This window comes from Protopterus annectens, chromosome 2.part2 (genome assembly GCF_019279795.1).
Source record: "Protopterus annectens isolate FY-2018-M chromosome 2.part2, PAN1.0, whole genome shotgun sequence".
Classification (NCBI taxonomy): Eukaryota; Metazoa; Chordata; order Ceratodontiformes; family Protopteridae; genus Protopterus; species Protopterus annectens.
The window spans coordinates 263,117,055-263,189,143 of NC_056730.1; positions in this window are offsets into that span (position 1 = coordinate 263,117,055).

Genomic DNA, 72,089 nt, shown 5'->3' on the forward strand with positions numbered 1-72,089 from the left:
CAACATGTACAATGACAGCATCATACTTGTACTTGTTCTGGAGTGACCTAAATGCCTGTGTTATGTGGCAGATCTGAGCACCCGACAAGCAGCTGACAGTGACCTTCTCCTTGTTCAGCTTGGTGAGTGGAACATCCGTGTGCCTTACTATAGAGTCTCCTATTACTAGCGTGTTAGGTATGGTGTTTTGCCTTAAGGGCTGTTGTGAGGCACACTGCTGAGGTGAATTATGTGTTTTCTGGTTTGTGTTTGGGGGTGCAGGTCGCTTGCTTGTCTGCTTTGGAGGGCACTGTTTCTTTTTCAGATTGGTACCTAATGCCTCCGAATATGTTTTTGTGTATTTATGCATATGTTTTGCCAGTGCTTGTTTTGTAGATTCATGTGTGACAGGTGGTGTGATGCAAGTGTGTCCCTTATCCTCTTGACTGTCTGTTACAGTCATGGGTTGAGATCGCTTAGCCTCCAGTCTGGCTGTGTATTTGCATCTCTCACAAGTGTTTGTGTCTAGAGGTAAGGAGAGGGTTGTCTGTATACATGCAGCAGTTGTGACATTGCCTCTGGATGCCCAATTCTATCAGATGAACTGGAGAGTACACCTGAAGCTGACCTCTGGACATGCTTTGAAGAGTAAATTGAACTTAAGTCCTGCGGACGATCGAGGGTCTTATGCTATATTATAATAGTGCTGTCTAGGAAATTTGGAGAATAATAGTGCTGTCTAGGAGATTAGGACAAGTGCTGATTTCTGTTTTGCAAGTGCTGCGATAAGAGCAGCTGATCTGAAGCACTTGAGTTGAGGCTTGCCTAGTTCTAAGGGAGAATTTACAGTGCAGACTTTGTGGGGCCGGGAATAGTATACCCCAGCTAACCGGTGCTGCCCGATGCTGCTCTGTGCGCTAGACCATGCAAAAAGAGAGTTGCAGGGTTTTTCCTCTAGATAAGTAAGAAAAGTGAGTACAAGAGCTGTTTTTCTCTAAGCAAGTGAGAAAAGTAAGTACAAAAACTGCTTTCCTCTAGGTAATGAGGAAGATAGAGTGCTATAGTAATTAGTAGCTTATTTAGTGCTTACAAGTTCTGAACAAGTGCTGAGCATGAACAAGCAAATTTAAGTGCTAAAACTAAGAATCTGTATCTGCACTAGATGAGTTACAGGACAGAAACAAGTGCAAATACAGGCTTTCAAATCAGAAAGTTGAGAGAGATGGAAAAGGATTGACCAAACGGCCAGTAATTACAAATTCTGGGCCAGAACCACTACTTATGTGGTAGACAGGTTACCTAGTGCTTACCACTCCCACTGATAAGCTAGAAGGCTTCCCTCCAACACAGAAAGGCTTGGGGGACTCAGAAGCTTACATACAGTCCTGGATACACCAAATCTGTATCTGGAACACTAGTTACAGGAAAGGTAGGAAACAGGCTTACAATTTTATTTTGTTTTTTTTTTTTTTTTACAGAAAAGTAGCAAAAACAGTAGTAAAAACAATTCACATCCAGTGCAAGCTAGCACACTTGAGTATGCAGCAATATTAGAACAAACACAGTTTAAAAAATGCAATTAAATTAAAAAGGACTAAAAGCAAGTGCAGAAAGAGTTTATTAGGTAGAATGTGGTAAAAAGATGGGACGGGGGAGTGTCCCAGATCAAATCTACAGTGGGGCGGGCAACTGCAAAAGCCACCAAATTTAAACTACAAACCAAAAATAGGGAGGGTAGGTGGGACAAAACAGTTTCAACAGAGATCTAAGCAAAAATTAACAGTACAAACTTTAAAACCAAAAAAAATATTCTCAGCTCTGTATATTAGCCGATCAGTCTCTCAGAACACTTAGACAACAGTTTCAACACAGATCTAATAAACAATTAAACTCCATAACCAAAAAAATATATACTCAGCTCTGTATAATTGCAGATAATATGTAAGGCAGTCTCTCAGAACACAGGTTCCAGCAATTTGAATGCAGCTGTTACTATGCTAACTGAAGACACAGCAGAAAATGGGGGTGGGGTGGGGAAAATAGTTTCAACAGAGATCTAAGCAAAAACTAACAGTACAAACTTTAAAACCAAAAAATATTCTCAGCTCTGTATATTTGCCGATCAGTCTCTCAGAACAGTGAGACAACAGTTTCAACACAGATCTAAGCAACAATTAAACTCTATAAAAATATATATATACTCAGCTTTGTATAATTGCAGATAATATGTAAGGCAGTCTCTCAGTATCTTTCAGGCATAACTTTTTTCATCTGAGGTGTTCTACAGTCTATATGCAGATTACCTGAAAGTGAGTAAACTGATTACATGTGTTACAAATAAGGCAAGTCTGCAAAAGAACTTGACTAAATTGACCATTTGGGCACAGGAGAATAATATGCTGATAAATTTATCAAAAACTAAGCATATAAGCTTTGGGATACATAAATTGAAAGGTGAATATTTAATACAGCACACAGCGATTGAAACTAGATTCATTTAAGGACCTCGATATATGGATAGATCCAACTTTGAGTTTCTCTAATCATATCAACCAGTTGGTTAATGATAGTTATGTAAAAAGATGTATAAAGTCTAGGAAATCAGAAATGATGAAGTCATTGTTTGTTAGTTATATTAAAAGCAAACTTGAGTATGGAATAACAATATGGAAACCTTATAAGAAAACAAGCTTGAGTAAACTGGAAAGAGTACAGCAGAAATATACCAAGGGCATCAATGGATGTGAAAATGTATGTTATTATGAAAGACTAAAATATCTGAACTTGTACAGTGTTCATTAGAGATATCTAAGAGGATATGTTATTCAGGTATATAGGGCATTTAGAGACAACTAGCTCTGGGAATGTTTGGGGTCATCAGAAGTACTATAGAATCATCAGACAACCTATGCAGAAGATTCTGTAATAATGAGAAGTGCAATAATTGGTTCTCTGAGAGACCAGGTGATGCACAGGATAAAGAACCAAATTATATTAAAGCAAGTACTAGTTTAGATATTTTTAAGAAAAGCTTTGACACGTATTATGGGAACACGTGTTTTGGTATATTGGCAGGCTAGGAGGGCATTAATGCTCGTGCTTGAAATATTTGTATGTATGTATGTAAGATAGGTTGTCATGATAAAACCATATCCCAATGTATTCACATCTGGAACAGAATTCCACTGCATGTCAAGCAGGATAGGACCCTTAACACTATCAAGCAAAATAAAGATAATTTGATAAACAGCCTTAAATTCTCACCTAAATTATCTTTTATTGCCTTTCTTGAGTAAAGGGGAACTTTTGCATATGGTTTATTGGCTAGGCTTGTAATGGTCTGTAGACCAATTACCTAGTACCTACCTATATACCTAGTAACCTACAAGAATAAATTGCCATACCAAATAATCATTTATCAGACTGTGGTAGTAACAAAGTCTGGACAAAAGATAAATATCTAATGAAATTGAATGTAATTTCATCTTCATGGTTAAAATGTTTCTATCATGTATAAAAACGTTTCCTCTGTCAAATGCATAAGAAACAAAATGTTATAATCAGTCAAGAGTACACTCTATTCCAGTAGGTCCCCTTCACATGGTTGACTTTTCAGAATGTCGAAGACCTTATGGCCGAGACCATATGATCGACATTCGAAATGTCGACCATGTGGAACTGGCAACTCCGTACAGTGCGGAATGGAAACATTTCATCTTCTGCACTGTAGTGCGATCTCAGAGTTGGTATATTTAAGTTCCAGGGGGGTTGGGGGGAGCACCCCATGGGGGGTGCAAGGGGGGCATAGCAGCGTGAAGGTAAGTTTTTGTTGTGTTTTTTTTTTTTTTCTATTCAATGGTCGACATTTCGAATGTCGATCATATGGTCTCGGTCATATGGTCTTCGACATTCTAAAATGTTGACCATATGAAGTAGATCCATTTCAGTATATGATTGTTCTTGTATGTTGGATGAATCTTATTCCTGGCACTCATTTCCAGTGATACATTGGGCTGGTTGATGGTCTCTGAACTAAATAATTGTATGAACTAGTATTATCTTTATTCACAGGTACTGCACTGAAATTGCATTTACTTAAAAATGGATATTGTCACTGTTTACCTGGCTGGTTTAGTTGTGATAAAAAGGGTAGTAATATAATTAAATAATAACAGGTGTTGATGTGGAGGTTTATGCCCACTTTAGTGAGTTTATCCAAAATATACAAGTGGGGTATTGTATCAAATGCCTTGGACAGGTCATGATAGGCAGTACACACTGTCATACACTCATCCATGGCTTTGGTGACCTTCTCAAAGTAGTCTTCCAGAGTGAGCAGGCAGGACCTGCCCTTGATGAAGCCAAACTGAGATGGGTCTAGAGTCTGGATATTTCCTACATCATTGTTAATTAGGTCCATGATTATCCTTTCTATATCCATGCATATGAGGCTAGTCAGACTTATGGGTCAGAAGTTTCCTTGGTCCATTAATGTTCCCCCATTGTACAGAGAGATGACTGCTTGTGTCCTTTACTCTAATGGGACAAAGCCTGCCTGGAGACTATGGTTAAACAGAGAACTGTCAGTCTGATAGGTTATGATTCAAGATATTTAATAGCCATCCTGGGATTCCATCAGAGCTTAGTGATGTCATGTTTCTCTTTAAAGAGTGCAGTGATGACCTATTATTTTGTGATATCAGGCAAAGGAATGGTAGGGGGTGTTTTATGTGTAGTGACTGGAGGTGATGAGTGGGTGAAATATGAGCTGAATTTATCAGTCAGCAAGTTTTTTATTTCTTCTGGCTGAGTATAGGTAGTGCCATCTACAGCCAACTCAGCACATTGTCGAGTGTTTCTTGTAAGATTTCAGAAGCAACTAAAATCATTTGCAGTTATCTTTTGCTTGTGATGCTATTTTACTCTTATATTTAGCTTTTGAAGACTTGACTAGTTTCCTGATTTGCCTGTTGAGTCTAATGAGGGATTTTTCCCTTTGCTGTGGACCTTCCCCCTTACTTCTAGACAAGAATTTCTTCCTTCTGTTGTGTAGTCTATTTATGCCAGGGTTTCACCAGGGTGACTTGTTTTTCTGACTATATCTGGGTTTAGTTTGATTAGGTACTGCCATTTTTATGTAGTTGTTTAAGTGGTTGTACAGGGCATTCATGTATACCTCTGCTTAGGCCTCTGTGTTTTCAGGGATAAGGGGAACTTTAAATTACCTATCCTATCACTTAACTCATTACATCCGAGTGATGCCTCCAGGTGCATCTGCAGTTAACTCCTACTGACGCCTCTAGGCATCAAATATTGTTTGTTCATATTTGATCAATAATTCCAAAACCATGCTATGTACAAGGTTTTATAAGATTTCATCTTAAAGCTTGCACAATGGCAAACTCAGCTACATTAATATTTGACCTCTGTCTAGTGCAGATAAATATATATTAATTGTTTTTATGATATTTATTTATATAGATATAATCTTTACATTTGTCTAAATATCTCAACAATGAAGTAACACAGAACTCCTTAGTCTCATATGAAAGCTCTCAGCTAAATGAATAAAAATGCTGATGACATTATGTGGTTGCTGAGATATTGTAAGTTGCTTGCAAAATATTACAAATGCAATAGTTATTATGTTTACTGTGAATTGCACAATTCAGTTTAAGACCTAGAACCTAAAGAATACTACCACTATAAAAATAGTTTTGTTTGAAGTGTGAGGACCTAATATGATTTTGTGAAAAAACTTTGGCTCTGCCCATTGGAAGTTACAGTGCAAACTTCCTGAGCTCCATTGGAGTTAATGAGTTAACAGAAGACAATTTATCTTGGAACATTTCTTTAGGGTTTTACTGTTTGATAGGGGTTCTTCCCTTGCAATTATTTCAAAGGATACCAATTTATGATCTGATCTTACCAAAGGATATTACGCAGGATGGGAGATGGGGGGTGCAATACTCCCTCATGTTTGTGAGTACTATGTCAAGCATATTTGAGACCCTATTGGGAGTGCAGAGCCTCTGTTCCAGAGAATTTGCTTTGACAAAGTCCAGCAATCTCTGAGCCTGCATGTCAGTGGTCATGTATGTTTCCCAGTTTATGGATGGGTAGTTAAAATCACCCCTGTGTGGTGTGTTGGGCTGAATGGTAAGTGATTCTAGTAACTTCAGGTATGCATAGTGGTTTTCATGATTCATGGCTGGGGACCTGTAGCTAGCGATGATATGATGGGGGATTTTGCCTATGGACATCAAGACACAGAGTAGCTCAAGTGAGCTCAAGCGAGTCATCCTGCTTGATCAATCTAGAGGTCTGATTGTTTTTTATGTAAATAAAAACATCTCCTCCTTTAGTTTTTTTTTCCTTTTCAGACGGTTGTCTGAATGTGTGATAGGCATTGCAGCTTTGTACTGCTGGAGTGCTTTCCACAGCCGTGAACCACATCTCTGTAACCACACAGACACCAGCATTCTCAAGGGTGAGGAGAGCTTCCAAAAAGTGCATTTACTTGTTAAGACTCCTGCCACTGAGCAGTAGTTATTTCAGCTTGGCATTAGAAAAAATTGTTATGTTGGTAGGTCTGTTGGTTTGGCACTGCCTAAAAAAAGGTACTATGGGGGTGGCTAATGCCTTGGCCAGTATTCAAAAGCCTATAGGTGACAGGTGCAGACCATCTCTGGCAAAGCAAAGTGGTCTGTCAATCATGTCATTACAGGCTGACAAATACTGGACCCCCTTGGAATGACACCAGTAGCTAAGCCAGTTATTAAAGTCAATCATTTTCTGTTTGTATTGTTGTGTCATTTGTGGTGAGGTCAGAATGCTACTTAATGTGAGGCTCATACTAGCGTATGGTATAAATTCAGAAAGTTCTGTCATGTATCTCTTCATATAATTCTCCATATTCACTTCTACTGACACTTGGATGTACAAAATCATCTCGCTGTAAACCCCAACAAAACTAAACTCCTGCTATTTACCCCTAAAAAACACCACTCTCAACAACAATGAATTCACTTTTCATTCTCAAAACAACACTATCAGTGAAGTAGTTCCAAATATTAAACTCCAGGATGCCATCATAGATGAAAACCTAACATTTGATCTCCATAGTCACAGCAATATAAAAAAAAACACATAAAAAATTGGGCATCTTATATGGACAAGTATTTCCTTAACCACTCTGCAAAATTGTCACTAGTCTCATCCTTTCTGCTACCAACTCTACTATATGGTGCCCCTCTCCTTACCAATATCCAGTCCTCTTTGAAATCTAAACTAGACACATGCTACAATAAAATTGCTAAATTTGTAACCAATGCAACATTTTCATATCACCATCATTCCTCACTGTGTCAACTAAATTGGCTAGAACTTCCACATTATCTTATATATTTACAATTAACCACTGCACATACATTTATACACAAACCATCCAATTGCCCTGCCCTTTCTACTCTACTGTGTATAATCCAAATATACCTATCAGATCCAAAAACAAACTACTCCTATAAGTTGAAAAACAAATCTCTCAGCTGGTCACCTGCATTATTCTATTACTATTCAAAACTATGGAATACCCTCCCACCATAAAACAGGACCACTAGCAATCCAGCTCTTCTTAAAAAGTCCCTGAAACAACACTTTTCCTATCTCTGGCAGTGCACATGTACCAAAACAAAACTCCCTAAAATCTGACTCCCTCTTCTATACTACCACATCTTCAGTCTGTCTCTACTCTTATATAACTCTTTCTATGTCTTAATTTCTCCATAACTAATCTGCTGGCACTGTCTTCTATATTTACCACCTATACTCAAGCTTATAATTACAAAGTGATATTCGCGTGCCTTGCCAATAATCATGATACTTATATTCTACTTGTGTAAACAACTACACCCTTATTATTGTACAGTAATGCTGTACACTGACTCTAAATTGTTCAGCTACAACCCTCCTATTGCATTGTACTGATCCTAGTGATCTATTCTACTGTATCAATGTTATTGATTGTGTACTTTGAACATGATGTATGTGTTATGTTTATATTGTGTGTTGTTCATTTTAGTGTGGGGCTTTTCTCCCAGAGCGTCCACCAAAAATGAGCTCACCATGGCCCAGTTGACCTTCCTTGTAAACAAATGCAAATAAATAAACAAGTAAATAAATAAATACATAAATAATTGTGAGTACCTCCTTATATGTTTGTTTATGTGACCAGACCTTATTTAGTGTGGGAAATGATGTGCATGTGTTGACAACCTGTTTCTCATTTGCTTTGTCAGTATGTGAGAGTTGTCTCAATTTTCATAGGTTAATTACATTTCTCACATACTGTGTTTGCTTGCTTCAAGATAAACAGTCAGAATATATGAGACAATTAGTATACTGGCTCAGGATGCCCATGTCAACCAGGCTGGCCACAGAGCGAGCAGGAAAGCGCCTATCCATGTATATGTTCAATTTTTTTTTGCTATGGGTTTAACCAGGGAGAAGAGTGGGGAGATTTAACTGGACTGGGATGACAGAATGGGTGCCATACTCAGTGTGAACTGCAGCTATCCAACAAGGAATTGCTGATCTGCATGCAACTCAGATGCTCGTGGAGCAGCAGGTGGACTGGGAAAGGTTACAGAGATAGTTATTCTAAGGGAAATTTTAACACAAAGTTTGCATCTATACAGGGTGCTGCTAACCACCATTGCATAGAGAGCAGCCTAGTGCAAACAAAGGGCTTATATAGATTCAGAAAAACAAGTTTTATAACAGCAAGTCCGACAGACCAATCAGAAAAACACACAATAACCTTTCATTCAGCAGCCCCAACTTAGATACAGCACACTTCTGCCACAAGATTGCAGTGAAAAACCTTTTTAATGAAAAAAATACTGGCTTTAGAGCTCAAGTGCAAGAAAACCACACAATCTTGGTAGTACAACACTGTAAAACTATCATATAGAATATAATTAAGTACTGAAACTCTACTAAAGTGTGTAAATGTAACAATTACTACAAGATTCTTGTGAAATACAATAAAAACAATCAGTAGAAGTACAAAATGATACTTATTTTTGTTCTTTTAGCTGGGGATGGCTTTAGATGCCGCAGCAGCCACTCTCGGGCAGAGTATAATTATGTGCAGATACTGTTGTTTGTTAAGGACAAACAACAAAGCTTTGCTTTGTATTAGGCTGCTACATCATAAAATTTCAGGTGTGGGGTAAAATTCTTTTGATAAGCTGAAGAAGTCTTGCTAGATGAGATATTCTAAAGTCTGTCTGCATTGAAGAATATCTGTAAATGTCTAGTAACAAAGGTGGAGAGCATTGTATCAGAAAAAGATATGACAATCTTCTGCTTCAGCATATTCAAAGATTCAAAGAAAACAGTATCATTTAGGAGAAAAAAGTGCAGCCTAAACAAACTTTCTGGTATCAGCTTGTCATCAGAGTATAGAGGCAATTTAAGTATAAAAAGAATAAGACACAATATATACACAGCTATTCTAATGACTAATACACATAAAAAAATATTCCTAAAATACCTATTTCCGGTCAGGTAAAACTACACGTACATATAAACCTAAACATACGAACAAATAATACTGTATATAGAAAAAGAGAAGAAAAGGCAGTTTGTTAATATTGCACATGAGGAATTATTGCAATTGTACTTTTAAGAGAAAGATATTGTACTTCTGTAAGAATAAATTAACTATAGTGAATTAAATGTGTCACTTTCAGTAAAATGTAATGAGATCACATTTGGAGGTAAAGGATGTCCAAGTTGATGTCAGAGTTTATGAGCCTTATTACTGTTGGACAGAAGCTGTTCAAGAGCTTGGAGGTCCTACATCGAGTGCTGCACTACCTCTTGCCAGATGAAAGTCTACCAAACCGGCCAAATGCTGGATGTGATGTCTCTCTAAGTATCTTGTATGCCCTGTTTATGCTTTGTTGTTGTAATACATTCTTGCATGGTTGGAAGATTTGTGCCCATTATCTTCTCTGCAATCCTCACAACTATATATATATATATAAATATATATATATATATATATATATATATATATATATATATATATATATATATATATATATACACATATATCTATATAGCTAGATATATATGAGTCTACTTCAAATGATCAAAGTTTTGGAACATTGATCATCACATCATCAAAGACTAGATGATCAACGTTTTTAACATCAAACAACAAAAAAAAAATCCAAAAAGAAAAAAGTCTACTTTTACGTTTTTTTAGGGAGCAAGCCCCCACAACCCTCACACCCCCTGCTACTTAAATGTACCAACTCTGAGATTGCATTACAGTGAAAAGAACAGTAAATTTTCAATTCCACACTGTACAATGATCTGTATTCAGGACATTCAGTGTTTCAGAACTCTAATCATCTGGTCTTCGATGATGTGATGATTGATGTTCTGAAATTTCGATCATTTGAAGTAGACTCGTGTGTATATATATATATATATATATATATATATATATATATATATATATATATATATACACACACATATATCTTAGCTTAGGTAAATAGATACAGATGCTGACTAGAACAACATGAATGTGTAAGGACCACCTTTTTTCTGAGGAGCATTGCAGTAAATCATTTGAAATAAGAACAGTAAAATGATGTAATTGCAGGAAGATATTCATAATTACATGTGACTGAGAAAAATTATGACAAGGATAAGTTATCCTAAAGTATTGCACTGACATTAACATTGAACAATAGTAAGTATGAGGGTAAAAGGATTATCAAAAGTTATAGATAGATATACATAGAAAACAATTAATATCTTTATCCAATTATTAGTTATTCTAAAATAATCTTCATAATCAATGCAGTTATAATCTGTTTATATTCAGCTATTCAAGTTTATACATTGTAAAAGTGTTAAGACATAATTTCTCATCCAATGACACTGAAAGGAAGAAGCAATAGGCTATAAGAGTCATTCATTTCTAAACAGACAATAAGGTCTTGCGTTCTAGCTGCTATTCTCAGCTGATCTTCCCTTAATGGATTATCAATACAAAATGCTTGAATAGACAGATGTGTCAGCTCAGACTAAACAGGACCTCAAATAGATCAATGAAAAATGTCATTGATCATAGTAAACGCAAAACATTCAGAGTATGAAGCTGCTTTCCAGTATACTGTACTTTGTCATTATAAGGTCAAGTAACATAAAAGAAAACATGTCTGTAAAATGTGATGCGGGCATTATACAATCCTAAGATGTGTCTGTGACTTTATATGCCATCAGTACTGATTCAATGAATTTGTAATATAATCATTGTGACCTTGGAGTGTCTGCAGAGGAAGACAGATATTTTAAACACAGAACATAACTTTTATTACACTACCTCTTACACAGTTAATGATCCTTTTCAGACATAACTGAATTCTTTTAAAAAATTAAATACAAGGCTTGAGTGAATGGCTAACCAAGGATCTCTTTTTTTGCTTCACTGAGAGTGAGATGTATGGGCAATATTATTCCCATGCATCATTCAGAGGCAAGATTTACTTTTTGCTGGTCTTACTATATGTGATATGTTCATAACGTAACATGTCAATGTATATTTGCACTCATATGCTTGATATGGCTCCAGTTAAAGTGTAAAGACTCTAAGATAAATGAAGTTTATAAAAGATACGGTTGTTTTGCTATGGGATTAGCAACTTCTGAGTGTTAACTTGCCTTAAACATCATACTTTTCAGCTCCTCAAAATGGAAATACTCCCGACGACCTGTAATTAATCAGCCTGAAAGTGAAACAAATCCCGACTATCATTTTCTCCTATGTTGAAGATTTTTAACCTGATTCCATTCAGATAGTCGTTTAATCATTTGAAAGAATGAAAGAAAAAGATGGTCCAGACAATGGGCATCAATCATTGCTCTGACAAATTTAATTCTTGGAATAAATTAGGGGCTCTTGCACTCAACCCTGAAGTGCTTGGCTGTATTTTGACTTTGTGCAGTCATCCTGATGTTTAATTACAGGATTTCTTTTCTACTTTTTGGAGTCCTGGGATTTAATGAAAATGTGATGCTTGACAAGAAAAAAGAAACTGCAATAATTTAATGGGGATTTAATGCAGTGATATCTACTCTGTGGTGAAACAAGCAGCCTGCTTATTCCATGTAATTTCATCTCTGCTTTGTGAAAATCTGCCAAGAAGAATGTTTCCGTAATAAAATACTCTTGTCAAATATCTCTTGTACACATGAATAGTCACTGCCTTAGCTCTTGAATACTGTTTTGTATTGCAGTTATTAACAACTCTCTTAAAAATGGCTTTGTCTTTTTACTGGTTAAGTATTCTGTGAACCAAAAGAAAATAAGTATGCATTCACAGACTGCGGGTTCACGTTGCCATTGAGAAGTGCAAGACATTATAATCTGAGCATGTTTTCTGTGAGAAGCACTGTTTTTTTTTTCAGTCACTAAACAGATTATATACATCATTTGTTTGCAGCCATGCAATTATTCAGTTATCATTTTGCAGTCTATCACTCAGAAGACAGTAAACAAGAAAAGTATGTTTGTTAGTTTGCTCTAGATTTACCAACAGCCCCATGATTGGCAAAAAAGGGTCATAGGTCAATCATGCATTAGGTGATCCTTCTAGAAGATGGCATACATTGTACTGCACATTACACCATCACAAATGTGAGGGAGTTAACCCAGTAACAAAGCAAGGTGCAATTGTGGAAAATTATGAGTAACATATTGTGAGGCATTTCACTTTGGGAGAGAATTGAACTCAAGGCCCGTTTGGTTTGCTTGGACATTTAAAGAACCTATGACAGTTGTTTTGAAAAGAGAAGGGGTGATTTTAATTTATAATCTGTACAATAACAACATCAGAATTAAAATATACCCATACAGTAATTGTGGCAATATAAGTATATGAATAAATGTATTTTATTCTTTCTTCTCCCCAAGAAACTTTTAACATCTGTCCTTAAATGTGATGTCTTATTTTGTGTAACACAATGATGTCTTGAACACTCATTTATTCTTGTGAGGCTTCACTCCACCCTCATCCACTGAATCTCCAAATCCCTTTTATGTCAGTCTAATCAGTTATTTAGGGCTCCCTGTTTAAAAGTTGAAACTCATACCAGCAAGCCTCCCAAAAAAGAATGGAAACACAAAAAAAATGCAGGTGTGGAACATCACTTTTCAAATTTAAAGCTGTTTTGTTGCAAGACGGCAAGCTTATCTATTTATCTATCTATCTATATATATATATATATATATATATATATATATATATATATATATATATATATACACACACACACACACACACACGCGCACACACACACACACACACACACACACACACACACACACACACACACACACACACACACACACACACACACACACACACACACTTGCACTAACTCTGAAACTGACATACCTTAGGGAGAAAAAAGAATATTCCAAGGAACAGCAATCTTGGACTTAACATACGTAAGTCCATGTTTTTGGTCATTCGGTCTTGCTGTTCCTGGACTTATGCTAACAAGTCTCAAGACTTTAAATGATAACCAATATTTAGTGTCTTCTCCATGTGATCTGACTTGCTCTGCTAGTTTTCAGTTTCTGGATTTGTTTCTTCCTGTAAGGTTATGTATGAATATATTTCTGTCAACATGAATGGCCTTCATTCTCCAGTTAAGAGATTTTGGCTGATCATGTGATTTGGACATGTCTCACATCATAAGATCTGCAAGCCATCTAAGAGCTACAACTATCATCTCATGAGTATGAGACGGTATCCTTGTTAGGTACCTCACTGTTTTCTTTCTTCACTATGTGCTGTGAGTAAAAATGGGAGAGTTGACTTCTTGTTGCATCTGGGGTTTATTGGGGTAAATATTTTAGATACTTCTGCTTCTAGTCAAGGGATACTAGCATGGCTGATAGCTAGGATCACACATAATAGCACTGCATAGATTATTTATGTTTCCAAACTGGGCATGGAGGAAAAGATGGCTATAACATTTTTCATTTTATTTTTCACTGTGTCTGTGGTTCCCTTATCCTACTTGGGGATGTTCATTTTCTGTCCTTACCAGCATGCCTTTGGGTTATGAAAAATTCTGAGACACATTATTCAGGATATGAAGTATTTGATTTAAGTGCACCAGACACAGCTGAGAATGTAATATGTACATGTCTATTACAGGCATGGCACCTCCAGCAAGACTGTCAGAAGTTTCAGTTCTGAGGTTTTGGTTTCCTATTTTCCATCTCTTTAAATTATCAAATACCCACATTCTGATCTTGAAGAGATTTCCTGTCAGATGAAAAATGTAATCGCTTTGCCTCCTCAGTGCTGGAAACTTCTACTGCACTATATATGGATGTTGGAATTGTAAGATAATTTGCTATTTAAATCAGAAACTTTTCTAAGTCAGTAACAACGGTCAATGTTTCTTACTGGTCTTGTGGGACACAATCTTACATGCCAGGCTTGATTAGAGGGTCTTTCACACTATTAGCCTCAAGTGCTACATGCCTTGTAAACTCAGTATAAAGCCTTGATGATGGGTTGATGGCCACCAACTCTCTTCCTAGCAAGGAAGATATGTAGTATCATCAGAGGATGAAAGGAAAGGTTTAAATTACCATTAATACTAAGATAGAAGTTGCTCTGGATTGCTTCAAAATACTTTATAATGATGTTTTGCCATTGTATATAGTATTTCACCAGTATATACTATTAGCACTGAAGGACCTTTGTACTAGTTAGCCTGCAAAAGTAAGACAAAAACATACCAATATATTCCATTAGCAGTGAAATACCCTGGTACCAGATATCTGTATGTTTGCCTAACACAGACATTATCAATTTCTTGCATACAGTTTCAATTTGTTATCAAAATAGCAGTGCTGGAGGTAAGAGTAATTGGAAATATAATATATATGAGAAATGTTTTACCTGTGAAGTATATTCTTTGATAATGGACTTTATTTTAGGGATAGAGTGTCCCTATCTCTTAGTTTTGTTAGACAGTTTTAAGGAATTATTAGTCCTCTCCCTCCAAACAAGGCTAAAATTGTAGCCTTTAATTATAAACTGAAAAAAAAAAAAACTTTTGTAGTAGATAGTGTACTTGGGGAACTATACGAGCAGCTTCCACCATGAGTTCCAGGTCTGTTTATGAAACATGCAATCATGGAATCAGCCAGAACATAGGTCTCAGTTCATGGAAGCAATATTTTCTTTCTTCAAATATGACACCATGTAAGAATCCAGAATAGTAGAGAAATCAGCACCATATGATATTACTTAATGTTGGTTAAATGCTCTTCATGTTTATTTAGACGAGTCACCTTAAACCATATACCCTTCCCTCATTTATCCAGACAGACGTGTTTTGTGAAGGAAAGAGTAGATGGGTTAATATACTTCAAGTGACATAAAGATTAGAAATTAATCCTAAAGAATCTCAACCGTAGTTCCCTAGGTGGCCCAATCACTTGGTGCAGCTAAGGCTGATAATTGTTTTGGATAGTTAAATTTAATGAAGGTTCCGACAATATTTAATTTCCTTATAGGTCTGATTTACACTTAAAAACCTATCTATGAAAGTGCGTTGACCACTTTTTGTCTTGGCTTCTGTATTTCAACCTTAGTTGAGATCTCTTATGGGATTCATGTCTGGTGCTTAGTGCAGAGTATTAAAGCTTTGATCTGTTAATGATCTCCTTTAGGTAATCAAGGGTTAAGGGTTTAATTTGTCTACTGTGTGACTCTGAGTATGTCACACATCCAGACAGAGCTCCTGGGACCCCTGTGAATTGAGCCATGTCCAGTGGGCTTACCTGGTTAATAAATAAATAAACTAGACATTTATCCAATTGCTCCTTGTCTTCAATCCTTTTTGTTTTGGCTACTGAGCCATTTTTTTTTTCTTTGTTAGGAGTAATTTATATGAATCATCTCCAGATCAAGTGAGAAATCAAAGTATGGAAAGCTAGCCATTTTGCATAAGAACTCATACTCCTTCATTCTGACTATGATGTCTTGATCAGTGTCATCTACAATGTCAGAAGCTAGCTGCATATGTGGAGAATCCTTCCTAGACAGTTATTACTGGAGGATGATTTCACCTATGTTTTGGACCCTGTTTAATATTTCTCAGATCTCAAGGAGTTTTGTATATCTGGTTGTTCACCTGGCCTTGACATCACTGATTACCAGACTCCTCGGTTAAAGTGTTTTTTATCCTACTGTAGTCTGTTCTACAAACACTGGTTAAACACTTTTCAGTTGAACACGTCTAGCCTTCTCCAAGTCCCTGCTAATATACTTGGTCAGGCTGATTCCACACTATTCACACAAGAGGAGGGTGACCTTAAACTTTTCAGTTTGTTTAAAGAGATGTGTAGTTAGCACCATGCTGCACTGGGGAAACTGCAGTGGGAAGCTGCCTGGTTAATCTTCTGCATCAGTCTATATAACCAGATGTAGCCCTTACTTAATAAATCTCAGACATCAGCTCATTATTCTATTTAAATTGATTTGCTTACAAATTGCAACAGTAACTAAAACCAATTGCTCCCCTCTCAACTTTACATTTACTTTTATCAGGAATTGAGTGGTTAAAGTCTATCTATTTATGTTTCTCCTAGATGTCTTGTAAGTTGGGATGGTGGAATTTGCTTCTATGCCTGCCCATCGAATGAGGAAGGTCTCACACTTTCACTTACTTTCATCACAAGTATATTGTGGATATTAAATCTTATATTAATAGCACTAACTGAAATAATTTTCAAAAAGGATTAAAAAAGCAACAGCTCTTATACTCTTGCCTCTTTGCTTTTATATTATATATATTTTCTAGTTTGCATTGCATATTGGCTGGTACTTTTCTAACATTTATGGACTGATGAATGACATTATTTGTGATACTGAGCAGGTGGTAGAGCTAAATTATCAGGGGTAGTTGAATACTTTAAAAGAAGCAGAGTTTTTTCAACTATTCTTGGGAGCCTACATTGTTCATAAGTAGTTACTAGGCATGCAATCCTGCAGGCCATCATGGAACCAAGCTCAAGTCCCCATTTGTCTGAAAGCACTGCCTGATTAAGTGACTTAATGCAGGTCGCACAATAGGAAGTTGAAGGTGGAAATATTCAAACCTTGTACCCTTGGCAAAGGAGGCAGCACATTAAAAAATAAATTATTTCATCTTCTGTACTAACTGCCTGACTTAATGAATCCAATTAGCTGACATAGGAATTGAACCCATAGCCTTTTAAGTTTCCAGTACCAACTGTGGTTTTTATGTCTATCGAGCAGCCACTGACACATAGTTGGGCTGTTAAAACACTGCCTTCTACTCCTTGTGTGGAACTGTGTAATTTGAACTTTATTCACCAGTACTTTTTATTAATGAATAAAATTACAAGTTAACAAGGACTAATTCTGCAGTATGTTCTTCCTGCTTAAAGGGTCAAAACGTTAAGCTGGGCAGGAGCTTAATTTCACTGCAATAGACCTTTGGCTCAGATGTCATAATTACATCTCCACTGGTCAATTTATTTGCAGTTATCTTCCTTGTCAAGTCAAGTTTAGCTCCTGAAGTTAATGGTAGTTTGACACTTGCCTATAGACATTGTGGAAGTGTTTAATATTTGTTCTAGATTTGTTCTATGTAGTCATTTTCCAAGCAAGTGAATAAATAAGAAAATGAAAACTAAAATGTAAACTTCAAACACAAGAAAAAAAGAAATGAAATATGTAGGGCTCATCCGAAAAACAAAACAAAACAAAAAAAAAAAACAAACAAAAAAAACATGATGGCTTTTTTATAGAATTTAACACATGGAAGATTAACAAATGTGTTTATGTCACTGTTGAGACTGTTACGTATATTTCCCATAAACTGATAATTGCAAACATCTTTTGAAAGTACTAAATTTCTCCATAGGCTTAATGTTTCCATTTTTAAACTGCCACTATGTTGCCAGGTTTGAGTGAATGCTTTTTTGTCTGTCTGCATGCAGTCTTGTGTTCTTATATGTATTCCAGAGTGTTAAGTATGATGGTTTTGCAGTGTGTAGTACCTTATTTTTCAAATATATCATTAGCTGTTTAGTCAGGTATGAATTATTACAGTCAGCCACATGTATGTTGCATGCAGATGGCTCTGTTACACTGACATAAATGTTGTACGAGAATTCACCTTCATTAAGGTACAAAGCATGCTATTCATTACAGACAATACCCTGAACGAGTTGCACACCACTGTGCCCTCTGTGCCCTCTGAAGGTTCAATCACTGTGGCAATCTGATGATTTTTCTTTATATTGTAGATCTATATATATATATATATATATATATATATATATATATATATATATATATTTGGGTCGTACTTTTTGTCTGTTCTACACTTCTTATTGTGTCACTATGTCACTGTAAATAATGATAAATAACTTTTGGAGTTTTCCGTACAGAGTCAAATATGATATAACTAGAATGAAGAACCCTGAAAATGAGATTTCCATTTCTCAGACCTTAAGGTGATTTGTTGTACTTCTTCTTGAATGTATAAATTGAAATTTAGTTTGAAACTGAATGTCAGGCAGCAAATGGGGGAACCAGGAAAAGCAGAAAAGTGAGACAGAAGTGAAAGTAGTGTAACTATTTCATGTATTTGTGATGGGTGAGAGAAGAGAAGGGAAGCCTGAGTGTGTCTGGCAAAGCTAGAGTCAGAGGGGCTAGAGGTGTAATATGTGACAGAGGAATGCTGAAGGGGCTAAAAATATGGTGTAAAAAGCAGGAGTACAACAGTACCACTGGTACAGAAAGCTAGGCAGTGAAAGCAAAGTAGTTGAGGAAGCGAGAGGTGATGGCGGTCAGGTATCTGAGATAGGTGGCAAAATGCACACTGCATGAAAAGATGAGAAATGAGGACATAAGACCAGAAGCTGAAGTAGCTCCAATTACAGAGAAGGTCAAAGATAACAGATTAAGGTTGTTTGGCATGACATGCGCAGGAAAAGAGAAGATGATATGGTAAACACGATTTGGGATAGCTATATTATTAGAGCCTCAACAGTGGATTTTTAGCTTTAGCGTCAATTGATATCTAATAATTGAATATGCAATTTTTTTGTATTTTTCTACTTTTTGGAATTAGCAGGAATTTATTGGGATTGGCCAGTGTTAGACTTTTAAGTGTTTAGAATGTTAACCAAATGGAGTGGATGCTCCTGCAATAAATGGGTATGGTTGACAATTAACTCTACTTATCTTAATGTTCTGTCTGCAACACTATAGGGGAAATTCATTAAAGCTTACACAATTTGTTTTCTCGTGTGCACATCGCTGTATGAACAATTTTAGATTCAATAAACTCCATGTAGAGGTGCACAATCGTGCACACGTGCAACTAGGGAAACTTTTGTGTAATGCACATTTTGGCTTAAGTAGCTGAATTTTATCCAACATAACCAGTTGGAGTGATCCAACAAGCTGTAATGCATCTGTGTAGACTCCTTATCCATGTTAGTAGTGTATATGGAAATGCTCCACTCACACAAGTCTTCATTGAAAGAAAGGGATGTAAAAGTCCACAAATATGGAAATAATTCCCCTGAAAATGTAAGCTCACATACATAAATGTTCAAGTCATACACTGTGATTGTCTGAAAACAGCAGTGATTATGTGAAATTAATACTTTTTTTTTAAATTTCCATGTTTGCGCTGTGCGTAGCATTGCACAAATATGATTAACATAAAAATAAAATAAAAATTTGTAAAAGAACAATTATAATATACTGTAGACAAATTACTGTAAGACCTCAAACTGGGTCTGTACGATCATGCTTTTGTGCTGTTAGCCAGCTTAATTGGCTATGAACCATGTCATTTCCAGGCTACATAGTGCAGAAGTACAACAATTAAAAGCATCCGGTTTATATTTTTAGATGTCTGATGTATGTCTAATGCATGGGTGCACAGAGCTAAGCATAGCTAAATAACACAGTGCATCATGTAAACATGCACATAAAAATAAAAACTATAAAAATTGACACATCCAGTTTCTATTTTTACATGTCTGGCGCATGTCTGATGTATGAGTATGCAGAGCTAAGCATAAGCATACAAAAGTAAAAAAATATATATATATAAATCCAAATTAATGAAATAAATTATCTTGTACCCCTTTTGGTCAGGTTAATGAGCTGACAGATATGTGGGTGTGCTGTCTGTGTCACACAGATTCAATATCCATGTTATTCTGACCTCCCTGCAATCAGTCACACCATTATTATGCATGGCACAGTCCTGAGGGAAGATCATGGCCATGTACATGCGTACATTCCATGTAGGCTCTACACTGAGTCTACATGGACTTTATTGAATCCCACCACATGACTGCGTCATTGGGACATTGTTAGATTTCTACTGCTGTAATGGTTGAATAAATAAATGTTTGTAAAAGTATTTGCATGCTTGTTGTTGTCATCTGTATTACGTGTACTTTTCTGAAAAGTGATCTCCTATTTCAGATTTGGTCTTCAGTTTTCCTGTGACAAGGAAATCAAGTTACCTTTTTTAATCCTGCTCTTCCCATTCCTGATTATTTCATAGAGTAAGCAAGAGTCTTAATAGTATTAGAGGTTTTATTCTGCAACTGCTTTGAGAAAACTCTTACAGGGTTGTTTTATGTACAACTGTTGTACTTCATCTGTTGTGACTCCATTCTCTGTGATGTGTTTAGCAGACATAAATGTCTAAAAACTTTGAGGAATGTTATGGAACTGGCAGATGTTTCCTTCCTGCATTGCAGACATAATTATGTTTTTTGAATTTTATCAATATTCTAAGCTAAAATATACATTTACATTAGTTCACTTTGTCCTTTCAGTGTGGGAGAGCCCAATGGCATAATGGTGGCTACCTGTTATATTGAGTTAGTGAGTGTGCAAACATCAACACATTAAATATGCCTGGTGTAGCTGCAGCATGTATTGTTGGTGGAGCTGGTAGTAGTAATATGACTGAACTATGAACAGCTGCAGTAATTGTGGGTCTCACGTGCATGTTATTTGTATTCTACTCGAGCCAATATGCACAATAAAGATAAGTCATGTAACAGCCTTAAAAGGCCATGAAGCTTGTGTACTGATCTATTTTTTTGACCAAATTAAAATCAGGAAAGGAGAAGATAGGAAAGTGATGTGAAGAGAGAAAAAAGCTGAAGGTAGACAATTAGTAAGGAATTAAGAAATGAGGAATATGTAGGCAAAGAAAGACAAATTCTTTTTTGGAGGGGTCAAGTGCCCATTTTATATATATTTGAAGAGAAGGTAATTTGGGGAAAGTAGAACGGGATATAAGAGGAAGGTAAGAGTGTTAGAATAAGTAGGTAGATAGCAGATGCATACAAACAAACACAGAAGTCAGAAAAGGCTGACAGAGAAGGTTCTGACACAATTAGGGATGGGAAGACAGTGGAGTAGGAGGCATCAGGTACACAGGGGAAATACAATGGTGATAGGAAGATTTGGAAAACAAACAGAATTAGGCAGAGACAAAAAGGGAGGGGACTATCATGATTCAGTAATAGACTGGAGTGCACAGCTGTACTCCCTCACAGCTATGGCTCAGTGGGAGTTTATTCCGCACTGTGACTTCTCTCACCACTGGGCACTGGATTCAATGTTAATGTCAGTTTGGGGCAAGGGTAGGACTTCACAAGTGACTGGATGAGGGTCTCAAGACATCATCCAGTTGCCTGTCAGTAATATCCCCCATAATATTCCCCAGAGTGGCTGAGTGATGCATCTGTCATCTACACCATTGTTGTTTGCTGCAGTTCTTGTTGTAGCACCTTCCTGAGCAGGGCTGGTGGCAGTGGATGTTGTTAGCGGGGTGTAGATGACAGTGGCTGTTGGGGGCACTGCTGTCTTAGGTGATTTTGAGAATGGTGTTGTTGTTACAGGTGTTGGGGGAACAGGCCTAGATGGTGGCAGTGCTGCTGCATATAAATGTAAAACAAATGGAAATAAACAACATAAAATGAACAAATGTATATAGTGGAAAAAACTGTGATAAAGATGATGAGGAGAAATGCACAAATACACTAAAAATAAGATAGTAAACATCACATTATGACTATTTTACCTGTATTGTAATACAAAGACATGAAACAACCATTCTACTGTAACAATGATGTGTCAAATAACCAACACCTGGGAACTTGAACCCATAACCCACATCAGCTTTAACATCAAAGGGACTGACTTTACATGCTGTTCTAAACTGAGCACCTGATATAATGTGGTAGTGAAATGCATACTAATGGTATGTGTCACATACTTGCAGAATTAAAGATGCAACAAAATCTAACCCCTAGAGGAACTGAACCCATAACCTTATTCACATGTAACTTCTAAATCACTTAATTTGCATGCTGAGCAACATCGGGGATCTGAGAAAAACACACACTAATTGTATGTGTGGTATATACTTGCAGAAAGAAAGAAAGAGACAAGAGTAACCAACTCCTAGGGGACTAGAATCCACATCTGAAAGATACTTCATTTAAATGCTGTGCTGCTTCAGCAATGAAAGAGAACTAGCACTGAAACGTACTCTAATGCTTTTTATCACACTTGCAAAATAAAAGCTCTACTGTTGGGGGGGGGGGTGGAACCATCTGCCAGCCTTATAGTAAGATTGAAATGCTTTAACATGTTAAGCTATATCTGTTAATGCATGAAAGCCTGGAATCAGTCACATCTACAAAATCAGCCCTATACTGCTCTCATTAATTCAGAATGTGTCACTAATTAAAAATGCTGCAGCTGGCATAGTGCAACACCTATCTCCCTTCATGCAGAATAATCTCTATACTGGCAGTAACATTTATTAACATACCTGTTGCTCTTGTACTACTACTGACATTGATAGGATGCATCTTTAACAAGTAGATAGTTTATAATATAACTTGCTTGAATAGTTACAATTTCTATGCATTTATGACACTGCGGGCAACTCATACATATGCAACAATCAAGTTGCACTCTGTACATTTGACAGTAAGGCAACTCTGGGAAACATACGTAGTAGTATGACAATTAACTTAGTTGTCACCATGTCAAACTACAGTGCCTGTAACAGGTATACTCACACCAGTGCTCCCTGAGCCATTCAAGCATCCTCCTCTGCAGCTGCACATTTTCTTTGCAGAAAGACATGGGAGTCACTTAGACATTGCACTTCAGGTGGTGACAGTTTGCATGTTGATGTTTAAGCCATGGCATACTTACAGTACATAACTCATTAAAGGATCTTCACATGCAATTCTGATTGAGGAGGTGCAAGAATATTTTGTATTCCTCATAACACTATATTTCAGATTTAAAGTCCTTTTCCAAAGCCATAGTTGTTATTATAGTGCAATAGTTTGCAAAGATAATTACTTAAGTATTCCTGGTCACACCCATTTTCTCCTGTGCCAACTACCATGCAAAAACATTAGCTTCTTTGCAGAACCAGTGTCAGAAAACCCCAATATAAGTAGTGTATGACAGTGGCTGTACTTAATAATTGGAGGTATGAAATATGACAACAGCTCCTTACTGTATGATCGTCAGCAGTAGTGCTTGCCAGTTGTACATAGACATTGACAGTGTTCCTAGCAATTCAGTGAACACAGTAAGAGCAAGACAAAAAGTGAGTTGAAACCTTAAACAACCACAAGGCTGTTATGTTTATCTCTTTTACCCGATTTATGACCAGGTGAATGGTGGAAATGAGAGTGAAGGAAAGAGATAAAAAGGAGAAGTTGGCTGAGGGTAGAATATAAGGCGATACATTAGGAGAAGGGCAGGGTAGAGGTGGTGATGTTGGAGTAATTTTTTTTTTTTTTTGTGGAACAGTTAACTATTTTTATGCTTGAAGAGAAGATACACTGGGGAATGAAGGTAGGGAGGGAGGAGAACAAGTGTAATGTAAAATGAATAAAACAGATAGCAGGGAAGACAGACAAGACTAACCAGGGTGTGGTAAAACAATATGGGAAGGGGACCACAATGGTGAAGGAGAGATCGGACAAAGGAAAGGTAATGGTGAAGGTAGGATTGTGCAACAAACAGATGTGGGCATTGATGCAAAAAGCTAGTGGAACACTAGAATGAGGGATAAGATTGGGTACCACTGCTGCACTCCCTGCCAGTGATGACCAAGTGGGAGCTTACTCAATCTGACCTTTGCATACATGGTGAAGACAGGGCTAGACATGGATCCAATTTTATAAAGTGCAAGAGCAGGATCTTTATGTTACCATTTCAGGCATCAAACCTTCTGCTGATTATCTCACTCACAAGGTTTGCCAGATGTTGTTGGGACTTAATAATGTCAACTCCACTGGCACTGTTGCCAGCAGATGCAACTCTCCCATGATCTGGCACAGGGCTACCTGTAATGGGTGATGCAGGTAAGGCAGAAGGTGTGGAGAGGTATGGATGTGAGTCTGAGAGGCAGGAACCAGATGTGCTGAGTGCTTCCAGTGGTGGTGATGGTGGTGACACTGCTGCCACCACCAATGTGGGACTGACAGGTCTTACTAGAGGGATAGGTGCAAATTTATATAATAGTGACATAAAGGGAGATAAACGAAATAAGAAACAAAATAAAGGTATGCAGTTGAAAGGTTACATAGTGGATGGAGAGAGAAAGTACAGTTGTGTAAGTTAAACGTATCATAAGAGTAGATGTTCATATGATCACTGCTGCAGTAGCCATAACTGCATGGATTGTACCCTATGAAAGACACAACAGCCAACCAGCTTCTAAAGCTTTAAGTCACCTTCCACTTGCCCAAACTGTCAAGCAGCTTGAGCTGATTTGACTCAAAGACACATTTGGGTGTGAAGGCCTTTGCAGCTTTCTTGCCAGCAGACAGAGGCTGACTTAGCACTGAAAGGAAAATGGTAGGAACAACAACAACAACAAAAAAATGTCCACACATTGGCATAAATCACATACCAAAAAAAACAGAGGGATGGATGGAGTGGTCATTCAAATATCCACTGTTATGGTAAATTTAACTTACATAACTGTACTATGTTTATCATTTTGATCACTGCTGCAGGAAACTTACCTATATTGGTAAATTACATTAGCTTACTACATTTGTGAGGTAGGAGAAACCTCCAGGAGCATTTGGAGAATGGTCCAAGCAAAGCATGATCTGGCCCCAGAGAAGGAATCAAGCTTGTAGTACTTTATAACAGCATGTACAGAGGACCAAGTATCAGCTTCTAGAATACTTCTAGAACCCAACCCTATCCAAAAAGCCACAGATGAAGCCAAGTCCCCTATAGAGTGAGCCTTGACCCTGCCTGGAAGAGTTTTCTTATGGTGAGTATAACAAAGGGTAATAGCTTTAAACAACCATTTGGAATTACTCAGTTTTGACACAAGTTGTCTCTTCTTACCTTCACATGAAATGAACAATGGTTCAGATAATCTAAAAGATTTAGTTTTGTCACGATGGTACCCAAGATGTCTAAGGTATGGTGTGCCCCTTCTCCTTCATGGTTAGGTTCAGCAAAGAAAATGGAGACATGGATAATCTGTCTTAAAGTAAACTTGTACACCATTTAAGTCCTAAAAGAAGGATTAGTTCTCAAACAAACCGTATTACTCTGGAAAATGAGATAAGGTTGACTCAACAGAAGAACATGCAGCTGAGATGCCTTTCTTGCAGAAGTCAAAGCAATCAGTAAAACTGTTCTCCATGCTAAGAACCTCATGTGAGCCAGATTCTTTGGTTCACATGGAGCAAGTGTTAGACTGTCTAACAAAAGATTAAGATTCCAAGGAGGGGTCATCCGTTTTCTTGGAGGCCTCTTCGATAAAACACCATTAAAGAACATTTTGACATTAGACTGCATTGAAAGAGGAGGATCCATGGGCAGCATACCTCTCAACTGTCCAGATTTTCTCAGAATGCCCAGATTTCTGCCTCATATTTTTGGTTTGTTCTTCATAAAATTGGTGGTTTTCTGGCAAATCTCTAAGGATTGAAGTAACTAAATAATGGCATACATTTGAGTTTTAGACTTCATATCCTTCAGCAAACGCATGCTAGCACAAATCCTGTTATTCTAGCAACTTTCTAAGTTTGTGTGCAATATTTAAAATCTGTCCCTACTTTGGGGGCTTTTGTCCCCCAATTATTTTAGGCTCTGTGCAGAATTCTTGCTCTAAGAGGTTGCAAAGTATGATGGGTAGACATGCTGAAATGGCCAATAAATGAACCTGAAAAGATGAATAAGAAAGGCCATACAATAAATATTGTAGAATCAAAGAACAACTAGTCCTGAATGGCTGCTGGTTGTATTGTTGGCACCAATTAGAAAATCTTTTCTGTTTGCTAACATATGATTTTCTAGTAGCAGACTTTCTTGCCTCCATTAGCACCTGCTGCATGTCCTCAGTAAACATGTGTCTAACAAAAATTAAGACCCTATCATCCAGGGATTCAGTTGAAGCTGATAGATGTTAGGGTGCATGAAATACCTCTGTTCCTTTGTGAGTAGATCCAGTATGTGAGGAAGCTTGTGGTAATTGCCCCTGGCCATTTCCAAAAGAAGGAATAACCATGGTTGCCTGGGATAGAAAGAAGTCACCCAAATGATCTTTGGAGATTCCTTCTGAATCTTCAGAATTACCCTGTATATTACAGGAAAAGGCGGAAAAGCATACAGGAATATTCTTGTCCAAGGAAAAGAAAATCTGTCATACAGAACTTCTTGTATGGAGTCCTGGAACGTAATCTTGCAAGAAAGTTTTCAGAGAGGAGGGAAAGAAGTCTTCTTGATGAACTCCACACAGATGGATGACCCCCTGAACTAGTTTCCATTCATGAAGGTCTGCAGTGGTCTGCTCAGCTTGTCTGCCTCATAGTCTTGCTCTTATGTAATCTAGGATACCTGTATAGTGAGACTGTGCTATGCAGCTATACCCAATCTAATGTGGCTAGTCTGCAAAGGAAGTGCAACCTGGTTAACCTCTGTTTGTCGATGTAGCACAAACGACTGTGGCATTTTCTGTAATCACTTGAAAAGGTTCCAGGGACCAAAGATGGATCACAAAGTTGATTGCCTTAATCAGGGCAATCATCTCATTGATATTTATGTGCCTACATCTCTTCTTGGTAACTCACACCCCCCTGCAATTTTAAACCTCCTGAAAATGCTCCCCAAGCAAAGTCTTCTATCATGAGAATCACAGCTGTCATGAGACCTAAAATCTTGAGGTATTCCCTCACAGTGACTGAAGTTTGAGGAGAAAACCTTAGAAATAGATCTAAATAATCACCTATTTTTTTTTTCCTGTGGAGGAAAAGCTCTTTTAACTGAGGTGTCTAAATGGCATCTTAGAAACACAATCATGTGTGAAGACATCAAGAAAGACTTTTGAATGTTCTCTTAGAATCACTGCTTGTGTAAGAGATGTCTCACCTAAGAAAGAGATTTCTGACATTTTGAAAAAAAAATTCTGAAATGATAAACAAGTTATCTAAATATATAAATATGTGGATACTCTGTAGCCTGCAATCAGCTATAACTAGAGCTATACACTTTTGAACACATGGCATAGTGTATAGTCTAAAACAGTAAGGCAGAGTACTGACAATGTAATCTAGATATATCAAACCTTAAGAAACATCTGAAGTCTGGATGAATAGGGATGTGATTTTAAGTCTAGTGTTGCCAGGAAACTTAAAAGTGGAAGACAGGCAAAAGGTTGTGAAGTGACATAATTTGAACTTGAGCACTATTGCAAACATGTTTATGAAAGAAAGATCCAGAAATGCTCTCCAAGAATTTTCAATAGTAACATCCTTGAATAAAAGCCCTTTTCAACTAGGAAGGAAGAACTGGTACTAGGACAATATGTGATGAAGAACTGGTGGCAACAAAAGAGTGTGATATAGAGGATGAGGAATGACCCCATGGAAAGGAAGACTTTCCTCCCACTGCCATCTATAACCTTGACAAATGATATTCATAACCTATTTGTCTGAAGCAATATTTTGCCAAAGAGAAAAATGGAGATTCAGACTTTCTGGAAAAATAAACTGGGCCAGGGTAGGAGTTGTCACAAAGCCTCGTGAATGGTCATTTTGACTTGTTGGACTGTCCTTGGTTTTGAGAGGGTTAAGTCTTAGTTTTATTTTTTTTTTTTGGAACCCCCTTACCATTTCTTGCTTAAACATATGTTTACCTATATTTATTGGGACTGTTTTTTCTGTTTTTTTATCAAAACTGGATGAGGAGATGGAAATTCCCTTAGAAAATTTGGAAAAGGAGGGCTGAAAAATTTTAAGAGTTTTCTGGATCAGTTTGCCCCATTCATCAAAAATGTTATCACCTCTGCAGCAGAGGGGCCAAACACTAAATCTCTATCCAAGACAGAGTTTGAAATCTAATTTTTAACATCATTTGGGTGGTTCTCAGAATGCAACCTTGCAAATCCCCTCAAAACAATAATTGTGGCCATGACCCTGAAAGACATATCAACTAGTAATGCACACACTGCAAGCAATGAGTAGTGACCTGTGCAGCACAAAAAACTAAGTTATTTAAAGCAGATTTTCCTCAAAAGAAGAAACAATAAAACCTTCATCATACTTTTACAGTTTGTCAGAACAAACTTTTAAGATATATGCCTGACAATTCAAAATTCTAAAAATTAGTATTGAAGGAAATATGCACTTTTTCACATATCTATCACTAATTTCCCCATCCTTAGCAGAAAGAATAGGATTGGAATAAACTAAGTGCTTAGCAGCAGTAGAATCAGCTAAAGCCATAGCTGAGGGGTCAGCTTTGGAAATAGTATATACAAGTTTAAAAGACTGAGGAACCTTATCCATCCTATCAGCTGTTTTAGGGGGTAGCTGGCTGACTATCAGGAAAATTGCAGGCAGTAATGTGCACATCCAATAAAGTAGACAGAACAGAAGGAATGGGTGTAGGTTCTGGAAAATCCTGTAGCAACTCATCATATATTCTGAGGGACTGAAAAACCTCAGTGTTCTCCAACTGAAAACACTGGCACATTCTAGGAATATTCTCAACGGAAGAGGAAACCCCCACATGGAGAATCAGAAAATGAGCTCTCCTCTGAGTCTGAATCAGAAAACTGAGGAGAAAAAAATGTATCCATCATTGCATTTTCCTGTAAAGATTCAAAATCTTGAATATCTTCACAAAAAGAGGAATCCCTCTTTCTTTTACCAGAAACTACTTTACAAGAAGTGTCAATAGCATGAGTTAAACTCTGAGTCAGAGCCAGTAAACTACTCCTATCCGAAGAAAGTTGAGGAGGAGTTGACACATACTTGGCTTTCAGTTACTTTACACCACTTTTAAACTGACAGGGAAAAATGAGTGCTTCATTTAAATGTACATTACAGTCTCAAGACAGTCATTGAAACACAACACTCCTCACTTTAAAATAACTTTTCTAAAGAGGAATGTAATAAAACATCAACAAAATTATGAAAATGGAAGGGTTTTCTCCAAAGGGAGCTTATCTACTAAGAAAGGAAAAGTATAAGCTGACTGTTGATCCTGAAAAGCCTCAAAAGAGTATAGTCTTATGTGGCAGTAAAGCTGTAAAGGGCTTTTTTCCCAAAATTGTCTTTTAGTCAGCTCAGCTTAAGCTGCCGACCATTTGGACATGTGGAAGGTGCCCTGAAGCTTTGGAAGTTGGCTAGCTGTTATATTCTTAGCAGGCTGTAGTCCATATTGCTAAGACTAACGCAGCAATGATCAATATAATGAATGTGCACACATACAATAAAAACAATAAAGCTGCTATATGTTTTCACAATGCTAAACCTGCATATTATATACCTGAATGAACAACAAAAACACTTCTTAATTTACCTAGGCTGTTAGCATAAACAAGTGAATGTGAAAGGGTAACTTAAACCCTTAGCCATATTGAAAGACAAAGCAGTAATGGGTTGTTTTGTTTGGGCAATGTAATATTAGCATTTAGTCAAACAGAGTAATAGGATTACTTTTTTTTTTTTATTAAACAAGAAACATCTTTACTAAATTATTATTTATGACATAGGAAATCTTACATTAATGAAAACAAACCATATTCTCACAATTTTAGTTGCAAGCATTATATGTCACTTATAAACTACCCAGTCACTGTCAGTCAAACATTATATAGTAAATTTAGATCCTGCCTTCTTTTAAACCTCATTCCTCATCTGCATGTATTGTTCCCACAATTTCCATTTTTTAAGTAATTTTGCTCCTACCCTTTTCTAAAGATCCAATTTCCAGTTGTTTTATCTCTGTCACTATATATATATATATATATATATATATATATATATATATATATATATATATTTGTTCAAGTTCGATTTCCATTTCCTAGTAATTGCTTTTTCTGCAGCCACCATAACTAGACTCAACAAGGCCTTACTATGTCTAGGCAATTCCAATTCTGTACCAATTTGCTCACCCAGCATTTCTGACACAGTAGTCTGCAGGGGATTTTTAAAGTCTGCCAACCCATTACACTCCCAGAAAATATGTTCCCAATTATTTCTTTCTTCCCAATCACACCTCAAACATTTACTATCTATCTGGAGTCTACTTGGTGTGTAAAAATACCTATGTAAAAACTTCCAAGCAAATATCCTAAATCTTCTAGACTTTGTTGCATGTTTGTGAGGCATACATATACCCCCCGGTGTTTTTTTGTGAATTGCTTATTCAATCTCTCTTCTCAATCTTTTCTAACCTCCTCTGATTGATTCTTATAGTCATCATGCAATAGTTTATATGCTCTGCTAATTATTCCTTTTTTAACAGCAGCTTCTGTTCTAGATTCTACAAAACGTTTACTAGTGCGGGTCTTTTGCTTAGGCTCCCCTATTGCTTTCTACTTGTCTATACTGTGATATCAATTCCTGATACGGATGGCAATCTATAGCTTGCAGTCCAAATAAATTCTTGGCCTCTTCCCATTCTACTACCTCTCTCTCTCTCTCTCTCGCTCTATTTTCTCCTGACATCCTTGTTCTTTTGCCAGTTTTCTTCAATAAATTCCACCCCTTTCTTGCCTAATGTCTGTATCCCTAATTCAAGTCATCCCTATTGGCAGACTCTCCTTTCTCCATTCCTGGATTGGCTGACCTCTTAGAATACTTTCTACTACTTTATGAATATAATATTCTGCATGGTTATTGTTATTCTCCTTAAGGATCTGCATCCAAAACTCCATTCTTTCCTTGTTTTTTGAGCTTCCCTCCCATTTTATCATCATTCCTTTTCACTTTTAATTATATGTTTCTGCTTGTGCTATGTATAGCAACCTTAACTGTGTAGCTCTGAAATATCCCTTCAAATCCAGTATTCCCAGACTGCCTTGTTCTATTGGAAGAGTCAGCTTATCCCACTTGACTGCTGCCATCTCCCCCTCCCAGAGAAAATCCTTCAGCTCTCTATAAATGGATATTTACAATGTCTCCTCAGGTTGATAAAAATATGCTCGACCTGTGTATAAAACTAAAAGGACTAAAAACATTTTAACTGTTTGTATCTTGCTATCCATATCCATAAAACAGAGCTTCCAGTTTCTCAGTTTTTATATTATCTTTTGCTTAGTCTCATCCTACATATCTTAAGCTGCCACACCAGAATCATTTTTAATCCATACCCCTAAGTATTTCATTTTATCATGTCCCCATAAATATGGATATTGCTGAACCAATTCATGTGTGGGTACATAATTTACAGCTATTGCCTTTGTTTTAGCTTCATTAATTCTGTATTCTGAAAAGATATGAAACTGTCTCAAAATGTACCAAAACACTGAAATGTACTTTTCTGGTTTTATCAGACATACAATAATATCATCTGAAAACAGAGCCAGCTTTTCTTGACTACCATATCAATAATAACCTTTAATTTCTGAGTCCCTTAATTTCTTTGCCAGTGGTTCTAAATATTATGCAAATAACAAATGGGAAAGAGGACAACCCTTCCTGGTTCATTTTCTCAAACAGAAATGATCAGAGACAAGCCCGCTCACTTTAATTTTTGCCTCCTATCCCTCATATATCGTCCTAACCAACCTTAAACTTTTATCAGGGAATGCAAATGGTTCAATTGTTCTGTTCATAAACTCCCAGTTTATTCTGTCAAATGTTTTCTCTGCATCAAGACCCACCAACAACAGTGGGATTTTCAACTTCCCTCTGGATCATCAATGTTCTGTTAATGTTGTCAAATATTTGCTTCCCCTCCACAAAACCACATTGATCCACATCTATCAATTTTGACACCACCTTTGCCATTCTTTTAGCCATTATAGACATAAACACTTTATAATCATTAGGACCACCACTGCTTTCTTTCAGGATGTCAGTGCTTTTCTTCCTCCTCCTCTTAAAATACTTTTAAACAAATCCTTACAGATTTTTGTAAGTTTTTAACCTCCTAGCTTCCAAACTTCCACAGGAATGCCATCTATTAGCAAGTGGAAATATGGAGCTATAAAGCACAATGGATGGCCTGGGTAAGCATATTATTGCAACAGTGTGTGTAATGCCCCAGTTGCTGTATACTGGTGGCTAGAAAGAACACATGGCAATGGGTAGAGAATACATCAGGCTTGAACCCTATATCTTAGTTGCAGGTGGTAAGGGCCTGAATTCCTTACCCACCACCATTTACAAAAAGTTTGCAGATTTTTGACTCATATTTGTTCTGTTCTGTTCCTCATAAAATCTGTGGTTTCTGTATTTTTGTTACCTTATGTCATCAATAGTGCAATGGTAGCATTCTTGCCTGCAAGCTATAGGTTCTCTAGTTTGATTTTTGGCTGGGGTACATTGGCTTTTGTTCCAAGTCAGACTTTCCTGGTTAACAAATGTTAAATAAATAAAAATAACAGGCATTTGAATTTCAGACTTCATATTCTTCAGAAAGTACATGGTAACACAAACCCTTTTATTCTAGCAATTTTCTAAGTTTATAACATGGGTATTTGAAATTTGTCCCTATTTTTGGGACTGTATTCCCTCATTATTGGCTTCATCCAGTTTTTTTTTTGTGCTAAGGTTGAGAGCTATGGTGAGAACTGAATTCACTGAATATGTTTGGGGGCTGTATTCCCCCATTATTGGCTTTGTTCAGGTGTTTTGTGCTAAGAGGTTGACAGCTATGGTGAGAACTGAATTCAATAAATGGTAGCCATTTAAGTTTCAGTCTTCCTGTCTCTCACAAAACAGATAATTTGGTGTAGTGGTATGTTTCTCTGACTATTTTGCACAGGGTCCTGGGTTCAATACTTGGCAGTGAAATGTATGGTGGTAACCCAGCATTTTATTCTAGCAACTTCCCAACATTATACAAGCAATGTTTAAAATGTGTCCTTCGTTTTTGGGCTTTTGCCACCCCCCCAATACATTTTGCATTTTTCCAAATTTCTTGTGCTGCAAAGTTCAGAGATAGAGCTGAGTGTCAAGTAGATTTTACAAGAAGCTGAGAGCTGCAGGGAAACAAAAGTTTAGTGCTGCTTATAGTAATCTTGTTTGGGTTGTTAGTAGGACAACAGGTAGTGTACCTGCTTTTGATGCAGAAGGCTGTGGGTTCTGCTCCCATAGTAGATAGATGCATTGCTGATACTGTACTGTGTTGTAAAGGGGGTGGATGTTGCAGTCCTTCTTGACGAAGATACCTAGTAACTATGAACCTGTTATCAGTTTGCCATCCATTCCCTATTGCAATATTACTAGCTTATCATTTTTTAATGCAACATAGGCAAGTTATTCCTCAAGGGCAACAGGCACTTTATTTGTAGATGAAACAATGAAATATAAAGTTTTTTGCTAGCAGCAACCTCTTCATTAATTACAGATTTCTTTAATGTGGAATTATTTAGATGACTTACTTCTTCAGAGATTGTGCATATTTACTGATACTGGTGGACTGTAGACGTTTGAGTAGACTTTTATGATGGAAATGTTCTGAACTGGGCAGTTTTGTCATTATTGGTGTATGCATTTTGTTTCATTGTTTACTGGAAAAATGTTCAAAACAATAAATAAAACGCCATCTAACAACTGTACTGTATTGTACAAGGAATATAATTTAACACAATTAGGAAGGTGTATCAAAGAGCACGTGTATGTTTCATGTGCAAGGGGCCTATGATTTGAAAACAGCCCAAAGTTAATCTTTATCTGCTACTGGCAAAATGTATTTTTTTTTTTAATGTGGGTTTCAATGCTGTTTCAATGAATGTGAGTTTCAAGGGCAGAGAAGTTTTAATGCTAAGTCTGTTTTCATTGTGAGACTGTATTGCTTTGTTTAGCAGATGTCTTAGTGTTTGTGCTGTAAAATGCAAAATAAAACTTTCAAATGAAGTCCAAATAATCGTAGAAGTAAAGCAGTATGCACATTAGTGTTTATGGTAAATGGGGTGAAATAGCCAAGTAATGGTTCATTGGAATGGCTGCAGCGGGAGGCTCCATTTGACCATGGTTTTGTGAAGGGGGAAGGGTGGTAAACTCAAAGACAGCCCTAGCTGAACTATACCTCTCAACTGTCCAGATTTTCACAGAATGAATAGATTTTTCCTTCCTATTTTTGGTTTGTTCCTCATAAAATTTGTGGTTTTCTGGCAAATCATTTAGGAATTAAGTCACTAAATAATGACAGACACTGAGTTTCAGACTTCAAAACCTTCAAAAAAATGCATGCTAAAGCAAAACCTGTTATATTCTATCAACTATCTCAGTTTATACAAGAGCAGTTTTTAGTACTGCTTATATGTGCCCCCAATATATTTTGCTTTGTCCAGATTGCCTGCATTAACAGGTTGAGAGGTACATGCAAATAAATTGCTTTATAGAATTAGGCATATCCAAACCTCTCAACTGTTCCCAATTTTGGCTCAGAATGTTGCTCTTCCCCTAATAATCCCTCCGCAAAATGGCAATTGTGGAAGAAAACGTGGAGGGTTTACAGTTAGTAAATAACTGTAATAATCAGAGTTATAGATTACTTTTATTTCAGAAATGCATGTAGAGTCTTTTATTTTGTCAGCTGCTCAAGTTAGCAGTACTAATATTAAAAAAGTGCTCCTTCTTTGACAGGTTCCCTGCTGTATTGTGTGGCTATTTTATATTTTTGCATCACATTTTTGGTCCATTTTTCATAAAATTGTGTTTTTTGGGGCAAATTAGTGGCAAATCATTAAAGACTGAAGTTAGAAAATAATGACAGACATTTGAGTTTCAAATTTCATACCCTTCAGAAAATTCATACTAATGCAAGACCTACTATTCTATTATCTTTCTAAGTTTATAAGAGCAGTATTTAAAATGTGTCTTTATTTTTGTGCCTTTGTCCCACTTTTATGTATAGCTTTGTCCAGATGTCTTGCTCTGAAGTCGAGAGGTATGGCAAATGTGTCAGGACCATCACAGTCAGCCAGAAATATTTCAAATTGTGACATACTTGTTGTACCCCACTCCCCCATGTAGTGACTCTGGATATGTTCAAGTAAGACAAGGAGCAGATATGCAGTGTAAATGTGCAGAGTATCCCCTCATCCAAGGTAGACACAAGTACTGCAGTGGCTTTTCATCAGTCCTTGATTTTGCAGAATGTTCTGGTTTGTTGTATTTTTATACTGTTGATTTATGCTTATTATTATTCAGAAAGTGCCTGTTGCTCTGTGTTTAAGTAGCAATGCTTTAATGACCATCAGCTAAGCCTGTCTGAGATTGTAAGATGCAAGTAAGCTTTAATAAACACACTGTTAAAGAACTGCCAACATTGAAAGCCTTTCTGTTGTTGCCATGCAGAGAATACTTACATAACTAGATAACGTATAAGCCTTGGGTATTGAAATGCATATGACAGTATTTGTAATAAAGGACAGGATTACATTTCTTTAAGAAGCTCATTACATTTGTTGGAGACTTGCAGTCATCTTTGCAGGCTTTAACTGTAAATGAAACAGAAAAACAGAATGCCAATCTATCATGTGTGGTCCATAACCTGTGCAGTAATCCTTTGAGCACTGTATCTTGAGCTTGTTTCTTGTTTGCTTTTCATTTTTTACTTTGATCATGTTTTCCACATGAAACAAGTAGATAGTTGTTGTCAGGCAGCAGGTCTTTTTTGGATAAGAAACATTTTTACAAGTGGGGGTATCACAGAGATTGCTAATTTCAGCATGTTACTTGGTACTTTAATAAAGCTGAATATAAATTATAATTAGAACTGCAGTGCAAGAAGAAGTGGTTTGAGTTGAGCGCTGCTTGTTTTTCTTATAGCTGATCTTGACTGGCATTCCAGTAATGTATTTAAAAGGTAATTTATTTTTTCATGCCTCACAACTTTTTTGTTTCCATCTAGATTTTAAGTAAGCTGTCAGGCAGCCAATGCATTGAAATATTTTTTTTCTTCTACACTTCATTTTGTCTTGATTTGACTCTCATAATGACAGTTTGACACCCAGGGCAGTGTATTTAATTAAAGTTACAGTTTTTCTAGTTGGCCGCACCCCTTCCCATTGACCCCACCCATTCAGCTGTCTCCTTCAGCCCTGCTTTGATTTAAAGTCACCAGCCACCACTGTGCAGGACTTATGTATTTCTCACTTCTAATAATGTAGTTTTTATAATGAAAAAGACACACCAAAACGAAAATTACATCAGCACACACACTGTGGTGTGGGGGTCCTTGAATCCACTCATTATTACAATTTAATAGTACAGCCTTTACATTTTTGAGCCACTTATCCTAATGCTTGGCAGAATGCATACACACACACACACACACACACACACACACACACACACACACACACACACACACACACACACACACACACACACACACACACACACTAAAATATCCAAAGGTTGTACTGCTACTTTTAAAGTATGGAAGGTTAAAAAGTTATACAGTTATGAAACTGCATCTATACTTTATTCATTTTTATTTATCCCTTGTTGACCAGGTTAGTCTCACTAGGCCAGTAGCCTCTTTACAGGGGAAATCCATGGTGATATCTAAACCACTAGGAGAAATTTGGCCAGGACATCAGGGAGCATCCCCCATTGTTTCTGATAGGTGCCATGGGATCTTTCACATCCAAGTTACCACCAACTCAGGAAGATGGGGTGTTAGTTTAACATCTCATCGACAGGATGACACACTCAGGGTGAAGCACCCATCTTATGCTCCACTGCACTACTTTTAATATTAAAATCTGTAAATTATGAAGCAAGTATACTCACCCCAATGCTATTTTAGGCTCACAAATCTACTTCTCTGCAGATGCCTATTCCCTCCAATTGTTTTAGGGGCTATGGAGAAAAACACAATGCAAACTGTAGTCGGCATATTCTGGCATCCAGTACGTGTAGCTAAGATAATTTCCACTTACAGTACATACTGGAGGTAGTCATACATACTTAACATCATCCTCCCAATAGCCTAGGAGGTCAGAACTGCTGTACCTCATGTCAGTCTAATGGTGGTGGCACTGTTCTTCAGTGCACGGGCTGCCAGTGCATAGATAACATCCTGAGCTAAACTATTCCTGGTTTCACTGTAATACTGAGGCTCCTCATAGCCTTGCTGCAGGAGCCTCTTTCATTTATCCTGCTTGAAGAGTAGATAAAGAATTCTGCCTCCTCCACACACCAACTCTGTGCTTTAAAAGGAGCACAAACCTCTCCTTTTCCAGCCATGATGTCTCACCTTGAAGAATCACATGTCAGTTAACAGATATTGGTGCTGAAAACAGTTCTCATGTGTACCGTCTGCTGTGCAATGATGGCCATAAAATGGCACTTCATTTTGCTTGGCAGATGGTTGCCTAGACAAATATAGATACTCCCCTGGATTCATGAATCCTCCGTGTAAGACTAAATAAGTCTTACTCGGAGGCTGCAGTTGAACGGTATGATGTCAGCGTGCCATGAATATTCATGAGGGCACTCTGACTCTACTCCAAGTCTAACATGGACCATGCAGGAAAGCAGGGGGGGTGTCCGACTGCCAAGCAGTCTAAAGGTCCACCCCCCTGCAAGTGTCTGAAATGCAAAATGTCAACACACAAGAGCAAGTCCACTCAAATGTCGATGTACCCAACACCACACTTCCTGACATTGTAAACCCCCAGCACAGTTATAAAAAGTAAAACATAAATTTTTTTTTTCTAATTCCCGATATAGCTGCCCATATTTGTGCGTGTGTACGCGGGTGTGCCCATTGCTTAACTGCAGTTAGCAAACTCGACATGGAAGAGCATAATAAGGAATGTTTATGCAAATTACGCCCAATAGCGTAGTGGTACAGCATTCTCACAAAGAAGAGGCATTCACGGTTCCAGTCCCACCACTCAAAATTAGTATATGAAATAATTCCTGACATATATGATTAAACTTTTACTAAAAAGCATTGAAATGGCCTATGTATCAGTGAGCAAAATGTATATTTATAAAGGAACCTGACATATAATTGCCCGCAGTTAAGCAACGCTTTACCCAGCGCAATATAGTTGCCCATAGTTAAGCAGAGCTTTACCCAGTGCAATGTAGTTGCCCATAGCTAAATAGCGCTTTACCCAGCGCAATCGGTTTGCACGGAGGTGCGTGCCGTGCCAACCAGTGCACCATTGGGCAACGTGGAACAATGTAGCGCAAAGTTGTTTAAACACAGCCACAACCCCTAACCTGTCTGGACAGTATTAAAATAAAAAGCAATGGCAAGGTTCGAACCCAGGACACAGTGCACCATAATCAAAATACTGAACCACTAAGCCACGACAGCTTAGAATAAAAAGCCACTGTTAACATATATATATATACTTATAAATGGTAGATTAACCATTGCTAAGCAGGTCTACAATCAGCCGAGTATTTTCAAAAATGGCCAATCACAAAAAAGTGTGGGAAATGCGGCATATTTAAGCCCCATACCTGCCATTATTTGCACATATGTGCACAGGTATGCCCATTGCTTATCTGCAGTTAGCAATCTCGACATGGAAGAGCATAATAAGGAATGTTTATGCAAGTTACACCAAATAGCAAAAGCGTAGTGGTACAGCATTCGCACAAAGAGGAGGCATTAACGGTTCAAGTCCCACCACTTCCCTTCCTCTTTTATGTTCAAAATTAGTATATGAAATAATTCTTGACATATATGATTAAAATTTTACTAAAAAGCAATGAAATGACCTATGTATCAGTGAAGAAAATGTATATTTATAAAGGAACCTGACATATAATTGCCCGCAGTTAAGCAACACTTTACCCAATGCAATATAGTTGCCAGCAGTTAAGCAGCGCTTTACCCAGTGCAATGTAGTTGCCCATAGCTAAATAGCGCTTTACCCAGTGCAATCGGTTTGCATGGAGATGCGCGCCGTGCCAACCACCGCACCGTCGGGCAATGTGGAACAACGTAGAGCAAAGTTGCTTAAACACAGCCACACCCCCTAACCTGTCTGGACAGTAGTAAAATAAAAAGCAATGACAAGGCTCGAACCCAGGACACTGTGCACCATAATCAAAGTACTGAACCACTAAGCCATGACAGCTTAGGATAAACAGCCACTGTTAACATATATATACTTATAAATGGTAGATTAACCATTGCTAAGCAGGTCTGCAGTCAGCCAAGAATTTTCAAAAATGGCCAATCACAAAAAATTGTGGGAAATGCGGCATATTTAAGCCTCATAGGCGGGAATACTCGCCATAACTGATTGTAGCTCCCATCTGCAGTTAGAATGGCTGGTGCTGGAGAGGGTACATGCTTTAGAGCACAACACTGGGGCATCGAGGAGTCGAAATACATGGTTTGGCTCCTAGTCCACCGTCATGAGTCAAGACTCCTGCAGGGCCAATTCCAAGGGATGGAGTACAAAGCAGAGGCTTGGAACCGGTTAGCTAATGACCTCACCAGTGTCACAGGCATTCCTCAGACTGGTGAGCAGGTCCATCACCACCATGCAGACCTGAAGAGATGGAAGCAGGACCTACTGAACCAATGGATACAGGAGGCTCGCGGGATACAAGATGCCCCACAACTGAGTAGGTAGCCATGGAATGCAGTATGTACGACATGCTAATTTATTCTATATAATGGATAGCTATGTCTCAATATCCCTTCATTTACTTCACAGCTGCAGGTGTCCGTGCTGCGAATCAGCAAGCCTATGCAGATAGACTGCTAAGGCTGCACCACCAGGCAGGTTAGTAATTATTCTGCATGTATTGTTATATAAAATAGATGAGAGAGCCTGAAAGAAAGGGTTGTAGCCCAATAATACAGCCATACAATGCCCTGAATAATTCCTCTGCATGTACTGTTATATAAAAAAAGTCAGAGAGCCAGAAAAAGAGTGTAGTAACCTATTAAGAAAGGCAAAATATGTCTGGAATAATATATCTGCATGTACTGTTATATAAAATAAGTGAGCATGCCTGAAAAAGAGTGTTCTAACGTGTTAATAAAGGTATAATATGTCTTGAATATGTCTGCCATATGCACTGTAATATCAAATGAAGGAAAGAGCCTGTGGAAAAGTGTGTAATGTAATTAATAAAGGAATAAAACTTGGAGTGTGTCTGTGTCACTTACTTTGAAATGTTGTTGTACCCTTGCATTATACAAATAGTATTGTTTTAATAAGTGCTGGCAACCCACAGTTGGGCAGTCCCATCTAAAGTGGTTGATGGAAGGACCAGTAGCTGTGAAGCATATATACAGTCCTCAACAGTCAGTTACTGGCTGGCATGCATAAGTAAATCTGGAACACGAGTAGCTCGTTAATTTGTTCCCCAGAAATGTGAGTGTGCTACACGAAATGCAGGGTTCTGTACAAATTGAACTGAAAATGTCATGTGAACACATCCAGATATGTAGATAAAGAAATATAAATAAAATCAATAAATATGTAACAGTAACATCTGCATCTTGGACAGTTAGTATATATCAGATATAGGTCAGGTATATAATGAACTAGCCAAACCCATTACACAACCTAATGCATGTTGGCAAGTGTAATAATACATGTAGGGGATATACACCTGCAGTCAATAGGAATGTAGTGTAGACTGAAAGTACTTATAAGATGTTAATTGAGGTTTCTTTCTACACCCTACTGTATGTGCATAAACCATGCAATTCCACACCTCAATGGGTATGTGTAATCTTAAAACATTTGTTTGGACATATGTCCTATTGTTCTATAAATATCTGCATTCCCTTTGATGCATGTGCCCTGTTCAAACACCACAATCATGGTGGCTTGTTGCTACCAATCATCCCTGCATGCTGTTGGAATGTCCACTGCCATTCAATATATGCATGTGTTATGCTTGCTGTTCAACTGTTGGAACCGTGGTGTGTTGGGTCAATGGGAATATTACTGCATGCTGTTACAACTAATTTGGAATGCTGTTGTTTATGTTGTAATTAAACACACCTAATCACAGAACGTATGGGAAGGCCGGTCCCAGCAGACCCACCTGTCCCTCCTCAGCTGGCGAGTGCACCTGGCACCAGCAGGTCCGGTGCCCAGCCCGGGTTCCCCTCCTCCATTGGACCTGTGCCACCTTCGGGTGGAAGCGCTGCAGGGGATGGGGCTCATCCCCCCATGCAATCGTGGGCAGAGAAGGGCCACCTGTCACCCTTCGAAGGGTCCAGGTTGTGGTGCGTAAAGAGATCCAGCGTTCAGTCGCTGATCCCCTACACCAGCTCAAGGAGAGAGTGGTGCATCTGATGGGTGAGCCTGTCCGTCCCACACAGCCCCCAGCACAGCCACCCTTGGGGCTGTGAAGGTGCAGTGGTGACTGCCCATGGGTGGGGATCTCAGCTCCACTGTTACCATCTGTGAGCTCATGGGCTTGCAATTTCCAAACATCCATCCCTGTCAATTGTGTTCACCCACCCCATGTGTTATACACCGCCCCTGTATGCGTCTTGTTTGTCTTGTCTGTTTACCTCCCCAACCTACCTCCCCAAATATACCTACTTCCTCTACCTCACTTTCCACTCTCACCTGAAAAAAAAGGGCAATCTGTACCCACAAAAATATTATGCCCCATACATAGCTGCCCATTTCGCACACATGTCCACTGGACATGTAAACTGATAATTATAATCGGCAGTACAACATACTTTGTTGTCCTTACCCCTCTCCCAGGGGTGGAAGGATTCAAATTTCACTCCAAATGTATTGCATATGCACAGCTGTTGTTGGTAAAGAAATGGGCAGCTATGGACCTTCCCTACACATGTCCTGCACATCCCGAGCTTGTTTTCCTACTGTTTTTCCCTCTTTGTGCCCCATTTTTCACCACTTTCCTATCTCCCCATTTTCTTTCATTTCAAAGAAATTAGCGAGGGGGTTAGCGGGAGTAAGCACTTTTAAGCAGTAGTAAGCGGGTTTAAGTGAGTGTGCGCATGTGTGCGCTTAGCTAAACATCACTAAGCATTGCACAAACCCACGCAAACCAGCTTACAACTGCTTAAAAGTGCCTTAGTCACTCTATGTCCAGGTCCTTGTTCTGCTCGGCAGCAAAATAAAACACCTATCAGTCTTGAACCCCAGACCTTGGACACATTAGACTGCATGAAGTATCACTAAGCCACAGCAGATATACAATAACTTGGTGCTGAAATAAATACATCATGCATTACAATGAGTGAATGTAAAGGAAGAATAGGAAGGCCATAACACAAAGCTTGTTCTGTGGATCTTTACCAGCAGTTGTTGTGGAATTGCATTACATGAGTGTGATGTGAGAAGTAGCCATTCAAGCAGCAAATAATGTTACAGAGGCACTTTACAACCCCCACACAGTATCATAGCAGGACAAACAGTGGCATATCTGATTAGGGCAGAGGCCATACTTCCTAACTGTGACTAATTTTCAGGGATGTCCCTGACTGTGAAACATATTTTAGCTGTATCCCTCTGAATCCCTCTGAAAAGTACTTATGTCAGTCAGAAAGGTGGGGTATTACACAATGAATACTGACAATAATAACAGTAAACACCGCTTGTACTTCATAAAAGGAGTACTAATCCATATGCACTGCTTCATTCAAGTCTACGCTTACTGTCCCTATTATGTGTAAAGTGTAACTCACTTTTAACTACCTATCCCTGACTCCATGCAAAGATGTATCTGAGTGCTTCATAGGCCTGGCAGAGGCACAAACACACAGGTATATAAGCTATTCTGCTATTACACACTCTGCAAATAGTTTTGGTAGGACCTCCACAAGCATACCCTTATGTAGGAGTACAACACAGAAATACCAAAGGATATAGCCATGTATTGGTAGCAACTGACTGTAACAATGCCATTGTACCAGTCCTGAAAACACCTGTGAGTTGCACAGACAAAGAATAACAGTGTAACTTCTTGCTACCATCTGAATAGGTTCACAGTTGGGAACTATGCAGACAGACCACCTGCCTTGATAAACTAACAGGTACACATCAATCCTTTAAGTCCAGTAAGATAATATTCACACAATAATACATAATGCTTTCTGTATGTAAGCATCCCCCCACAATTAAAATATACTTGTGTGTTTAGGGTCTACCAAGGGTGTAGGTAGGCATACTCAGTACTGGAATTGTCCAGTTGTCCTGAGAACCCTGTGCTAATGTCAACAGTAAAAAACACAAACCCTGCAGAAGTGAGTACATTAATATTCACAGTATAACAGTTCACAAACAGTTCATGTGCCAAAAGAATACTTCTCAATAACTACATTTGTATGGCAGTTAATTATATGAGTAGAAAAGAAACTACATAGTCATATAAATTTTGTGTAAGCATTTGTAGGGGTGAGTTAAACTCTACACTGATAGCTCTGTACTGGAAGTGGCAACTGTCAGGTCTGAGTACAACATGTACATCACTGTCTACACCTCTAGCTTCATTTATAAGAAGTATACCAACCTTCTGACTTACACAACAGTGTCCGGAGCAAACAAGCATGGGCCCCACTCTGGAAATCTGAAAGGGCTATGCCTACATACCTTAGCAATTTATAGCATTAGGTTGCTATGACAGTGAGTACTACAATTACCACACAGCAGGCTGTATGCATTTACCAAATGCTGGGCATCAGTTGGTGCAGAGGGCATCACATGCACATGCACAGATACCTATAAAAGCAGATTGTACTTGCTATCCCCACATGCAGTCATTACATTGCACATGTCAGCAACTCTAGAACTCCTGCTGATTAGTGACAAACTTTAGTACTTAATAAAGAAATATCTAATTAAGTAACAAATATATATATTTAATTATAACCTAAATATATTAATTAAGAAAAAAAATAACTTAATAACCAAAAATAAAACTTAAGTAAAAAACTTTACTTAATAAATAAAAAAAAATTGTCAAAGAATACATAGACAGACATGAAAGTGACAAACAGGTATGTAACAGATTTGTAGTTACCGGCAAGTAGTAGATGTTTATGAATAGTACTGTACATACTCTGAAACATGCATATGTGGCAGCAGTAGGTATGTATGCACTGATGCCATGCATAACTACTGCCATGGACAAATTACCATGTAGCTGTGTGCAGTGGGACATAACTGTGACATTTGTAGCTCAGCATTATATGTCAAACTTCTGAGCATGTTTTCTATGGTCTGTACAGTACTGTGTATAATGGCAGTTTGGGGGAGTAGTGCAAACACCTATATAAACTTGGATGTGACAGAGTAAGACATGCATGATAGTCACATAATGTGTAGCTTAGCATTGGCAACTGCTGTACCAGGCTAGTATAGTAATGTAGATTTGCAGCTATATATACTCCCTGTACTATTACTGTATGCACACATGTGACAACTGTCCATGTTGTAGCAAGGCCCAACAGGTCATCCGTGAGGTGTACGGACTTACAACAGTGTGGACCCTGTGTGTGTATGGCACACACATATGGAGAGATATATATGTGTCTGATATATTAGCATCTGAACATGTGCATAGAGCAAGGGACATACTGCAACTGTTTGTGAAGGGTGGACATTTATATGTTGGTGCAGGTTGTTATGTGCATATTTATATGTAGGTTGTAGTATGTGGCAAACAAGACAGCATACAGTGCTGGCATATGACATGTGGTGTTTAAACGTCGTGGGTATAATTTGTTAGGTTTTTAGTCTTCCAGATATGGGGTCCTGCTAAAGATACATGGGCTGAGAATACCTTCCATGCATTCTGCACAAGACTGTGCAGTATCATTACATAACTGTAGCCCTCTCAACCTTTGCATAATTGATATTCCCACCATGAAAGGTGGACTGTATATGTGCCTATATGTATATCTATATGTACACCAATGGATGTTCATATGTACATTCAAGCTCAATGTTGTACAAGTATTGCCATCCCTTTTGTTAAAAACCCTGTACCCATAAACTACCACATAGGTGGTAGTCTACTCAACACCGAAAGTGTGATAAGAGACTACGGACAGTAGTGTCCCTTTTGATAATCACAGTGCCACACTAGTCATGTAAACTGAGTACCGTCCACATGTCATCAGAAAAGGTGTGTCATCCATGGAAAAAGAGGTCAGTGTTCCACTCTACTCATCAGTCATAACACCCATCATAGAGTACAATGGCCCTGTTGGTATGTACCTCAGAAGACATCCACAGCAACTGTAGACACCAGACACATACCTCACAAAGAGTACTACCAGACTCAAACAAGATGCCCTATGCAGACTGTCTTACAAAACCACAGCTATACTGTGTTGCATACCACCTACACAGAGGCTACCTCTGCCTAACATACAAAACTATGCCAAACCCACAGGTGTTGGACATGCTCCATATAAACAGATGAAACTTCATACAAGCTACACCATGTACTGATCTAAACCTTGTAACGTCAAAAAGCAGAACATGCTGAAGTGGTACATTATCATCTCAGACACATACCATATTCTGGAACTAACTACCTATCAATAGTAAATGAAGGTCCTCATTAGCAGTTGTCATGAATAATCATGATGATTGGATGTGAGATAGGAAACACAACCTGGGAATCACCTCTGTGGCTCTGCATGACAGGGGCACATAAACCTACATTACATGGGTGTTGAAATGCATGGTACCATATGGCTAGGCTTCCATAGGCCCTATGGATAATAGCCTATTAGCTACCTAGGACCTGATACACACATGCATGTACTTGTTGCATTACTTGCTATGTGAGGTTGACTGGGTGTGATGGAGAATGTGTAGGCGAATGTGTCAAAGATGTGTATATGTGTGATAGCCTAGTGGGAAACTGTGTATATCATGGTATGTAGTGTTGTAGCTCTAATCCCAGCAAAAGATATGTATGCTATTGCTAGGCAGGAAAAGCAGTATGGCATACGGTGTGATGTAGTCCCATGGTGTTGACTGGAGTGTGCCATTGTAGGCTAAAGCAGTACATGTATGCTTATTGATTGTTAACACTAGTGAATACAAATCCCGTATGAACTGTAGTACTACCTGAAGCTGTAGGCCTAAACAGCACAGTATGGTTTATATCCACATTGCTTGGAAACACTGTTTTGTTTGTTACCTGTAGTCCTCACACATTACATACCTCAGGCATGAGGTTTTGTAGGTGCTGACAGACAGTACTGTATGGTACACAGGTAAAACTAATCTTGGTTGCCATACCTTTGTGTCTTGTAGGTATGTCTGATGTGTGTGTGGGTATGCCTGTAACATGGCCTCAGTGGTATGTATGTCACAGGATATAAGTGCATATCTAGCAACATGTATAGTGCAGTACAGCAGTATGCCACCTATAGCGATGAATGTGCACATATGTTACTGAGGGGTTTGCTGTCAACAAGTAGTGTGGTGTACTGGTAGTACTGTAACTGTACTTTACATTCATTACAATGGATGACAAATGTCTGTATGCATTAGGTTCATATACACCTCCTGTGGCTAGGTGGTGCATTGTGTCACATACAGTGTGCCATGTACTGTTGTATAGTTTTACATACTGGTTTCACTTTGCTGCTGTGCAGAACATGGTTTGGTATGTAGTATGTGCCAGGCACTGTCAGGCAGTTGTGGGCTGAGCAGTCATATGTGGTATTAAAAGTGTGTATCTACTGACAGCCAATAGGTTGCTATATATGGGATTTCATTGATGTCTGTACTTTAGAATGTTGAGTGTGCCACATGACTTGCTCACAATTACTGTTTTATTGTCTTCCAGGGACATGTCTCTCAACAGGAAACCTGGTTATACCCCTGAGGAGGAGGAAGTCATTGAAGATGCCCTGATACATCATCACAACCTGCTGTTCTCCAGAACCAGCCGGGACTAGCATGGGCGCACTGCACTGTGGCTGGATGTTGTCCATCGGGTGAATGATGTAGGCATGCATAACCAGACTTATGAGCAGGTACACCATCACTGCAGTGATTTAATCAGACATGTCCGGCAGCATGCCTCCAATGTTCACAGACAACAGCTTGCCACAGGTGATGGTGCAGCAACACATCCCCCCGTCAGCAGAGTGGAAGAGCTGCTCCTCAGTGTGATGGATCCTGGCCAACCAGTACAACAGACCTGTGTCATCATGGAGGCTGGAGTCACCCAGCATGTCGATACAGAGCGTGCAGGTAACATGGAATATCTGTAGACTACTGTTAGCGCAATTGTTAGAACATGCATTTATCAGATGTGTACTGTGTATTCAGAAGATGTGGAGCCTGGTGTCATGCAATACTGATAATTTTGGACATAATCTGTATGCCTGTGACTGTCACCTCTTGTAGTACTGTAAATTTGCAAACTCACAGCAGCAATGCCATAGTTGTTGACACTGACAAACTGTCTCATATCCTTGCAGGTCCCTCTGGTGTGATAGCAAGACAGCAGACCCATGCTGGTGAGTGTTCTACATTTAATATAGCATATAACATGTGCATGTCGTAGGAGAGTTGTAGGCCATATACACATGTAAAACACCTACACATAATGCATGCTCTGCATGTTCTCTGTGGGACTATGCACATCCCAATAACATGAGTAGCTTCCTTAAACACATGTAATACACAGAGCATCCAAACCAATTGTGGTACACGTAGTGGACATTATATAGGCAGAGTCAATACACATGCACACAACATACACCACTTTGTCATATGCAGTAAGTGTTAATATGATACACATGGCATATGTAGACACCTGCTGTAAGGTCGTACTCCAGTATCCCAAATGTCATCAACACAGCACACATACTATACCTGAGGGGTAGAGGCCTATCATGGGGCGGTGTGACACGCTTCAACACACAACACATTCATGTTAGGCAATGCTCCTTATTGAACACCTTACATACCCATGTAACAACTGGCTGTGAAATGGTTAATGTAACAAAAGTGGTGAAGGTCAGGTACAGCAAGATAGTTGCCAGTGTGACATACATTAGTGGCCTTGAGTGACCACATGATGCTGCCTGATGATGGCTCATGGTACTACACTACATCCAGTTACAGTAACTACAGTACTACACATAGCATTCATTGCTATACACCTGACAGTTGTGTGCATCCAGCCATGGTATGTATACCTATGAGTGATGGTGCACAGGACATTGGAAAGCATTTCAGACTTGCACTACAATGTAGTGTCCATGTACACATTGTGTTCCAGGGTGAGGCCAATCATTGAACATCACACATGCATCAACAACATGTATACTGTTATCAACAAGGACTCTCTACACTTGCACTACATGCTGTTGAGTAACACACATCCTGCATGCTGACACGTGTGATAGGACTCTTTGGCTTGTGATACTGTACTCCACCATCGACCACTAATGAATATGTTCCATATTGCTGTTGGATTGTGTGTGTGTCAACTTGACTGAGTAGTGTATTTGTGTGCATGTGTTCATGTGTCCATGTGTGCATGTGTTCATGTGTGCATGTGTTCATGTGTGCATGTGTGCATGTGTTCATGTGTGCATGTGTTCATGTGTACATGTGTGCATGTGTTCATGTGTACATGTGTGCATCTGTTCATGTGTGCATGTGTTCATGTGTGCATGTGTGCATGTGTTCATGTGTGCATGTGTACATATGTGCTAACATCCTGTACAGATGGTAAAGTGTGTTTCCTGTCTCCTTCTCACAGGTGCTGAGGTATTGTTGGATGAGTGCAACAGGGAACCTGAAGTCACTGCCACAAATAGTGGATATGATGACGTGTTGTGGCACAGGCAGGTTTGACAGGGCCTGTCATTGGTCCGCCAATCGACAGTACACAGCTTTCCACCCCATCTGTGCGCACATGCATACTGCCAATACATCCCTCAACACCAATGGCCTTAGCTGAGGAACAGCATACAGTAGGCATTCACCAGGATAGTGTCGTATCTATGGCACATGCAACCCCACACAGCAGCCATGCCCAGACACCTGGAATGGTACCACATAGGCATATGTCCAGGGGTTCTCATGGGAGCACTGCTGGTTGTAATGCCCCTGGCAGGTCTCACAACCTCAGGTATGTTCTGGGCTGTAATGCAGGCACAGGCACGTATGGAACGGTACACCAGGCAGGGACTAAGGGTGCAGAGGGCTCAAAACACCGCTATCAATGACAGTATCCATGACCTTGCCGGTGCCATCCATAATTACACCGAGGTCATTGATAGACGTTGGGGGGAAACACTAGATGTCCTCCGCAATGTAATGTCCATATGCCAGGACAGTGCAGGACAGCTGAGACATCGACGTGGATGTATGCAAGCAACATCATCAGTTGGCAGTCGTCGCGGATGACACACAAGTCCCAGCCACTCCCGTAGTGGCAGTACCAGCCCCAGTAATGTTGGGGCTGAGCTGTCGATAGACCATCCTAGACGACCACGTGCATGTGGCTCTGGCCAGTCCCAGCAGGGACATGGGTCCAGTCGACATCCCTATGCCTCTGACAATAGTACCCAGTCTGGCATAGTACCCGATACTGTCCGTGTCACCCCTGCCAGGCACAGGTACTGTGTCCATGGCCGGAGACAGTGATCTGTACAGCCTGACAGGTACAGTCTGTGGCTGTCCCACAACCTCCCGTATTTGGCAGCCACAAGGGGGGACTGTGTGCATGCAGACACACCACATAAACCAAACACCTAGGGCTAACACATACACACACACATTACATCAACACTGACCCATACTGTACTGTTGTACTGTTGAACAGGCTAACATGGTGCTGATGCACAGGGTGACCTAATAGAAGTGTAGTAATGTTAGCATGTTGTCAACAGTAAAGTGTAATGATATCCTTGTAGGTATATCTGAGCAGGCATGATGCATTAAAGCTATGATTATCAATGTAGTATTGTTTACACCAGTGTTAATTCCAAAAATGGATTGTCTGCCCATGTGCCACTTGGCTAATGTGTGTGGTACTGGTAGCATGTGTTGGTGAGTGGATGGTACATGTGTGATGTGTGCAGTACAGATTTGCAGGTGTACATTTGTGAACATGGTGGAGGTGCACTGTCTGCATGTACATGCATGTTGGACACATGGGAAGGGTGACATGCCCTGTATTACACAGTGTTAACACTTCATATTTCCTTTTGGTGGCCAGTATGCATTTTACTACACATATGTTACAACTTGGGTACACATGTGTGTATGACATGGTGTGACACTATGCTGTGGGTGATAATGTTAATATCAGTCATTGGTTTGCATTCTGGTAGTGTACATAACCTCAACAGCCTGATTTTAACCAATCGTTAGATGATGTCTTGACAACTGACACACAGCTGTAGGATACACAGTAGCATTTGAATCCTTCTGGTACTATACTATACCAGTTACCAGTGGTATTGACCACCATGCATTCCCGTGACCACTCCTGTTTGGCATGTGGCCATCCTAGGTACAAGCAGACACACTAGGGATATGTCCATCCACATCTGGTAATGCATACAGTGGCCTACAATGCATTCTCTGGATTAGACACTTATCCTCCACAAGGGTATCATACAGACAGATACCTGTTGACCAACCCATACTGTGAAGCTATAAGCCAACTATAGAATAGTCATCCAAATTTACTATACATAGTATCCTGACAGTACCACATTGGTAGTAGCCCACAACATGTAGCAGGGGTACCGATGTTTACATACAGCTACATGTGATGTCATCTGTCCTTTGATAGTCACATTCCCAAAGGTATGCTGATGTCCCTCAGTGTATTACTTAAGCAATAAGGGGTCTGTATGCATATCCACGGAGTTGTTGTACATTTATAATGAATGCCCATTATTGACAGACTGTGTTGTGTTTGAACATGTCTGAAATATGCCCCAGGCATGAACCCTCACTCACACTATTCTATAGAAACTGTCATGTGTGTGTGTGACACAGATGACCTAGCGCACAGATCACTACAGTGGCTGGCCTTGTCACATACATACATATGTGACCTATGGTCTGAGAAGCAGCAGCACAAACTGTCAATGGTAACAGATGTATTCATGTAAAAAGCAGGCTTCACACCTATGAAGTGATTGAGGTCACATGTACATATATGTATTTGCCACACAGATACCTGAAGTGTGCAATGCACATACTGTTGTTTTACTGATATGTCATACAGTAGTAAAAGCAAAATCCACAACACATTGATCAACAGTATTGCTCTCACACACACACTCAGCAATTGCAGGATTCAAACCCCTATCTAACTATGTTATGATACTAGAGAGATATACATTAACATGACACACTATATGCTTTACTGGGAGTTTTTGTTTCCACTGCTGTATTTGTGGGATACTGACATTATCAGACTTGCCAAAGAGGAATTTACCTCTTTTAATGTGTTTTCCCAGTCTCCAAAAAGACCACTCCTCTCAAAGGAAATCATACACACACATACTCAGTAATTGCAGGATTCAAACCCCTACCTAACTAAGTTATGATACTAGAGAGATACGCATTACCATGATGCGCTATATGCTTTACTGGAAGTTTTCATTTCCACTGCTGTATTTGTGGGATACTGACATCATCAGACTTGCCAAAGAGGAATGTACCTTTTTTAATGTGTTTTCCCAGTCTCCAAAAAGGGAACTCCTCTCAAAGGAAATCACACTCATACACCCCCCCCACACACACACACACAGTCAGCAATTGCAGGATTCATTCAAATCCCTACCTAGATATATTATGATACTAGAGAGATAGGCATTAACACAATGCGCTACATGCTTTCCTGGTGAATTCCGTTTCCACTGTTGTATTTGTGAGACATTGACATCATCAGACTTGCCAAAGTGGAATCTACTTCTTTTAATGTGTTCCTAGTTTCCAAAAAGGGCACTCCTCTCAAAGGAAATCACACACACATGCCCCCCTCCCACACACACTCCGCAATTGCAGGATTCAAACCCCTACCTAACTATAGAAGACAATAAATACGGTTGAACTAAACTGAACACAAACGAACTGGAAACAACGACTCCTAATAGGCAAGCAACTCAGTAGAACAAGCACTCTGACCATTCAACAATAAGGTCCACAATTGCGAATTAGTGGAAAAGACAACTTTGTAAAAGGAAGACAATTTATTTTACAAACGTAAAGTTAAGTGCTTTTCATCCCACAGGTTGTGGGACTTCTTCAGACAACAAGAGCAATTAAAAAACAAGGTTTAAAAACAACTGTTGGCGCCAAACTATAAACGCCATTGCTGAGCAACCGTAAACATTATACACATAATTTGAGAATAATGTAACTATACATCCTTTTTTTAAAAATATGTATCCCATATACAATACTCTGACAGACTCCTAGTAATTGAATTTGCTGGCGATCACCAAATTATACTGAAAATTGTATGCTGTAACAAAATAGAACGATATAATAATATAAGGTACTTTTCTTAAATATGATCTTTCCTGTAAATGGAGGTCGCTAATGTCACCTAGTTATTCAAATAAGTCAGACAAACTCATATTGTTTGATAAAAGACGCATAGAAGAAAGGTGTGTTGCTTGCAATCACCAAAAAATACACTGTGTATCATGTATTATGGTAAGTTAGTGCAATGCAATACAATGTCATACCATGAAATAGTTTTCACAAATGTAGCATTGCAGTCTTGCCGTAGGCTAAGGATCGGTAAGAATCTCCTGAGTATTTATTTATTTATTTATTTATTTCAGTTTGATTACCGGGGAAGTCCACTGGGCCAAGAAGTGCCCATTTTCAGTGGAGGCCCGGGGAGAAAAGCTCCACAAGCAATACAATGAAACATGGTTGCATAAAGTTAATGGTATAATACAAGAGTAAGTTTCATACAGTCAGGAAATACATTTACATAAAATGTGCATAATGAGCAAGCATAATAAAGCAGTACAGTGCAGAGAAAAAATAACGATAATACATTTATGTGCAAAAGTTTTTTTTTTTTTTTTTTTTTTTTAACAGACTGAGAAAAGTTGGAGTCAGGAGAAAGTTAGAAAAGTCAGGAAAAGCTTGGGGGCAGAGAGGGGCAGGAAATGGAGAGTTCAGGGAAAGAGATCCCTGGAAATTATATCTGGTGAGAGCAGGAACATTTCCATTTGGATGACAGGTATTTGAGAAGTAGGGTCTTGAAGGATTCAGAGTTAGGTATAGTCCTAAGAGAAGGAGGGAGGGAGTTCCATTTTTTACCTAGAGAGAAGGAGAGTAGAAGTTGGCCGGCAGGATGTTTAGGTTTGTGGATGGTGATAAGGTTTTGGTGTTCAGATCTCAGAGATCTGTTTGGGGTGTATGGTGGAAGGATGTTTATTAAGGCAGGGCATGAGTCTGGGTAGAATATTAGTTTGTGAGTGGTGGTTAGTTGGAGATAGTCCAAGTGGTTAGGAAGTTCAAGCCAATTTAGAGATTGAAGGGTAAGGCAGTGGTGAGTTGAGGTTTTGGATTTGGTTGCGAATTTAGAGATCTTATTATAGCAAGTTTCAAGTTTTGAGATGTTGGAAATATACAGATTGGTTAAAAGAGGAGCTCCATAAAGAAGAGAGGGTAGAAGGTATGTAATTGCCAGGGTGTGCCTAGAGGAGTTGGAAAGAAATTGGTTGTTTCTGTAGAGCATACCTAACTTTTGGTGGGTTTTCTTTATGTTTTGTTAAATGTGGAGATCGAATTTTAGGTGTTAGTCTATGGTAATGCCTAGTAGTTTAGCGGAAGGCACTACTTCTATAGCAGTGTTGGTTTTGCTGAGGACTTTGAAGGAATCCTTGTCAAAGGATGAGGAAACTCTGGAAGGGGTAAAAATTAGAATTTTGGATTTATTAGAGTTGAGGGAGAGGTGGTTTTGGTGCATCCAGTTCTCTGTAGTGGAAAAGGCTATTTGTGTTTTAGTCTGGAGTTCAGAAATGTTAGAGGCAGCACAAACTAAGGTGGAGTCATCAGCGTATTGGATGACTGAGGTGTCAGGTATGACAGAGTGTAGATTATTTATAAAGATGTTGAAGAGCATGGGTCCGAGGATGGACCCCTGGGGAACACCGGTAGGTGTGGGCAAGAAGGAAGAGGTAGAGTTCATCCATCTGACAGCTTGAGATCTTTCAGATAGGTAACTGGAGAACCAGGAAAGAGTATTTGGGGAGAGATTAAGGTTGGCGAGATGAAAGAATAGGTGTGTATGGGAGATGGTGTCAAAGGCTTTAGAAAGATCTAGTAGTACTGTGGATACAAGGAGTCCAGAGTCTCAGGCTCAGTTGACTGTTTCAAGGAAGGATAGTAAGGCAGTAATGGTGCAGTGACCGGGGTGGAAGCCATGTTGGGTGGATGTAAGTAGGTGATTCTGTGTTAGGAAAGGTAAAAGCTGGTGGTGGACACATTTTTCTAGGACTTTAGATATTGGAGAAAGTAGGGCGAAGGGGCGGAAATTAGAGATAGTGGTGTTTTTACCTCCTTTGTGGAGAGGTAGGATGTAGTCTGAACACCAGAGTTTGGGTACATATGACTCATTTAAGGATCTGTTTATCAGGATGCTAATAGGGAGAGCAATACCTTCAGCTGCGCATTTGAGGAAGGAGGAGGGTATGTTGTCAGGGGCATTGGAGCATGGTTTTAGATTAGATAAGAGCCTTTTTATGAAGCTGGTTGAAACTGGTTTGAACTGGAAATTCAAGAGACATTTATTAAGGTTATTGGGTGTTGAGGAGAGGATGTTAGGTGGATTATTGTTTGGGAATGTTTTGGTTAGATTAGCTATGGATTCTGTGAAGAAGGCGTTGAAGTGAGAACTCAATTCCTTGTCAGTTAAACTAGGGTCTGGGCAGGGATTATTCCTGGACCCTGGGTGGAGAAGGGAGTTAACTGATTTTCAAAATTGTTTTGGGTTCTTATTATTGTTAGACTGAAGTTTACTATAGTAGATTTTTTTTGTCTAAAGTGATTAGTTTTTTTACTTGGTTGCGAAGTTGGGTGTACTGGAGCAAGGAGGAAGGCAGTTTATTTTTCTGATAATGCTTCCAGGCTTTGTCTCTGTGATGCATGATTTGTTTAGTATCTTTTGTCAGCCAAGGAGCAGAGTTAGTTTTGATTTGTTTGTTTCTTAGAGGGGCTAGGGAATTCAGAGTGTCTAGGAAAATAGAGTTGAAATGTTCTACAGCATTGTCTAGGGGGAGAGTGTTAAGGATTTGCCAGTTGATTAGTTTGAAGGTGTTTGTGAAAATTGTAGGGTTAAAGTTGCTAAGATTTCGAGTTTGAATGTACTGGTGATGAAATTGGGTGAAATTAGCTGACCGATGAATGAAGGCAGGGAGATGGTCACTGAAAGTATCGGGGATGGTGCCTGAGAGAATTATTTTGTTGGGATGAGAAAGTAGAATCCAGTCGAAGATGGATCCTGGAGGGTGGATTTTGTTAGGACGAGTTATTGAATGGATTACTTGGGTGAAGTGGTATAGGTTAATGGATAGAGAAGGGAAAGGTGAGTTGATTTTATTCCAGTCTATATTAACGTCACCAAGAATGTAAGTTTCATATTTTATTTCAGTTGAGCCCCAGTGAAGAATATTTTCAAGGGTAGAGATGTTGTCGCCTGGGGAGATATATAAGGAGATAAAGCAGATATTCTTATGTTTATTCAATCTGAGGAGACCTGCAGTTAGTTCAGTATTTTTGAATTGTGGGGTTGGGATTTGCAGAGGGATTAGAGAGAGATGGTTAGAGTAGATTAGAGCAGAGCCTCCACCTTTTATATTTAAACGATCATTTCTGAGGATGTGGAAGCCTGGAGGTAAGATTTCAGGATCAGTAATATAAGGTTTTAGCCAGGTTTCAGAGATGGCTAAGATGTCTGGTTGATTGTAGTTTATCCAAGCTTGTAATTGGTGGAGTTTATTGTTGAGGCTCTGAGCGTTGATGGTGAAGAACTTAAGTGTATTAAGAGAGAAAGTAGAGGAGGTTGAGGAAGGGGGGGAAGGGGAGTTAGTAGTAGGGGAGGAAAGGGGTGGAGGGAAGGGGTTGTTTGTATAGAGGCCAGGGCCTGGGTTAGGGTGGATATCTCCAGATAAGGCTATGGCATTACTGGTACCAGCTTTTGGCCTTTTGGGTTGGTACAGTAGGGCGTTGTTTGGGATTGGCTGTAGTTTAGGTTTAAAAATGTCTGTGGAGGTAGAAAAGACTTTGGGCTGGAAAAGGTGTAGAAGTTTAGGTGGAATAAGGAAGGAGGCTATGAAGTGGAAGTGATTGAGGAGTGGAGGGTGAAGGTGAGTGTATGGGATGGTGTAAGCAGAAGGGGGGATGGGGGAGATTTGGAAGAGAAGGAAGTAGCATGATAAAGAGGAATTAGTAAGATGAGAAGGGAGCAGGGGAGTCGGGTAATGGTGAGAATTTGGGAGGGCATGTTTACAAAGGATGGGTTAAAGAAGGGTAAGAGTGGAAAGGAAGTGAAGGCTAGAAGAGGAGAGGAGGTGAAGAGGAAGAAGGGGTGTTATAATTTAGCAGATGGGAGAGGAGGAGTTTAGACAAGAGAGGGTGTAGCTGAGAGGAGAGGGGGGAGTAAGAGTAGTGAGGGAGGGGTAAGAGAAGAAAGATTGAGGGAGGAGTAAGGGTAGTATGGGAGGAGTAAGAGAAGGAGGGGAAAATAAAAAGGAGGACTGAGAATGGTTAATTGATAAAGGAGGGAGGGGTAAAGGAAGAGGATAGTAATTGGTTGATTGACGTATGAAGGTGGAGTCTGAAAGGTATATATGTAGAGGTGCTGGGGCGGGTGGGAAATGGGGGCAGGGTAGGAGAGCGCAGTGAGCCCGCAGGGTGAACGGAGCGGGTAAAGCCAAAGGAGAAGAATGTGAAGAAGACAATCAGTAGAGAGTGGTAGTCAAAGGTAAGCTTGCAGTGAATTGTGAGAGGAAGGAAGACTGAGGGAGAAAGGGGTGGAGGGTGGATATATGGATGAAGGCCAGTAGGAGAAGGTAAGAGGTTTTATAAAGGGTAGAAAAGGGGTGTTTAAGGAGGAGAGAGGGCAGATAGGTGAACCTGGGATAGGAGCACCACCTAGTGGCAAGTCAGTCGCAGGTGGTAAGGACCCAGAAAGAGAGATATCAAGTAAAAGGAAGGAGGGAGATATCATGGACCAGGATAGAGGGAGTAATTATAAAAAGGTAGAAAAGGATTAGTTAATCAGTGTGAGAGAGAGGGGTTGTGGCTGTTGACTAGCCAGGCAGGTAAGCGTACTGTGACCTGGTGTAAAATTTATATTATTACTACAAAGTGTTAAGCAGTACACATACTTTACTTAAAGTCCTTTTTAGGAGTTGTACTCAGGGAGCAGTATGGGCTCTCAGTTTGTTTTGCAAGTGTCCTTTTTGTGGGTTCTTGGCAAGAGCCTCCGGGACGGCACTGTTGGTGGGTTAGAGCAGGATAGGCAGGAGCCTAAGCTAGAAGAAGCAATGGAGAGAGACAAAATATGAAGAAACAGGCTGAGTATGAGCCAAGTGTTCGCAGGCAGATTGTTATTAAGCTTACACATTTACATTTCAGAAATTAAAGTATGTAGTAGCAGAGCTAGAGAGAACTAACATTCTTACAAATAGCTAAGGTACAGACAGGTAAACTAAGAATAAAACAGTTTCTTGGGTATAAGGTTACTTTAAGTAAGCAAAAATAATTTGTTAGACAGACTGACTGTAAGCAACTAGTAATTGAGTGCAGATAGGTAACAAATGTGAGCTAGACTGTCCCTGTTAGGCAGAGTAATTTAGTTTAGTCTAACAGAAATTAATTACAGACAAAATAAAATGCACAGTAGGAACAAGTTGCAATGGCTGAACTTTGGTTAGTGACTAAGGCAACCCCAAAAAACAGTTAGTTTGGAATCCTCAAGGAAGCGAGGACACCATACACAAAAACAACTGTCTATTGAGGGCAATAGCGAAACTTACATACATGCCGATTAATGACAAAGTAGAGCCCCAAACAGCTATTGCAAACCACGTGCTAAACACTAGAAAAGTTGTGCGTTTACAGAAACAGAAGGAAGTGATCACAAAGTACCACTTACTAAGCAACTAGCACAATTTAATATAATTTAGTGTACATTCTCAAAAATGCATCAGTAGAAGCTACTTGTACATATTCATTAAACGACTAAAAAACAAACCTTATCGGGAAACACAAGTTCCGAATGCACAGCGCTTTAATGATTAAGCGTTTGCAGCAGAAATATACTAGTTGTGATTTAAAACAGAGGAACTATCCCAGTGATGCTACTATGTAACAAATTAAGGTAACTGATGCAGATTCAAAGAATCTACTAGGAGCAGACCGTGTTGAGTAGACACACTTTCCGCGTATAAAGCGCCTTATTAATTAGGCATTTGCAGCGGGAAAAAATACATATAGTTTATACTTAGAAAAGCCAGTAAAGTGAAAGAAAGCACATAAAAACAAGTCCAGCGGTACAGTTAGCAGTGGAGTCCTTTAAACAAACTTACATTCAGGCACGGACACAGGAGCCAGGGATGCACAGCAGCCGGGGGCCAGGATAGAGAAATTAAGATGGCGTCTGCATGGAAGTGGGGGCTATATAGAGTAGGAGCGGAAAAAGGTGGAAAGGGAGGAGTAAGTGGGCAGGGGAGGAAAGGGAAAGTACAGTGGGAGCAGAATACAGACCAGAAGTCATAAGGGTGAAACTGGCAGGTCAGGAAGTAAGACAAAGAGGAATTACAGAGGGTAGAGAGAAAGGGGAGATTACAGTACTAGTGACACGGTCACACCAGGAATAGTCAATAAGAAAAGGAAGTAGTTTAAGGGAGACAAGATATGAAGAAAATTAAGATTAGAGGGACAGGAGCCAAAGGAGAAGAATGTGAAGAAGACAATCAGTAGAGAGTGGTAGTCAAAGGTAAGCTTGCAGTGAATTGTGAGAGGAAGGAAGACTGAGACTTAAGATTAGTGTAATGCCGTACGATACAATAATATAAAATGCTTTGCACAAATATGACATTGTGATCTTATCTATGAGCTAGGGATTGCTGTAACTCGACTGGTTTTTCAAATAACTCAAGCAAAACCATACTGTTTAATAGTAAATAATTATTATGAAAACATGCCTCATAGGAAAAAATACTAGTGAATAGAACACTATAAATTAACGTTCCTGGACACCAAATTAAAAGGTGACCATCCAATGCGGTCACGGTGCAGGATACTACTTAATTGTATTCCTTATATAAACAAATATATACATATTATGGATAAAAAATGTTTAAAAATATATATGAATAAAACATTTAATTGTAACGAATACTATGTGTTATGCTGAAAGCATAATATAATACATGATGTTAATAAATGCGAATCAATTAATTAACCATAAATAATAAGTATCAATAAATAAAAATATTTTCCACAGCAGGGATAGCGCTATAAGCAGGTAGCAAAGAGATAATGTAGAATTAATGATGAAACCCTGCTATGTAGCGCTCCACGGAGAACAAAAAATATGAAGTATGCAACACGTATATACGAAACCAAGTCCTTAGAATATCACAGTTCATTGGCACAATGTAACAAATTGGCCAAAGCAGTCTATTCAGACCCAAAATCAGCGGATAAGGGTGGCCCAGTTGTCATATTTGATAGTACAGACTATAACAATAGAATGATGAATATGTTATCGGATACCAAATACTATAAGCTATTGAAATCTGAAGATGTGCAAGTTATTGTTTTAAGGGTACATAATAATCTGCATGACATGTACAAATCAGGTATTATGAATTATGAGCTATATAATTATTTGATAATAGAAGAACCTACTGTACCAATTATAAGGGGACTACCCAAAATTCATAAAAATCCTTTGGACCCTCCCATGAGACCTATTGTTTCGGGTCGGGGATGGGTAACGGAAAATATTTCGTGTTACATAGAGAAAACATTAAGGCCATATGTAAATGATAATGACATTATTCTTAAAGATTCTAAACAATTTTTATTAGATTTTTATCAAGTAATAGAATTACACATTAATAAATCTGATCTTTATCTTGTAACCATGGACGTGAATTCTTTATTCACGAACATACCAAATGATGCAGGACTTTCTTTTGTTCAGAAATATTTGAATTTACATACTAATTTAACACCTATTAGTATTGATTTTTTATGTACGTTGTTGGAGATAGTCTTGGAAAGCAATATTTTTTGGCATGATCACAAATTCTTTTTGCAGAAGGATGGCGTAGCTATGGGCACTCCGTGTGCCAATAGCTACGCCAACCTGGTAATGGCGTTTTGGGAGGAAGACAAATTATTTATGTTAGATTCATATAGAAATAATGTTATATTTTATAAACGTTTTGTAGATGATTTGTTTTTTCTGTGGCATGGAAACGAACAGGATTTATTGATTTTTAAGCAGCAAGTTAATGAGTTAACCTCATTTCTTAAGTTTACTGTGAATTATTCAGCAACTGAGATATCTTTTTTAGACGTCAATATATGGCGTTTGGATGATGGCCATTTTAATACTGGCGTACATCGCAAACAATGTCATAGAAATACTCTTCTTTACAGAGAAAGCATGCATCCACCTCATGTTTTTAAAAATGTCCTTAAAGGACAAGGTATGAGAATGTCCAGATTAAATCCCTGTGGGCAGAAATTTGATGATGAACTAACGGACTTACGTAACAAATTTTTAGAAAGGAAATATATGCCCACTGAAATAGATACTGTTTTTAGTGATGTTAGAGATCTTAGAAAAAATAGTGCATGTCCTATATTTTCACAACAGGGCATAGTTGAATATGGGACAGCTACCAACTCAGTCAATATGACTAATACTAAAATTAGGTTTGTGATAAAATACACAAAAGATATAGGTTATATTAAGGGAGCTATTCACAAGTATTGGGATATTTTATTGTTGGACCCTGAAATCTCTAGATTTTTGGATTCCAGTCCACAGTTTGCTTATAAAAATACAAATAATTTGTATAAAATGTTATGTTGTGGTAACCATTCTAAATATGATGAAGAGTTGGATAGTAATGGTGTGAAACCATGTAATAAGTGCAATTATTGTACTTATATATGTGATATGAACATCTTTATACATCCTGTCACAGCGGAGATTTTTAATATAAGAGTGACTGCCAACTGTGAAACCAAGCATGTGGTTTATATGGCTAGATGTTCATCATGTTTGTCCTTTTATATTGGGAAAACAGACAGGATGTTGAAAGAACGCATAAGGGAACACCTGTACCAAATACGTATAAAATCTGATATGAACGCGTTATCGAAACATATATTACACACCAACCACTCTCATACATTTACATTTTCCGTCCTACATGTTATATATGAAAATGATAGAATGGGGGATATTAGAAACATTACTGAATCAGCAGAGGCTGAATGGATTATCAAAACCAGAGCACACATTCCCCCAGGTTTAAACGATAAAATTCCATTAAAACCTATATTGAAGAAAAGAAGATGTTAAAAGTTTTTAAATAAATATAATGAATATGTTTTATTTGATTTAGAATGTTTTTAAATATTCTATATTGCTATTTTAAGCATCTATTTTTTAATAATTCATTAATTTGTTTGTTTGTCTATATTTACTTAATATGTGGCTTTAAGAAATGTAATAGTTTAAATTAATTGCTTAATTGATGTTAATATAAATTGTAGTATTCCAGTAGGCTCTGTATTGGTTTGAAAAAGCTTGTTAGCGAAAGCGCTCACCGTGTATTGAATTAAAACAGTTCTTTATTCTGGATTATATTCTCTCTGCTGTTTCATTTAAAGAGCATTGAAACGTTTTATTACTTATGGTCTGAACAGACTGAACATTTGTGTCTTTGACTGCCTGAACTAAGGTTTGATTTTTCTGAAAGATTTTGGGTCTGAATAGACTGCTTTGGCCAATTTGTTACATTGTGCCAATGAACTGTGATATTCTAAGGACTTGGTTTCGTATATACGTGTTGCATACTTCATATTTTTTGTTCTCCGTGGAGCGCTACATAGCAGGGTTTCATCATTAATTCTACATAAATAATAAGTATATTTAATGACACAAACTTCTTAACTTCAAGATAGGATAAAGGGAACTAATTTCATTCAGACCGGGAGGTGCACTGGCGAAACACCGTATTTGCCAGTACAATTCTAGGACTTCTAATAATACTTGGTTGGGCCCATCTCTGCTATCTGGTATGATCATGTCTATTGCTCTAAACAAAAATGTACAATTAGGGTTTTCAGCAACATGCTTAGCTAATGCATTATCTGTTTTATTTTTCTTAATAGCATACAGGTGTTCATATACCCGTTCACACAATTTCCTGTCCGTCTTCCCAAAGTAGAAAGCAGGACATAGTTGACAATGAGCTAGGTAAATAACACCTGCTGACTGACAATTAAATTTATATTTAACATGATAGGTCACATTCCTAATGGTGAAAAATTCACCTGTATTCATATGTGAACAATATTCGCACATATTACATTGGAACATGCCTTTTCGCCATGATAATATTCTAGTGTCACTTTGTATAATTTGTTTGAGGTTCCTACATCTTTTCCAAACTATTTTTGGTTTGGGTGGGAGTTTTTTACTAGTGTTACTATCATTGGTTATACTGTTCCAATTTTTGTTCATAATTAAGGTGATGATGTCAATATCTAAACTAAACAGGGTGATGAAAGCTAGCTTTATAGATGGAATTACAATATTGCGACCTATCTCTGGTATTTGTTGTACAGCAATACTGAGAATAGGTTGATACATACCTGTCTCTCTTTTAATGGTTACTTCTTTCACTAAATTGTCAACAAGTTGTTGGGGATAACCCCTACAAACAAACATTGATCTTAAAAGCTGACATTCATTATAAAAATCGTCATTCCTAGAGACAATTCGGGCTGCACGGACTAGTTGACCTTTAACTACAGATTTCTTCTGATAAGAAGGATGACTACTGTTATAATGTAGGAAAGTATTGGCATACATTTCCTTTCTGTGTATATTTGCATAGAAAACTTTTTTAATTGGGTCTTTTCGTAGGTCATCATCTAAGTATGTTATCCTATCATTATTGTATAAATGTTAGACATTGTTCTGTCTTATAATTATTTCACTTTTGACAACAAGATTTACCTGCAGAAAATAGGCGTAGCCATGGGGTCCCCTTGTGGGGGTAACTTTGCTAACCTGGTTATGGCCTATTGGGAACAAGAGCTAGCAGGCAGGAATATTAACATCATGAGTAAAATTAAATATTATACACGATTTTTGGATGACATTTTCATTCTATTAGACGGTAATGAAACTTTGGCAACAGAATTAGTGTCTTTGTTTAATTCCAGTACTGATTCCTTAGTATTTACATCTACATACTATAACGATAGGATAACATACTTAGATGTTGACTTACGAAAAGACCCAATTAAAAAAGTTTTCTATGCAAATATACACAGAAAGGAAACATATTTCAATACTTTCCTACATTATAATAGTAGTCATCCTTCTTATCAGAAGAAATCTGTAGTTAAAGGTCAACTAGTCCGTGCAGCCCAAATGGTCTCTAGGAATGACGATTTTTATAATGAATGTCAGATTTTAAGATCAATGTTTATTTGTAGGGGTTATCCCCAACAACTTGTTGACAATTTAGTCAAAGAAGTAACCATTAAAAGAGAGACAGGTATGTATCAACCTATTCTCAGTATTGCTGTACAACAAATACCAGAGATAGGTCGCAATATTGTAATTCCATCTATAAAGCTAGCTTTCATCACCCTGTTTAGTTTAGATAGTGACATCATCACCTTAATTATGAACAAAACTTGGGCATTATAACCAATGATAGTGACACTAGTAAAAAACTCCCACCCAAACCAAAAATAGTTTGGAAAAGAGGTAGGAACCTCAAACAAATTATGCAAAGTGACACTAGAATATTATCATGGTGAAAAGGCATGTTCCAATGTAATATGTGCAAATATTGTTCACATATGAATACAGGTGAATCTTTCACCATTAGGAATGTGACCTATCATGTTAAATATAAATTTAATTGTCAATCAGCAGGTGTTATTTACCTAGCTCAGTGTCAACTATGTCCTGCTTTCTACTTTGGGAAGACGGACAGGAAATTGCGTGAACGGGTATATGAACACCTGTATGCTATTAAGAAAAATAAATCAGATAATGCATTAGCTAAGCATGTTGCTGAAAACCCTAATCATACATTTTTGTTTAGAGCAATAGACATGATCATACCAGATAGCCGAGATGGGCCCAACCAAGTATTATTAGAAGTCCTAGAATTGTACTGGCAAATACAGTGTTTCGCCAGTGCACCTCCTGGTCTGAATGAAATTTGTTCCCTTTATCCTATCTTGAAGTTAAGCATTTTGCTTTGTTAAATATACTTATTATTTATGGTTAATTATTTGATTCACTTTTATTAACATCATGTTTTATATTATGCTTTCAGCATAACACATAGTATTCATTACAATTAAATGTTTTATTCATATATATTTTTAAACATTTTTTATCCATAATATGTATATATTTGTTTGTATGAGGAATACAATTAAGTAGTATCCTGCACCGTGACCGCATTGGATGGTCACCTTTTAATTTGGTGTCCAGGAACGCTAATTTACAGTGTTCTATTCACTAGTATTTTTTCCTATGAGGCATGTGTTCATAATAATTATTTACTATTAAACAGTATGGTTTTGCTTGAGTTATTTGAAAAACCAGGCGAGTTACAGTGTTCCCTAGCTTGTAGATAAGATCACAACGTCATATTTGTGCAAACCATTTTATATTATTGTATCGTACGGCATTACACTAATCTTGAATACTCAGGTGATTCTTACCGATCCTTAGCCTACGGCAAGACTGCAATGCTTACATTTGTGAAAAGTATTTCATGGTATGACATTGTATTGCATTGCACTAGCTTACCATAATACATGATACACAGTGTATTTTTTGGTGATTGCAAGTAACACACCTTTCTTCTATGCGTCTTTTATCAAACAATATGAGTTTGTCTGACTTATTTGAATAACTAGGTGACCTTAGCGATCTCCATTTACAGGAAAGATCATAATGTTACATTTATGAAAAGTACCTTATATTATTATATCGTTCTATTTTGTTATAGCATACGATTTTCAGTATAATTTGGTGATCGCCAGCAAATTCAATTACTAGGAGTCTGTTAGAGTATTGTATATGGGATACATATTTTTAAAAAAAGGATATATAATTACATTATTTTCAAATTATGTGTATAATGTTTACGGTTGATCAGCAATGGCTTTTGTAGCTTGGTGCCAAAAGTTGTTTTTAAACCTTGTTTTTTCATTGCTGTTGTTGTCTGAAGAAGTCCCACAACCTGTGGGACGAAAAGCGCTTAACTTTACGTTTGTAAAATAAATTGTCTTACTTTTACAAAGTTGTCTTTTCCACTAATTCTCAATTGTGGATCTTATTGTTGAATGGTCAGAGTGCTCGTTCTACTGAATTGTTTACCTATTAGGAGCCGTTGTTTCCAGTTCGTTTGTGTTCAGTTTAGCCCTACCTAACTATGTTATGATACTAAAGAGATACGCATTAACACGACACATATGCCTTACTGGGTGTTTTTTTTCTCCTGCTATATTTGTAGGATGCTGACATCATCAGACTGGACATGGTAATGTGTGTGCACTTTGTTTTATGCAATCCCAAGAATGAACCATGTGGATCAGCAGGTGTTAACAGCTTGAACAGGACTCCACAATTCTTAGCTTGTGTGATCTATCTGTGGACAAATTGCCATTCCTTCATATGACAATACATATTTATGCACAGATTGTTGATTTTGTGGATACGACATGTGTCTGGGATGTTGATAAAGGACTATTCAAAGTCTATGTGGGACGTGTGTAGCTCCTTTCAGTGATGTATGTCCTGGGTGGCTGCCTTGCAAACAGTCAAGCAGATTTGGGAACCATGATCTGCCCATGAACATACCACAGTTGGTAGGGTTGTGTGTTTGTCGGCTTCCAATAGCTCTGTTTATGACTTCAGCCATGATGGACTCCATGGCCTTGCAGATCAGGCTTCATAGGCTTATAGGGCTATAGTTCCCATGGTCTGTTGTGCACCAACACTTGTGGGGTGTGCCATATGTTGCTGTAACACATTCAACAGTTTCAGATCTCATAGAGAGGGTGACGCTCAACACACTGTTCAGGTGCAGGGTCTGTTTGTTCTGTAGTTCACTTATGACACATATAGGGAAACAATGTAATCCAATTGATGCCATGTTTTCAGCTTTGGGAGGAGCTGTTTACCCATTCTACATGTGATATCTCCTGGTATGATGATAGGGCCTTTTGTCAGTGGGAGGTGGGTATGTATATATGGGCCTGTCTGATAGGATGTCGGCATTGTCAGTCAGGTACAGTTGGCCCTGACTCAGGACATATATCAGTGTACATTGCTATTTATGACATAGCTGAAGGAGGTGCCATGGTTCAGTCTGGACTCCTTTGCAGATAATCTTTCCAAAACACCGACAAACCTGAGCACTAAACCCCTGTTATACTCTTTTACACACTTAACACCCTACTGATCCTTTGTGATCAGTCAACAGAGTATGTCATCATAATATCCTGGCATGTCCAAAGGTCGGTTTCGTGTGTACTCTCCAGTCCAGCTGGTGAATATTGGAATTTTGATACAATGTTACAACTGCCTTATGTACACAGACAACCCTCTCCTCCTCCCAACAAACTCAGATATATGTGAGAGATGCAACTATATAGACAAACAGGAGGCTGAGCTCTCTTGACCCATGACTGGCACAGTCTATCAGGTGGTGAAGGTAACCACACACACCACAAATCCAGTCTCACATAGACCTATAGCGACAGCAAACAAAATACATTACCACACAAAATCATTCTCGGAGGCTCTAAATAAACTCTGCCTAAGCAGCAGAGACCTTCAAAGCAGACACCAAAACAACTGCTACCCCACAGCAATACCCACATATCACATAGTTCACAAAGTCAGTGTGCCACACAGTCACTGCCCATAGGGATAAACAACACACCTAATACACTTGCAATAGGTGACTCTTATTGTCAGACACACTGACGTCCCACTCACCAGGCTGAACAAGGAGAAGGTCACTTTGAGCTGTCTGTTGGGTGCCAGAATCCACCACATAACACATGCACTCAGGTCACTCCAAAGCAAGTGCAACTATGGCTCCATCATTGTCCATGCTGGTGTGAATAACCTCAGACGTTCCTCCCAGGACTACATGACAAAAGACATAGAGGAGCTCTCTGATCATGTAGCCCAGGCCAGTATGACCCTGACCTTGTGTAGCATCTTACCCTCACCAAGAATGATGTCACAGTATACAGACAAACTGATCACTTTTAACAGTTGGCTAACATATTGGTGTCATTCAAAGGGATCCAGTGTCTGTCAGCCTGGGATGACATGTTCGACATGCCATGTAGCTTTGCTATGGACGGCTTGCACATGTCACCCCCTGGACTTTTGAATACTGGCTAAGGCTCTTGCAACCCCCATAGTGCCTTTTTTAAGTGAGGCTCAAAAGACAAACCCACCTCCATAGACGTTACAAGGTAAAAGAAACTAAGGGTAATGCTGCTCAACACCAGATGTCTAACCCTCAAAATGCACGCACTCAGAACTCTCCTCAGTATGGAGAATGTCGATATCTGTGCAGTAACAGACACCTGATTCAGGCTCCCAAAAGCACGCCAGCACTACCAGGTTATACTTCATACCATGCTTTTCGGCCACAAGACTCGGACCGGCCAACAAAAATAGGTGGAGTATCCATATACATCACAGATACACACACCTCCAGGTTAGTAGCACTGCATGAAGCATCAGAGACCATACATGTGCAACTAACAGTGGGCAAAACTGCCTTTCAGTTTGTAGCCTGCTACAGACCACCCTCCCAAACTCAGGAACCCCACTCGGCTTTCCTGGGAACACTGGAGAATATGAAGGTCTCTCCAAACACCATTATATTAGGTGACTTCAACTACCCAAACATTGACTGGGAATACTACTCAAGCCCCAGCACCCTCACCCAACATTTGCTAGAATTTATAAACTCAAATGCTATGGCACAACTAGTCACCACACCCACAAAAGGGGAAAACATATTGGACCTGATCATCACCAACATGGGGACTCTATGTTCCACCCCAGAAGTATACCCCTCATTGGTAAGGTCAGACCATACATTTATCTCACTGGACATCCATATCCCATCCCCACCCCCATCCTAGGTAATCTTGGTGAAGAACCTCTCAAAAGCAAACGTCACACTTCTCCAAACCAAGGTGGTATCCTTCAAAGACCCTGGGACAGTGGTAAATACAGCTCAGACCGCTGAATCCTTTACAAACACATTCTATGGACACCTACTGGAATGCATGGATTGTGCTATCCCAAATAACAACAAGACTCACTCCTCCAAAGGCAGGGGACCTGTCTGGTGGACCCCGGCCATTAATAAGCTATACAATGAAAGGAGGAGGCTACTACATGATAGAGCACAATCCCAAAAAGGGAAGGCATCTCTGATCAGTACTAGCAAAAAGCTACGATCACTCATGAATTCATCTAAGGCCCGCTTCTAACGGAAAATTGCACCAGACACTAAGGACAATCACAAGGCCTTCTTTAGTTATGTCAGGAACCTGGGTGGAAACTCCCAGATATGCTGTGAGTTACTGCATAATGACAAAACATACACTGAACCCACAGACAATGCCAACTTCCTGGCAAACAGGTTCAGTGCAAATGTCTCCCCCCATCCCCCCTAAAGAGCAAATGTCCATCCCAACAGAGTGTAGCCTCCCTGACATCACAGATGAACAGGTGAGTGCTGCCCTCTCCAAAGAGGACAACACAGCATCAATGGGACCGGACGGTGTCCCAGCCTGCGTCTTACACGAGCTTCATGACGAACGTAACCCTCACATTAAGTCTCTGTTCACTATCAGAGTTACTACAGGATATGTACCCAAGGAATGGTATACAGCAACAGTGGTCCCACTCCACAGAGGTGGTGCCACAACAGACCCTGGACAATATCGCCCTATAAGCCTAACTAGCCTGGTCTGCAAAGCTATGGAGCGTATCGTCATGGAACTCATACACATAGACATCGGGAACCTACAAACACTGGATCCTACACAATTCGGCTTTGTTGTGGGCAGATCTTGCCTCTTGAACTTGTTTGACTTCTTTAAACAATTACCAGGTCCATAGACGTAGGGAAGGTTGTCCACACAGCCTAACTGGACCTCACAAAACCCTTCAACACAATACCCCACTTGGGCATTATACATGAGCTCACCATCTTCGATATCGACACATACGTCACAAGATGGATTGCTAACTGGCTCAGGGATAGCACCCACGTGGTCAGTATTGCAGGTGCCATGTCTGACTATACACCAGTTACACATGGCATCCCACAAGACTCAGTCCTGGGACCTCTCTTGTTCAGTATATATTTCTCTGACGTACAGGCTTACACAGCAGGAATATGGCTGACCATGTTCACAGATGACTGCAAACTGGGTGCCATAATCAACTCTCCAGCTGGCACAAGCATCCTCAAAAAGGGCTGGCCTACAGCTAAATGCCATTAGATGCATAGTCATCCACTTTGGGAATAACAACGTGCCCACATATTACCACATAGGTGGTAATCCATTAAGTACGGTAGGAGTTATTAGGGATTTGGGGACACGAGTAGTTAGTACTCTCACCTTTAACAATCACGTTGCCAAAGTGGTTAGACAGACCTTCTATATCACCCACCTTATCCCATAAGGTTTCACATCTAGATCAAGTGAGGTCATTGTGCCCCTATACTCATCAGGCCCATGCTTGGATACAATGCCCCATTTGGGATGTACCTTACCCGACACCTGCAGCAATGGTAATGGCCACAAAAGTACCTCACCAAGTAGATCTAGGGACTCACACAGATGCCCTGCGCAGTTCGGCTAAAGTAACTCCAGCTCTACTCAGTCACTTACCGCCTACTCAGATGCGATCTGTGCCTGTTGTTTAAAGCCATGTCCAACCCAGAATTAATGGACATGCTCCATCTCAGGATATCCGAATCCCTTAGAGCCACACGCTCCATGGACGTAAACCTCAGCACAGATATTAATAGGACATGCTGGAGGGACAGATTCTTATCCCAGAGGCTCCACTCACTCTGGAATGAGATCCCAGTCCCGCATAGGCAGAGCCCCCCATTGACCACCTACAGGAGACATCTTGACAAGTGGATGGGTGATCGTATGTTTACCCCTGGGATATCTTCTGGGTCTTTGCTAGACAGAAGCACAATAAACTGAACGTAAATGGGCTATCTTGTGTGACCTACTATTCACAGGCACAGTCGACTAATCTAACAGGGTTGCGAAAGCCAAACACACTCTGGCTAGGCTTATACATGTCCTAGGGCAGATAGCCTAGTATCAGCCTCTGAACCTATGATAATGTTCGGGATGCACATTGTTTATTGATGATACTGATTGCAGGTTTTTTATCTTCTTTGCTTTCCCACTTTCTATGAACAACCTAAGTATCTGCAGAACATATTTTATTATGACAGGGTTCCACTATATTATATATGTGTCTGTTGTCATATAACTGTGTGCACAAGGCAGATTGGTGAATAGTGAGAGGTTCCTGGGTTAACACATGCAACTGCCGGATATGTGTGGTCCACTGCTGTACTCAGACATGGCCTAAGTGTGTGAGCATGCCCAGTTTGGCCTTTCAGTGTTTTGTTGCCTGACATTTGTCTCATTTATTCAAGTGTGTGAGCATGCCCAGTGTGACCTTTCAGTATGTTGCTGTCTGAGGTCCACTACATTTGTTGATGTTTGTGAACATGACCAATATTAACATTTATACTATATGTGTGTTAAAAATCAGGTTCTATTCTTACTGCAGGGCTCACCTTTGTATCATAACTCGACAAGGATTATGCTGTGCCTGCAGGGTTTCCATGAGATACTTTGCATAGACTTATCAACATTTCTTCATACAGGCTGACCACTGAAATACTGTCATGGTTTAGTGGTTCAGTACTATGACTATAGTGCACAGTATCCTGGGTTCGAGGCCTGTCACTGCTTTATATTTTCATACTGAGCAGACCAGACTGCTTAAGGGCCAGTAGAGCAAATATGAGCATGTTGGCTTTTGTTCAGCTAAACCCAACTTAGACCAAGCTTGTCCAACATTGCTCAACGTTAACCAACATTGCTGAACGTTGCCCAATATTGCTCAACATTGACCACAGTTGTGCTAGTTAGTGTGTGCAGTT